The sequence below is a fragment of the Pistacia vera genome, unplaced genomic scaffold (genome assembly GCF_008641045.1).
Source record: "Pistacia vera cultivar Batoury unplaced genomic scaffold, PisVer_v2 Contig149, whole genome shotgun sequence".
Lineage (NCBI taxonomy): Eukaryota > Viridiplantae > Streptophyta > Magnoliopsida > Sapindales > Anacardiaceae > Pistacia > Pistacia vera.
Window position 1 is genome coordinate 156,354 of NW_022195565.1, and position 72,089 is coordinate 228,442.

Here is a 72,089-nt window from a genome sequence, read left to right on the forward strand (position 1 = left end):
TCTTGATTCCACAGTCTCGAGATCAGTCAATGGCACATCAAGATCATCATCCGAATCATCTTTCACCTCATCATCTACAAAACAATGATCAACTACAAATATTAATAAATGTAAATAATAAAATATAAGAAATATTATGTTAACATGTTACCTTCAAACTCATATCCATATAGCCAAGTTCGAGTGCATATCAAAGATTCTGCATTTTTTGGTCGAAGTGAGCTTCGATATTTGTTGAGCACTTTACTACCAATACTAAAAGCGGACTCTGAGGCAACGGATGTTATTGGTATTGCCATGATATCACGAGCCATCATGGTAAGTACCGGATAACGATCACGATTATTCTTCCAATGATCGAGGATATCCAAATTCTGATATTTGACGCGATCAAACCTCATCTCTTCCAAATAAAGATCTAACTCGGATTTCTTAGTGGAAATGAAAACACTCTCATAGCTGTCAAAATCCTACATCATTTAAACAGTTAAGTGTCAAAAGTTAAAATTAAACAATAAACAATACTTTATTTATCATAAGAATATAAAAACTAAAAAGTATAGTGACTTACAGAAGAATGATCTACACGCCTACTAGAAGTAGAACTACTCGCAGGAGAAACAACTGAAGGTGAGGCAGGAACTTCTTTACAACATTTAGCCTCGTAAGCTTGAAAAAGCTTTTGCAAGTTATTCTTAACAGTCTCCAACTTCAGTACGACAGTATTTGAATCATAAACTTTGTTGAAAGCATACTCCACAAACTGAAACTTGAGACGTGGGTCAAGAATAGTTGCAATCGTCAACACAAAACTATAAGAATCCCAATATTTTGTAAATTTTGGGATCATTTGTTTTGCCATGCTCTTAACAACTTCATCCTCACTCGTACTCTCTTCAATTAAACGCAATTGAATTTCCCACACACATTTCAAGTACAAGTTTGCTGTAGGATATTTAGAACCTGAGAATAAAGTCGTAATATCATTAAATGGTTCCAAGAACTTGCATATCCTCTCCCCCCTATCCCATTCTTCATTTGATGGACAAAATTTATAACTAGGATCTATTGTTGACAAAGCCACAAACACGGGACGAAATATTAACGCTGTATCAAGCATTAAAAATGTCGAATTCCATCTAGTGGAAACATCCAATCTCAACCCCATTGAGCTTTTCACTCCCATTTGTACAGCAAGTTCTCCAAACTTGATTCTCCTAGCCTCAGTTGCTTTAATATATTTCACACTATCTCGAATCTTATTCAAAGCAACACTAGCAGCTCTTAACCCTTCTTGAACAATAAGATTCAAGATATGTGCAGAACATCGCACATGGAAAAATTCACCTTTACATAACAAAGCATTCTGCACACAAAGCTGGTTCCTCAAGATATCCTCCATCCTATCATTACTACTTGCATTATCCAAAGTAATTGAGAAAATTTTCTTTTCAATACCCCACTCTTGCAAGAAATTCATGATATTTTCTGCCAAAACAACCCCTGAGTGTGGAGGAGGAATATGACAAAAGTTCAATATTTTATTCTGTAACTCCCAATCCTCATCTATATAATGAGCTGTCAAAGAAATATATCCCTCAGTTGTACCAGAAGTCCAAACATCAGAAGTTAAGCATATTCTACTTGTAAGCCTCCCTAATTCAAGCTCAGTTTTTTCTTCATCCTTTCATATATTTTTAAGCAATCCGCGTTAGCGGTGTTCCTAGAATAATGCACAAGCTCCTTACACACATACGAAAGGACTCTCCTAGTGCTTTCATTCTCCACATATGAATATGAATAGTTATGTTGAATAATTGACAACGCCATAAATTCACGATAAGTCTCTTGACTAATCTTCCTACTTTGCAATCTATGGTTATGATCAATCAATAATTGCCCCACATCATGGTTGACACGTTTTGGACAATTTCCTATATGACGCTTCATATTTTTAGTCCCATGTGTGGCACTACCATATGCATAAGATTTACTGCACGCCTTACACCTAGTCCTCTCACTGTTATTCTCAACATATATCTCAAAATGATTCCAAACTTCTGATGTTTTACGTTTATTTCTAGAACTAGTTGTAAGAATACTAGAATTAGAAGGAGGTGGCAGTATCCTAGAAGCATCGTCACTTGCTCTCACGTTAACCATTTTCGTATCTATAGTTTATGAATCCGCTATGTCAATGCTTGAGACTACAAAAATAAAAATAAAAATAAAGAAACAAACATCAAGGACACTATAACCAGAATAAAATTAATCTAAACTAACATTTATATCAGCATGCCTAAATAATATATATTTCTAATCACATTCATTATTTAAGATTTAAGTACATACCTCATTAGTAAAATTCAAATTATAATTGCATTAGTAAGATTTAACATTTAACATTTTCATGCCTTTGCTTTAACCAAACGATCAAGGGGATTGATTATGACAAATAAATTAAAAATAAAAAAATAAAAAATAAAAGAACAAATACAATTATAATTGCATTTATGTGCACAATGGTTGACCCACCTTCATTATGTTATGGTCACTACAACTAAATTTTTTCAATTCTTTTGTAATTTAATTTAATGATAAACCTAATGGGCTAATGGCAGGCGAGCTTACACATTTGATCCCAACATACATGTTACATGTTGGCTTTCTATTCATTAAAATTAGGTCCACTTACCACATGCCCCCTCCCCCTTTCTTCTTCTTAATCATTGCTTATTAATTCTCCACATTAACAATTCCCATTATTCATTTTTGACAAATTACCTCTTTTTTAATATAAGGGTTTTGCTTCAAACTTAAATGAGTAACTTTATTCATCCATCTCCATCTCATTTATTTATAAAGTTTTCTTTTTTAAAAATGACTTTTATAATAATTTAAGAGGATATTTAATATTTTTTTAAATTATGAGAAGCTAAAGAGTTAACAATCTCTCCTGAATGAAATTAACCCTAAACTTTAATGAATAACATCTTGTATTTTTAATTATTAGGATTATATAATTGAAATCTCTTATAAAATTGGTGATATCAAGAAACACCAACTAATTTTAGATGTTGAAGACCCATGGCCATGCACTCACACATTTAACAGCATTGGTTCCAATTTTCAGTCATATATTGTTTTAATCTTTGATGCCTTTTGGTAAATGAATTAAGACCAAGTATGTTGATTATGCTCTTCTTCAATTGACTAAAAGAAAGGATTAAATTTTATATATATATATAAAAGAAAGGATTAAATTTCATTTAACACTGGAAATTATGTATAAACAATCCATGGAATGTAGATTTAGAACAACACTCACCCTTTCGAAATCAAACAGACAAGAACCTGCTCTTGTGTGAACAAACTTTATGTGATGAATTAATCCATGGAATGTAGATTAAATTGCACATATGTTGTGGCTCATAATAAAAAATATAAATTAAACCACAAAGATGAAGGATATCTCTGCCAATTAGTTATTTCATTCTTTTGCAATTTCCTGTTGCAAAATAATGAAAGATCTATCACATTAGGCTGATGAAAATTATTCTCAAGAAAACAGATTAGGTTATTCAGCCTTTAAACTAAAATTAGAAACAAAGTTCTTATTACCCGATGAATTATTCCAGTCAGTATCAAGAGTAATTTAAAGTTCAAAGTAAAAGATTATAACAGTATATGCATGTATGTTTAGCATAATCCTAAAATATCCATCGGGAAAACGGCTATCATTAATTACAAAGGGTGCAGTAGCAAGTCACAAAAACTGTCCAAATTCTTGACCTCTTCATAGAATTTAATTATCTTCACAAGCAAATTCAATCCCATAATAACAACAAAACACAAATTTGTGTAGGATCTAAAATAGCACAATTACACCATAATATCATCTCATAGCACGTATATGGGATTTCCACAAAACCCAAAACATCAATGCATCAATGTTCTAAACACAAGTGGATCACTCGTTATTTCCTTTCAAAATTTTCAAACATTAAATCTTGAGAAAATTCCTCTCAGAATGAGAATGGCTTCATTCAGAAAATTTCCCCAAACTGACCTAGTAAAATTGTAGCATTACAGTGAGCATAAATTATCAGTAGTTGACGCATACAATATATCTTGATTGCAAAAGCAGAAATTCTGTGAACCTAATTGCCTGAATCTAATGTGTTTAAGATGCTTTTGTCTAGTTTATGTGATGAGCTTAGTAGTATTGGTGAACAGACTTTGAGCACAATTAAATAACATATTATACATACTGCATACATGATACATCAATACATCATACATCCCTCGCTCAGGATTTAGATTACACATGTTGATACCTATTTCTATTCAAAGCAAAGATCTACATAAAGGTAAATAACACTCTGTATGAATGCTGCACAGGGAAATTTGGACCAAGCCTCACTCACGACGTCTAGCCTAAAAGAGTTGTACATGTTTTGCAACAAATTAACTCAGTTTCGAACTCTTATTAACTCAGCAAAACTGAAATTTTAGTACCTCTGTATCAAGATTAGGGATCTATGAAGAAGGTAATTCCGATTCTGCCTTGCCAAAAGAGATTATCCTTCCACACTTCACAGTTTCTTTTACTTGAAAGCCTGTCTTTATATCAGTGTAATAATCTGCAAAGAGGAAAACCCATCAACCAGGGGAACCAAACACAAACACACTCAACGAAAACAACTCTATGCAGATCTACGTACAGGGAAAGCTCAACCAGACAACAATATAAGTGTAAACAATGTTAATCTCACAAACAAAAATTAAAATACAAAATATTAACGATTCAAACAAAAAAGAAAACACAAAATCTGTCAAAAAAACAAAAACAAACACACAAAATTAGGGGTTCGGGATTCATTACCAGCTGACGAGTGACGAACTGACTATTAATCGAAGATGGAGACACCGAGATAGGGAGTTGATTTAGTTGAACTTCAGACGAAGAAGAATGACGAGAGATTGAGATGCGATCGCGATAAAGTTGCTGAGAATTTGAGAGTGAGAGATCAGAGATGAGATGACAGTGAGAAATCAGATCAGAGATGAGATGAGAGTGAGAGGCGTGAGACTACTGTGCTGCATCAATGGCGAATGCGTGAAAAAAATTAGGGATTAGAAAAAATTAAAAAATTCATTTTTGCAAATACAGGTGCCCGCGGGTTCACCCGTATAAACCGGTTGTTTTTCGGTAGGGTATGGGTACGGGTCTAAAAAAACAGGTTTAATAAATTGGACCTGTACCCTATATTATTTACCCGGGTACAGTCCAACCCTCAGGTCCAGACCCGTTTTGCCAGGTCTACCCATAACCGCATAGGGTAGGGTACGGGCCCAATATTTTAGACCCTTATAACTCGACCCATATTGGCCCATACCTGTATTGACTCGACCCCAATCCAACTTGACCTGCCCACCCGTTTTGCCAGGTCTAGCCACAAAGCTTTCCACCTAAGCAAACACATGGTCATCAAATAATTCTCAAAGAAGACAATAGCCTATGTCAACAAGACTATACTGGTATCTACATTATCAAAAGTTTAAAATTGAGAAAATTGTAGCAGACTTATTAAAGTCAGGAGTTATTCAACTTAGTACTATCCCCTATTCTTCACCGGTATTGTTAGTCAAAAAATGAATGTGCAATGATTATTGAGCCTTAAATAAGCAAACAGTGAAGGACAAGTTTCCAATTCCTATGATCGATGAGCTTCTTGATGAATTACATGGTGCAAAATTTTTCACTAAGCTAGACTTGCGATCAAGGTCCCACTAGATTTGCATGCAACTTGAAGATGTATCAAATACGACATTTTGTACTCATCAAGGACATTATGAATTTTTGGTGATGCCATTCGGATTAACAAATGCGCCTTCCACTTTCCAATCATTGATGAATTCAGTCTTCAAAGATTACCTCTGTAAGTTCATTTTGGTTTTTCTCTTTTTATGACATTTTAATCTATAGTAGAAGTTTGGAAGAGCATTTACAACATCTTAAGATTACTTTCTCCATATTGAGAACTTATTAGTTGTATGTCAAGAAGGAAAAATGTAATTTTGGACAACGACAAGTGAGATATTTACGATAGTTTATCCGCCAAATAAGAGTATCTATGGATCAAGAAAAAAGTTGATGCAATGATCAAATGGCCAAAACCCACAACTGTGAAGGCCTTTTCCGAGTTTTTGGGATTGACGGGATATTATTGTAAATTCATTCAAAATTATGGTAAAATTGTAACCCCGTTAACAAACATGTTGAAGAAGAATGGATTCCAATGGTAAACTCGATCAGAAGCTTCATTTGAGCAACTCAAGAATGCCATGACAAAGGCATCAGTGTTGGCTTTGCCCGAGTTTTCAAAGCCTTTCGTCATTGAGTGCGATGCATTAGGGATAGGAATTGGTGGAGTTTTAATGCAAGAATAGCGCCTAATTGCTTTTTTAAGAAAATCCTTGTGAGGTAAAAATTTATTGTTATCTACTTATGAAAAAGAGATGATAGCATTAGTTCATGCAGTACAAACATAGAGGCATTATCTACTTAGACAATGGTTTATAGTTCAGATTGACCAGAGAAGTTTAAAGTACTTATGGCAGCAAAAAATTGCAACTCTAGCCCAACAAAGATGGCTAGTGAAATTGATGGGCTATGATTGTGACATTGAATGTAAATTGGGAAAAAAAGAATTTGGTGGCAGATGCACTGTCACGAAGAGAAGAAATGGGGGTAGAAATAATTGCCATCTCTAACTCGAGTAGATTCTATTCATGAAGAAGTAGAAAATAATTCAATTCTACAGGGCATTATGAGAAATGTGCAGCAAGGAGAAACAGTGGGACCATGGAGCTACAAAGATGGAGTTTTGTTTTTCAAAAAAAGGAATTTTTTTTGCTGGCGATCTTTTTTAATTCCCATCATTTTGAAGGAGATGCATGCAAGTACTCATGAAGATTATCACAAGACTTATCAAAGAATTAAATATGTTTTCTTTTGAATGGGAATGAAACAAGACATTCGCACGCATGTGAAGCAATGTGATACTTGCCAACGACAAAAGAGAAAATGGGAGAACACCAAACCATATGGCCTCTTTCAACCATTCCTTATTCCTACACAGGTATGGACTGATTTGTCTATGGATTTTATTGATGGCTTACCAATCTCTAAGGGGAAGTCCACAATTTTTGTGGTGATGGATCGTTTGTCAAAATTTGCTTACTTTATTCCCAGATCTCATCCTTACACTGCATCGTTATTGGCATAAATATTTTTGATAACATTTTCAAATTATATGGTATGCCCAAGTTAATTGTTTGTGACAGAGATCTAGTTTTCACAAGCACATTTTGGGAGGAACTATTCCGTCTACAAGGGACAAATTTTAATTTTTTCTCATCTTATCATTCGCAAACTGACAGCCAAATCGAAGTAGTGAACCGGACAGTGGAAATGTACTTGTGTTGTTTTATTGGAGACAAGCAAAAGAAATACGTTCATTGGATTACTTGGGCGGAGTATTGTTATAACACCAGTGTCCATAGCTCAACAAAAAAGACTCCATTCAAGATTATTTATGGACGTCCTCCACCAACTCTCTTATCTTATGTGCCTGGTACAACTCAAGTGGAGGTAGTTGACAAGGAGTTATGTGTTCCTGATCAAGTACTTAAGGAACTGAAGGATCAGTTGTTAGTTACGCAAAATCGCATGAAGAGATTTTATGATGTGGGACGTACTGACAAGAGTTTTGAAGTAGGGGAGTTTGTGTACTTATGTCTCCAACCATACAAGCAAGTTTCAATTTCACTTGGAAGAAACCTTAAACTATCTCCAAGGTATTATGGGCCCTTTGAGATCATTCAAAAGGTGGGACCAGTTGCTTACAAACTCAAGATGCCTTCTGAATCAAAGATTCATCCTATTTTCCATATATCTTGCTTGAAGAAAAAAGTTGAAACTACTGTACAAAGGCAAGAAACGACCAAGAGTTCGAGAGGATGAAGATGTTATTACTGCTTGGCCACAAGTAATCCTTGAAGAATGAATTCGAAAGCGATGAAGAGAGATACTTATTCATTAGGAAGGGCACTCACCATCAGATGGAACTTGGGAAGATGTTGAGCAATTGAATATTTGTTTTTCAGAATCTCTTCTCGAGGACAATGATAGAATATAGGGGGGAAGAATGTTACTGTCAATGTTTTGAAAATCGGATTGGAATTTGACCTAGTCAAAGGTCTGATTCCCAGATTGATCGATTCGATCGGTTAAACTGGTCAGTCGGACCAGTAACATCTTAACATGATGTCATTAAAAATAAAAAGAATTTAATTTATTAAATATATTAAGAAAAAACCACAACTCTTTTCCTCTTCTTCATAAAAAAAATTTAATTTATTAAATATATTAAGAAAAAACCACAACTCTTTTCCTCTTCTTCTTCTCTCTCCTTTTCCCCACCACTCTTTTTTCTTCTCTCTCATTAATTAATTTCTCTTCACTTTTCATTACATACCTTGACACTTTTCAGTTTTCAATTTCAAATCTCTTGCACCTTACCGGATCTTTTCTCAAAAAATAAATGTCTCTTCTTCATTTTCCCTCTCCTTTTCTCCACCACTCTTTCTTCTCTCTCATTAATTATTTCAATAATGCTACGAACACCGAAAAAACTGCACCGAAATCGTGTATCGATCTACGTGTAACACGCCTCTTATTTTTTTTACAATTTTTTTCTAGTGAACGGCCATCCATCAAATTTGGACGGCCATTCACTCACATAGACGCCCGTCCATATTATATGGACGGACGTCCATATACAAGGGACGGGCGTCCCCATTTAAAGGACGCCCGTCCATAAATAAATTATGAAAATAAAAAAAAAAAACTTTGGGGACGGCCGTCCATAAATTATGGACGGCCGTCCCTTACGTTTGGACGGGCGTCCATTCCTAATGGACGCCCATCCATACTTTAAAAAAACAAAAAATGTTTGGATGGGCGTCCATTTCTAATGGACGACCGTCCATTATTTTAGTTTCTACAAATTAAAGAAAAACTTTGGTTGGGACGGGCGTCCGTAAGGAATGAACGCCCGTCCATTACTTACGTTTTTGTGAAATCTTTCCAGTGATAGCAATCTCATGCAGTATCTCCTGCACATCATCAGCCAACTTTTTGATGTCCTCCGGTCAGTATAGTACGTTTGCATCCTGGTTGAAGTTCTGTAGCTTATCCTTATTCTTTTCATCGCTGCTGACTTCCCCGAAAATCTTAAACTCTTGCCTCCCCGAAAAAAACACAGTGAAAGAAGACGAAGAAGTAGACGGGCGAAGTTCTGCACCTTCTTCACTTGCCTCCATGGAAACTTTATTGCATCCATTTTGATTTAACAGGTTAGAATTTCAAACACATTGACTTAGACTTTTAAAACACTACACAAACATCATCATCTTTATCTTTATCCTTAATATATTTGTTGAATTGTATTCATGGAAAAAGAAGAAAATGAAGACTGGAACCATTACCCGAAAAGATGATGATGATGATGAAGATAATTTGTAGAAACTAAAATAATGGATGGGCAAACATTTTTTTTTTTTTTTAAAGTATGGACGGGCGTCCATTAGGAATGGACGCCCGTCCAAACGTAAGGGACGATCGTCCATAATTTATGGACGGTCGTCCCCAAAGTTTTTTTTTTTTATTTTCATAATTTATTTATGGACGGGCGTCCTTTAAATGGGGACGCCCATCCCTTGTATATGGACGCCCGTCCATATAATATGGACGGGCGTTCATGTGAGTGAATGGCCGTCCAAATTTGATGGACGGCCGTTCACTAGAAAAAAATTGTAAAAAAAATGAGAGGTGTGTTACACGTAGGCCGGTACACGATTTCGATGCAGTTTTTTCGGTGTCCGTAGCATTATTGTAATTATTTTATCTTCATTAGATAATCCTTTCATTCTCCAGACGTCTTCATTCCTCTCTCTCTCTTTTTCTTCATTGAGTCTTTGTTTCCACACGTCCTTCTTCTTCTTCCCAACAATGATCCTATGCCTTTTAGTTTTCCATGCCATCACCAAATGCACCCTAAAAACTGTCGACTCATTGACAATGATCATGGTGAAGATGATGTGAGGTAAGAGGAGACGAAGATGAATTTTGTGGACAGACTGGTTGGACCGCTGGTTCGTTATTGTTCATCCGGTCTAAATTCGGTCCACACCGGGTTATAACCTAATAACGAGTTTTATTATGCTTCAGATTGGACTAGTGGCCGGTCGACGATTGAACCGGTTTGATCGTCCGGTTCGGTCCGATTCGGGTTTCTAATCATTGGTTATAGTCTTAACTCTTAAGGTCTTATTTATGAGTGGGTCTTATTTGTGGGTAGGAGTTGCTAAAGACTAGTTCCTATTTGCCATGTAGTTTTAATCCTAAGGGTCTGATAGGGGTGGGCGGTTCTAGTACCTACCATTTTTTTTAAGTAACCAAAACCAAAACTGACCAGATCCTTTGATTTGGTTCCGGTTCAGGTATCCTAAAAAATATCAATTACCTTTGATTTGGTTCCGGTTCAGGTATCCTAAAAAATATCAATTATCCCCTTATTTTTTAAAAATGAGAGTAAACTCTTATAAAATTACATTACACCCTCAATAGGTTTCTGAAATAACAAATACACCCTACAAACTTTACAAAAATTACAACTATTCCAATATCCATTTCAACCTCCCAAAATTAAAATAACATAACACTTTAAAACTTTAAATAACATATCAACTATCAAGTTTCATCCTCCCAAAATTAAAATTATATAACACAATAACATCACATAATAAGTTAACAACATAAAGGCCCAGAAGAAATAAATTCCTTTTGAAAAGGTGTGCATATAAAATAATTCAGATGCAAACAACCTCGTAGTGTGTATATAAAATAATTCTGCATTATAACAAAAATCTTCCTCCACACTTTCTTAAACATTCCAGCAATGCAATAAACAAAAAGAATCATGAAGCTTGGTACTTTCAATTCGGCATTCATCACAAAAATTTAACTTCTCTCTTTTCAATGTATTTTAGCTTATAAATTAACAACACAAACAAACATACTTCCAGCACATATGCAAGACTCCATTAAAACAAANCAAGATGTTGGGATGGTGCCTTAAATCCTATATTGATTAGGAATGGGAGTTGCAAGGGAATTCTCCCCTTTAAATAGACCAATAGATTGAGCTTTTAAAATATCTCAAAAAATGTAAAATAGACACCAAAAGAATATTCATTGTGGCTGTTATTAAGGGTGTAATTGAGCCTTTTGGGATAATGTAAGGAGTTTGCAGTTTTGCTCTTCTAAAAATTGCATAGTGAACATAGACTAAATTGATTAGGCCAAACCACTTTATGTAGGCTAAATTGATTGTGTCAAACCACTTTATGGAGGCTAAATTGATTGGCCGAACCACTTTAAAATTCTTGTATTTGGTTTTCTTTATTTTAAGTCGTTTGTTTTAATTTTACGTTTGAGTTGTGAGAATTTTTCCAACACGAGTTTTTTCTTCCAATCATGGTAGTGTGGAGCTAAAACTAAGATTCCCAAAAGATGTTTAGTTCATCAAATCAACAGCTGGTGGCTTGATTGATTCTTTTGTGCCAGAATCTCTTGTGAAATGGGAACCTTCAAACAAATGATAAATGAATAACTGAATCGATCACCAGGAAGAGCCTTGTTGAAGGTATTAGAGACTTACTCAACAATTGGTACATATCTGACTTCCATTTCACCAAATAATAGGTGTACTTGAGACATTTACATGGACTTCATTAAGTAAAGATTTGATCGAGGTGACTTTAGCAGCTGTTTGTGCAAGTGATCTATACTTACTTTTGATGCTTGATCTTACTACTGCCTTTTGTTTCTTATAGCTCTTAACAGATTTAAGTTTTCACCCAAAAACACACAATATCTCCTACAGATTTCCTATCTTGAGTGTCACAAGCTCAACCTATATCAGAGTAACTCATAATTTCTATGTCTCCTTCTACTTTTAACATAATTCCTTGATCAACGGTTCCTGTCAAGTATCTCAAAACTCTCTTACAACCCTACCAATGAATGAGAGTTGGGGATTGCATGAATTGGTTTAACTTGTTTACTGCAAATGCAAGTTTTGGTCTTCTGATGGTTGCATATTGAAGCGAGTCAATGACACTTCTATAAAGCGTATGACCTTCAAATGGTTTACCTTCATTTTTGAAATAAGTTGAGATTAATTGAAACATCCAGTGACAAGAATGGCATCAACATAGACAGATGATTTGGTTTGCTGGGAATTTCAAAGCCTTCAGGTTGATCCGACGGCTGATCCGAAGAAGGATAAGATTGTTTTTGTTTTGACAGATGATTGAATGGATTAGATTTCCAACCTGGAATCTATGTGTATTATAAAAGTTCCTGTAAAACAATTTTAGGGTTAACGAAATTTTTCGCAAGTCTTGTTGAATTGATTCTATGTTTTTCGGCTCTGTTCTTTAGAAATCCTCTGCATTAGGAAGTTTTACAAATCAATTCTGAAGCGTCAAACAACAGAGCTAGAATTTGAGCAGGTGCGGGCTATCTCAAGTAAGGATCAAATGGTAGCTTATGTTTCTTCTAACAATAATTTCAAAAGAATTGAGCACTTCAAGATCAAATGCTTTGAGAATTGAATATTTTGGCAGAATAATCAGAGTGACTGTAACAGATGCTAGAACAATAGTAAGGACAGGAACCGGATTTAATCTTTTAAGTGTTAGTCAAGAAAAAGACTGAGGTAAATGCTATCAGCATTGTAATTATTGACACGTAGAATGCTGAGAGTCCGGTCATCAATTTAAGCGGCAAAGACTTGAGAAAATCATCTTCTGCACAATGCAGTGTAAGGATGGACAAAAAATTCAGCATTGAGATAGAAGAGCAAAATAATGCGATTGCATCTGCGATCACAAAAACGTGGTATAAATTCTTCCTCCTATTAATTGATCTTCCTATTTCACCATTGTTACCTACAGTACTGAAGGCTGCTGCAAACATGACAACAGTTACAAGTGATGCAATAGTCATACATGAGCTGGCTGCCTTCTTCGTTGAAACTTTTGCCCCTTTTAATAGTTCTGAATGTTCAACGGTGAATAACTCTCGAGGTGTTTTGCCCTCTGAATTTCTCATTTCTTTAAACGAAGGCTTTGCAATCTTTTCAACCTCCTAAAACATGAACAAATTTTCAAATCAAAATGAAAATGCTATAAATTGATGTTAAATAGAAAATTATAATAATAAGTATTATATAGAAGTAACTTACAAAATATTTTACCTTCAACTTTAACAATTCTCGCTGCATTTCCAGAGCTGCATCTGGAACAGTACTGGCTGAACTTGGATGTTGATATTTTGCTGCTAAATGTAATATGTTATTTCCATCTTTATCTCGGTAAGTCGCTAACAATTCCTTAGCAAAGCCGATTTCATGAACTAGATCCAGTATATTGGTATGACCATGTAAAACTGCAATGTGAAATATGGTTTGATCATTTTCATCTAATTCATGGACCAAGTCAGGATAAGAGCGAATAATCTCAGCCAAGAATGCAAAGTTCCCCGATTTTATAGCATCGAACAATAAATTTGAAGGATTTCTTATGAATTCCAAAGCATCGACATCATCTCGTCGTATTGTTTCTCTCCAAAGACTTTGGACTAATTTAAGTGCTGGAGTTGAAGTGAAGTCATCAGTATCCTGAGTAAACTTCATTCCTGAGACTAAGAGTGAGAATTAATTAATTATAGCAGCAAGTTATTATTAAAATTGAAATATAAAATTAGTTTTCCATGGTTTTCTTTCTTTTGATTAATACATTTATGGAAATTTAGAACAGTGGCATTGTCAATATTGAGTCCGAGAATTAGTGGAAACTAACATGAGCTGATAAGTCTCTTCAATGGTCCTGTGCTTCTGCAAACGAATGCTGAGGGGTTTTGAGCCAACATATGCAAGGCAGTCCCAAATTGAACATGACGAGCTGCGGCTAGCTCTTTATCATCCTCTAGCAATGTCAAGGCGAAATCTGAGGAATTCATCAAATCCCAATGATTATACATATGTGCAATAAAAAAAAATATAAACATATATAACTTCAAATAAAATAATTAAGCTTTCATATTAGTATCCGGGTTTTAAGAATTAGAAGGAAAACAAAAGTCAAAATGAGGTTGAAGTTAGATATAAAATCTAAAGGAATAATAACCTACAATAAGGGACCATTTGAACTACCGTTAGGTGGTGAGTGGTTTGACATAGACTCTTAAGTGTATTATTCAAGAGGTCCTGAGTTCGAGTCTCTCATCAGTTACTAATAGGGTAGCCATTGGAACTCTTATCCGACTAATAATTATAAGGTCCTGAGAGATTAGTTGAAGTACGCCTAAGCTAGTTCGGACACCGAAGTCATTAAAAAAAAGGACTATTTGATAAAAAAAAAAAAAAAAAAAAAAACCATTTGGACCTATATATTTAATGTAATGTAGTACTACAGTATTAGCTTGTCTCAAGCACTTATTTAAATACCATATGATACATCTAATGTAGCACTATGATAGAATGAAACAAACTAGGACAAATCAGATATATTGTTTATTAATTATTTTTTTGTCTTTCTTTAACCACCATCATAATTAGTGGTTTAATGCGAATATATTATATTTTTATTGAACAAATGTAAACGTAGTATCATGCAAATATGTCAAATAATACTGTTCACAATTGATCTGAAAATAGGTGAGACTTACCATAAAGACCCATAAGAACACTAACAATAAATGTTGACTTGCGGTCCTCTTTGGTGAGATATTGTTTAGCTTTACGGTATAAAAACTTTGCCATTTCTTCATGTCCAAATAAAGCAGCCAAGTATAGTGGAAGCATATTTTTACCGCCTCGGATTGTCAGTAGATTTTGATTCATTTCCAGCATAATCTGTACAATTTGTAAGCTTCCAATCATGACAGCAAAACAAAAGGCTGTATTCCCATTAATGTCTTGCAACATTAACTCCTCTGGTTTCATCAATTTCACTATCTCCCGGACAAACCTTGTTTGTCCTGCATCTGCTGCTACATGAAGAATAGTTTCATAACCCTTTGTAATCGCTGTACATAGCACTGAGGGATGATGATGTTTCGTTCGCATTGAAAAGCGCTTAACTTCTTCAATGTCGCCGTTGATGGCAGCGTTGTTAAGAGGAACACATATGTCGAAATACAATGCTTTATTTTTTCCTGTTTAATATGAATAACATAATGAGATAATTAAAGATCATCTTGAAAACATTGATGTGGGTTTAAGTTAGAGAGCTCACCAGAAAGAAGACGAAGGGAAGGCCACCTGATTACTTGAGTTGGAGTTGCTTTATCGATATCATTTAGCTCTTTATGAACATCTATATCTTCCATTCAATTGTATATTGATCAGTTGGAGTAGCTTTTCTCATCAATATGATGTGTTTTTCAGATGTCATAATTTCCTTTGTGAGAATAGTAATGTCTCCTTCAACTTTGACTATACGACGTACATCATAGCTCCATATATAAAGATCTATACATACATACATACATACATATGAAATAACAGAAGGTTTCTGCTATTTTTTTAGTGTATTTTAAGAAGTAATTAATATTTGTTTCCCTACCCTGCTTCATGCGTTTCATATGAATGCAACATATTTGGACTATTTGCAGGACTTTAAGCAAATTATACAAGTTCTGGTTTTGATCCCCTTTTCTTTATACTTATTGTCTTCTGTGATGTGCATACGCTGACGAATGATATTCTCTTTATAGACAACGATTGACATGTCGTGTTGTTTGATTTCTTTTCAAAATGCTCGAATCAAAGCTCTATTACGTGCCCTCTTGTCATTTAAAATAAGTGTTTCAAGAATAAACTAATATTTTTTAAAATAAAATTTACTGTTCAGGGCGGCAATTTATAGTTTTTTGCAAGGCCAGGAACAATTACGGGTTGCTGTTTATTACATTATTCTTTTTGTTGCTCGTGAATTTTCTTCCTACTTCTTCTTCTTCTCTTATTAATTATGATCATCGGATCCTCATTAGTAAGATTAATTATTGTTGTTAAAAGTAGTTATTAATAATATTTTTGAATTAGAGACCACAATTAGGATTTGGACTTACTTAACTCCATTCATTATATTATATAGTAAAAGTAGTTACAAATTCAATTATTATTATTTGTATCTATAACTTTACTTGAAAGGAATTTATTAATTGACATCTCCATTGGTATAGACAATACAAATATATTAGCATTTGCATTTTATTTAATTTAGTTATAAAGAAAGAAATAAAAAAAATTCATTTCAATGGTGCCCCTGGACCGAAAATTCCTGGGTCCACCATGATCAGGAGTGACAAAAACCTTTCTCCTGATAAGATTAGCTGTGATACCATTATGGTTGTGATTAGCTAATAACACTGTTGGGAAATCCTACAAATACAGTTTCATCACATATGCAAAGAATTAATAAAAATAAATAAATAACAATTGATTGAGAAACAAATGCACAAGGAGTTTTACCATGGTTTAGGCAATAATAATCTTATGTCCACATTGAACTTAACACACGAACTCACTTGCACTATTAGGAAGATTATACAAATACTCCCAAGAACAACTAAGGCTGTGCTGTTTCCTATTCAAACCCTATTTTATCCAATTTTATCCAATCCTATCAAAATACATATTTGTTTCAATATTCTCAAAATTCAATCCTGTTTAAGTTCAACTCAAATATTTAGATTTTTTTAACCTTTGAGTTTGTTAATTAATTAAACACTCCCAACAATTAAAAGTTATAAATTCACAAAAATTACGCTCATCCACCCACATATTGCCAACAACTGACCATCATTGTCGAAAGGTGGTCAGAAATTATCGGAATGACGTACAATTGGCTAGATATGGTCGGTCATGCACTGACCTAGCCTTTTCCGATCAGATCCACCAGAGTCATAGTTGGAAAAGGGCAAATCAGTACACAACCGACTAATCTAGTCGGAAAAGGCCAATATCTATGCCAAAGATCTAGTCGTAATGGGTAGATCTTGCCACATCTAGTCGATAAAGACTATCTATCTTGGTCGTTGTTGACGGCCAAACAATGGCCCAGATGTGGTCATCCTCAATCGCCAATTTGGCCAGATTTGGCTGAAAACAGCCAGATTTATGCACTACCGGCTAGATCCAGGCGCGTGCATCATTTGGCAACTTTCGACACCGTCCGAATATGGTGGCCGGTGCTAGATTTAATGGGTGGAGTGGGGGTGTTTTATTAATTTAAAACTTTTATATAGTTGATGTTAGCTAAATTAACAAATGTAGAGGGTTAAAAAATAATCTAAATATTTCAGAAAATGTTTTTAAAAAATTTACCAAAACATTTCAAATTTAAATCCTATTCTCGTAATAATAACTCAAATCAACTTTTTTAAAAATATTATTCTAAATACTCTATCAAACACAACCTAAGATACCTCTCACAAATACACATCACAGAGAAGATAAAATGATTATCTGTTTCGGATTTCCGCAAAACATTTAAATAAAATGATAATATTCCTTCTATAAAACATTTTTTAACAACTGGAGTATGAAGATAAGAATTTTACTTTCTGAAAGATAAGTACTTTACTTTCTGAAACAGAGTTTCTGTAAAATGTTCTAATAAAACTTTATCTGAACTATTATACTTTATAGTAAATTATCTTATAGACTAAAATATTAGTTGTTCTATTCATCAAAGCACCTATGATTTTATATGTGCATATATACATTCTGCAGCAAGACTTTTTAACGTAACTTCGATGCAATGGAAATAAATCTATATATATATATATTAATATATATATATATATATATATATATCTAATTATTGTAATTACCACATGAAAAGGATGTAGATATATGGTCAAACACAGTGACATATTCAATATTGAAAACTTAGAGAGAATAATAAAGAAGAAAGAGAAAGACGCACAAGATTTACGTGGTCTGATAATATTTTTGCATTTATGAGACACAAAATAAATATTCACGTCACTAGAATAAGAACAGATACAGTATCAAACTATTTTGTAAGAGGGACCTACGATACCATTTGCCTTAGAAAAAATGAATTTATTTGCTATCGCCAAAAGAATCAAAATATTTTGGACAGCCCAACGCCAAACTAATTGGGCTTTGTTGAGTTATTAAACATAGTCCAAGTATAAAAAGGCTTTCTTAAAATCGTAATTGCGGCTCCAACCTTGATTGGGCTCCTAGTGTAAATTTCTCTCTTCTGAAAAAAATGACTATACCATAAGCAGAGGATAAACTAGGTATAGGTTATGAGGGTATTTTGGGTATAAATAGGAGATGTTTTTAAAATATTAAGTAGGTGAATTAGTAATGGGTGCTACTAATAAATTAAATGGGGTTTAAAAATTACTTCCTTTTTAAATGCATGTAAATGTTTCTATTATCTCAATGCCTTTATAGAATTTTTCAGCTTTTTTTTTCTTTTCTATATAATGCTTTCTTTTTAATACATATATTGCTTATTGTATTTGTTAATATTATATATACAAAAATATTATAAATTAATGTGATAAACTTGCTATAATTCAATCTTTTTTTTACGAGTGAAGTGAAAATCCCCATCATTCATAAAATTTTTCTTCTAGTAAATTTTTGTTCTTCATTAATAAAAGTTTTTATGAATGAAAGGGAAATTTCCTCGTAAGTTTTCCTTTTACTCGAAAATTTTCCTTTTCATTGGAAAATTTTATTTTCACTGTGAATTTTTCCTCTTCATTCGTAGATTTTTCTTTTTCACTAGTGAATTTTTCCTTTATACAGAGGGAAGTTTATTCATTAATGTATAACGGCTTTTTTGTCTTCATAATTATTGATATGTAAAAGTTAAAATAGTTTTGTATAACTGCAGATTGCCTAAATAAATAATTCTTTAATCACAAGTGTCGTGACATTAACTTATTAAGATTATATTTAAATAATCAATTTGAGGGTTAATAGTGTATAAATTATTTTCAGCATTCTGAAATAATCTTATATATTAATGCAATAAAATCACAGTAACATATTTAATTAAAACAAATTTTGTTATGCTTATATCCTTTATAATGATTAAACAACAATCACTATTGCAAAGTTTGTCGCAATAAAATTGTAAATATTTTGTAGTGCATGTCTCTTTTAACCTTTCATTGATTATTGAGTCACAATAAATTTTTAGAAGCAAAATATTTGATAAATAAAATAATTTCCTTTGAAAATTTTGTGGATAGTTTAAACCATCTTTAAATTTTAGTCTAATACTACTTATCCCAAGATATATAAAAAGTTTACATCTGAATGATGTGTCATCTTATATGGTATTGTTGTCAATGCATGGGTGTAACCCAAAAATTAATTGGGAATTGGGGTGGTCAAAATGAATCTTCAATGAATTTAAGGAACTAAATAGAAATCCACATAAAACTTGAAGACTCTACCAGGATAGACTTTATCTGCATAATACCGTAGGAGAAAGTGATGGCATAATGCAAACAATGCCCCAGAAGACAAAAATCAAGAGATTGACCTGTTGCCAATTTTACAAGAATTTTGCGGGGCTCGAAGTGGCATGGCCAAGGGAGTGTTGTATGTAACTTCATCAGTGCATGTGATGTGACCCTGAGCATGACCAACCAACAAAAAATAACAAATAATTAGTGGCAACAGATTCTGTCACCATGACCGTGAGCATCTTAATGGTTCAAAGACTGCAGTCTAGAATAACACGTGATGTGAGCAGTAAATTGAAAGCAACTCTTTATTATGGTGATAAGATAAAAATTTGTCATAACAAACAAAACCATGGGCATTACATGAAACATAAGTAAAAAAAAATGTGGAAGTGTTGTCTTATATATTGACATATCATTTAACATCTCAATTCATTATTACACTTTAAAATCACGTAAAAAAATACATCATAGGAAAAAAACCGGACTATATTTAAAGGATGTGACTTAAAGATGTTTAATTAAAGTATATGACCTATTGAATAGGTACGATGAGGGAATAGGTACAATGAAGCGTTGTAATTTATAAAAAAAATTGTAAAAAAGGGTATAATATAATACTAGAGTTCTAATTTTACACAACTTTAAATCTCTTTTCATTCGGCTTATACAGTTGTTTCAAATTCTCTTACACAAATTTTTTTTTTTTTTTCTTCTACATTCAAACAGTTTTCTATAGAGTATTTTAGGGAATGCTTCAAACTACTAATTGCAGTATTCCAAATTTGTTATAACTTGGAGGTAATGTCAGAAAGCCTGTTAGCAAACTATTAATGTAGGGGGAAATAAAACCTTAAGGAAAGTGTTCATACAGGCCTTAAATCCATTTTATTCATGATCTCTAAAAATCAAGGGGGTGTTAGTTTTCTCCACTTAATCTTAAATCTAATTAAAGTAAAAGTTTCGATGTTTATTTTATTGTTCAAATTGTTAATGTAGAAAAGGTAATTTTTTTTTTTTTTTAAAATTTGAATGCGTTTTATACAAACATAAGTTTAGTCCCCTAAAATGCCGATATGATAATATATAAATTTAAATAATAATGTTAAAATCAGACTTTAAATTATTCATTTAAAATATTTTAGTTAAACTACATATCTTATTTATAATAAATGTAGTTTCCGATGCTAGAACTCGATGGTGGTTGCTGATTTTCGTTAGCTGAAAAAAATTTTGGCGAGCTTTGATGACAAAATTAATATCAAAATGATCGTATTTTCTTTCTCTATCCATCCCTACAACTTTTTTTTTTTTTTTTTTAAATCAATAAATGTGTCATTTGACCGTGATCTGACAAAGAAAGTTTGGACTATTGCACTTTCTATGTCACATACCAGCCAAATGTCACATTTATTTCAGTTGAAATTTGCATAGTTAGATAAATCGGTTACAAAGGATCATTTTGATATCAATTTTATTTCTTTTATGCTTACAAAAAAATTTTCCGTTCACTAACTGGTGGCGGATTTTGACAATTAGATTCTTGCAATTGATAGACTAAAATTCAGTTCTACAATATTTTCTATAATCAACTTTATGATAAGGGTATATTAGTAAATGCAAATATAAAAGAAAATATTACTTTTTACTTAATTCTAGTAAGTGTTTAAAAAAAAAAAAAAAAACTAATAAATAACGAACAACCCCTAACTATCCCTAAACAGATAATTTGTTCGTTGACCATGACCATTACTGATGGTGGCAGATCCAATTAATGACTTGTGGGGACTACAATCCCCACTCAACTTTTAAAAAAGTCCACATCTTATATTAATTTAAATTTTACATTTATAGAATTATGAGATTTTGGGAACAGCCCCTATGGTTAGTTTGGATTTTATTTCTGTAAAACCCTATTTTTAATCCTAATATATATATATTTCATATGTTTTATGATGTTTATTTTTATGTAAGGGGATTTGTTAGTTTTTAAAAGTTTTATTAGAAGTGAAAATGAAAGGAATAAGAATTATTGAGTTTGCATTTAATTGAGGGAGAAATCTGGGCATTTTTATATCAAAAAGCTAATGTGGCAAGGTCATGGTGAGAATAAAAGAATCTTGGGGCAGTTTCATAATTCAAAGAAGTTGTTTTATATATAAATTGAGTTGTTCGCCAAAAATGAAGAAGAAGAGAGAAAAATCCATAAAGAAGAAAGGAAGAAGAAGCAAAGGAAAAAGAAAAAGAAAAGAGAGGGAAGAATGAGTTTGGTTAGTTTTATCCATTTGATTTTTCTGCACTTGAGTTGATGGTATTTGAGAACCAGGCTGAGATTTATGTTACTGACATACGTTCTTATGATAAATATGCTGAGTTACAAGGAATTGGTGATTTGATTAAGAATTTAGTTCGGTTTAAAAAAGAATTTTTGCATACGTTGGTGTATAAGCTTGTGAAAGTAGCATTGGTTTTACCAGTTGCGACTGCGACGGTTGAAAAAGTTTTTTCCATAATAAATCTTGTGAAAAATCGGTTATGCAATCGAATGGAAGATCAATAGATGAATGATTGCTTGATCATCTATATTGAGAAAATTGTATTTGATACAATTGACCATGAGGTGATTATCTAACGTTTTCAGAATAGGAAAACTCGTCTAGGACAATTGTAGAAAAATTGTTTTATTTTTACAAAAATTGTGTTTTTTGAATATATATATTTGTATTTTATAACTTTTTATTGAAACTTATCGTAATGAAAAAAAAGCGTAGTAAGTTTTAATTTTTTTTTTTTTTTTTTTTGGTTTATATTTTGCCCCATGGAGGGAAATTTTTGGATCCGTCACTGATTACTAAAATCCGTCGTGTGTATCGCCTAAGTTTTAGCAAACAGCATCCTGACTTGGTGATTGATTGGACAAACCAATTTCAGTATAGTTTACTACTTACTAAAATATAATTTAATTAATACAAAAACACCAAGTGTAAGATGTACTAGTAAATTATTCATGTGCCCAAGAGTTTGTCAAGATCTCGTTCACATGCATTTGTCATCATAATATTTCGTTTTATATGTAAGAGTTATTACGGGTTGTTAATACTTTTCGATTATGGTAGAGTAATATCACATATACAATATTTCTTATATAAATATGATATGGTAAAAAATAATTAGATAAAAATTTATTTTTAATTTAAAATCAATCAATCATTTTTTATCACATCATATTGTATTAAAAATATTCTATAAAAATATTGTATATGTAGTATTATAGATTATAATATGTGTTTATCTTAAGGACTCTCACAAGGTATATAAAATTAACTCTTACTTAAAATTTTTTCTTATTTACCTCAATTCACTTACATTTTATGAATCATATATAGTTAAATAGTAATATTTCCTATTTACAAGCCATTGAACCTAAAGGAAAGAGAACTAACACCACATAATATAATTAGATATCGGTTTTTTGTTGTTTGCTTTTTGATATAACACCACATATTTCCAGATAAATGTATTGAATAGAAAAAAGTTAAATTTCATCAGTTAAAAATCTGAAAATTTCTAACTAACACGTAAATTATAGTTTCATAATAAGTATAAGCTTACAATATAATACTCCCTCCGTTTCCAAATAAATGACGCTTTGGCTAATTACACACTTTTTTATACACTGATTTTTTTAATGTAAACAAAAAGAGAGAGGAGGCGTGGGCATACAAAAAAGTGGAGAGAGATGATTGAGGCAAACACATAGAGCAGAGAAAGAGAGAGAGAGGAGATGTGGGCCATCGCAAAAAAGTGGAGAGTTGAGGCAGATACACAGAGCAGAGAAAAAGAGAGAGAAGAGATGTGGGCCATCGCAAAAAAGTGGAGAGTAGAGATCAGACAAGACAAGCGACACTTATTTTGAAAAAAAATGACACACTCAAGACGACACTTAAAAAAAAAATAGAGGGAGTAATAAATAAGACATTTAATTTATTTATTTAAAAAAACTTTTAAATTTATTCTGTAATTTTAATACCAAGAATTCTTGAAAGAAAGAAAAGAAATATTTTTTAGCGGTTAATTTTAATTTCAAATGGAACACAAAATGTTCTGTAATTTTACAATAATTCTAATAATTGAAAGAAAAAGATATGATAAATATCCAAACCACAAACATAGATTTAATTAATTTCTTCAAATCCCAACTACATATATAAGAGCAGCTTAATTCAAATACAGGTATCTCCATATAAATAAGTAAATTAAACTACTACCTGTAATCAATGACCACATAAAAGATGGTACAAATAAAACCATAAATAGGAGCAAGGCATAATTCTTAGAACACGTACCAGTATGCAGGGTAGATATATCCAGATGCTTCAGAAATTTAAACGAACGACTCGTTATGATGGATCCTTGTCCTTCAATTTTTTTTTTTTTTTTTTTTTGACCGAACTTGTTTTCAACAGACATTTTGTCTTCTTTTAACTGGGTACCCTGTCCGTGGACAGGGAGGACGCACAGTAATAGACACCAAACCATTAATTGTTTGGAATGTTCCAGAATCCAGCACAACCTGTTGACCGTCTAAAAGTCTTCCGTCGAAGGAATCTGATTGTGGACAACTATGGCACTGAACGATAACAGGGATCGTTGCCATTCTTTCACTTCCGCCTTGGCCCTGACAAGCTGTAAGAATGATCTGAGCATGAAGGCCTCTAGATGTCCATATATATAAACACACATGATGTCTGATGCTGGCAATGATGTGGCAATAATGCGACAATCAGGCACTTTGTACAATGAATGGTTAACATGGTCAAACACTAATGTCAAGGAGAATCATATCATGTGCCAAGATATTGAGAATCACAGAAAATTTAATAGTAAATTGCACATAAATCAATTCTTTAACAAAAAAAAAATTCAGTCGAAGGATTAAAAAATTTTACCTGAAAAATACAAGATCGATTCAAAATCAGCATCTTTTGACCTTATTTTTCGTACTTATATGTAACAATTATAATTTGACAAAAAAAAAAAAAAAAAAAAAGGGATAATTTTAAACAAATAATTATATTAATTTTTCTAGAGCAGGAAACAGGGGCATAATTTCATAACATTAAATAATTATTTATCTTAGGCATAATTTTATGAATCTGTATCACAATTTTGTGTTTCGTTTCAAAACCGTTATAACTGTAGCAAATCAAATTATAATTGAGTAACCAAAGGCTAAATTTGCAAAGCCAAAAAAGAGAACGTGTGAAGGTAAATCAAAATCACCATCGAAAAATCCATTTTCAACAAAATGATTTGCCATTTGGGAGTACCCAACGAGGAAATTTAAAAGTAACAACAATAATTAGCAAGCATAAAGAAACACATGACAATCGAGAGAAAATGGTAGATATTGTAACCTATATATTGATGGGAAAGATCTTAATAGAAAATAATATCAAAAGGAAAGCAAAGGAACTAGAGACAAACCCCTTCAATTCTTAACAAAGCTTCACAAACAAAATTATGTTTTTTTAACACAATATATTCAAAGATTCTAAGGAAAAATCCTAGAAACCATAATTGAATGAAACTTACAGGGCAGCCTTGATGCTGGCTTAGGAAACAAAGAAATCACAGGATGTAACAGAGTCAACTTTCACGATTTTAGACTTGTTTTGCTGAGCTTGCCAGATGAATATATAAACAAAAGAAACAAATTACTTTTAGGAGATCGTGCAACGAAAAACATAGATTTAAGATTAATATCATATGAATAAAATCAAATCACACAAAGAAGCACAATATTTATGTGGTTCAACATAACTCGCCTACATCCAAGGATGAGAGAAATCTACTATAATTTGATGAACACAATATATAAGAGCACACAACACCATAAACCTGATACAATTAATTGAGCGGAAACAATCCTACCTTCTAACCACTCTTAACCCAATACCTAGAGTGGAAACAATCCCAATTTCTAAGACACTCCCCCCGTGGTGTTTAATAACCTTTACATCAAATACCCTGTGTTATCATATTCTCTCATAACCTTGAATTGGTTCTCACAATTACATTTATAGGTAGGATATGAGATATTTTTATTATAATAGGATTCATATTTAAATTCCTAATAGGACTCTTAATTTATATTCCTATTTACAATTGCCATTCTTGATTAAATAATTTTCCTCAAGACATAAAATTTCACATGGGAACAAATAGGAAAGCAAGCCACAATATCTCAACAATATCCACCTTGGCGAGTTTTCCATCATAGTGACGAATGTGAGAGTTTTCCATCACAGTGATGAACATGATGAAGATAATGCTTCACCATCATGGCACCTAGGTCATAGAATAACCATGTCGAATTTTGCTAGCATCCAGGTTACATAGTAACCATGACAAATTTTACTACCAAGATTTGAGAAACTCCACCGACAACTCAAACCTGTTGTAGTTAGTCTCTTCTGTGCATTCACCATCTTGAAAGAACTTATCTCTCAGGTCGCAACTTGGAGCTTTGAAACCACTTGTTAGGAAATCACAGTGGAAAACATAGATTCGAGATTAATAATGTACAAATAAAATCATACCACACAAAGAGACAATATTTACGTGGTTCGACATAACGTGCCTACATCCACGGATGAGAGAAATCCACTATAGTTCTATGAACACAATATACACGAGTACATAACACCATAAACTTGGTACAATTAATAGAGCGAAAACACTCATAGTTTCTAACCACGTTCAACCCAATACCTAGAGTGGAGATAATCCCAGTTTCTAAGACATTCTCCCCATGATGTTTAGTAACCCTTACATCAAATACTTTGTATTCTCACATTCTCTCATAACCTTGAATTGGTTTTCACCCTTATATTTATAGGTAAAATATGAGATATTCTAATTCTAATAGGATTCATATTTCAGTTCCTAATAGGACTCCTAATTTCTATTCCTATTTACAATTGTATCTTTTATTACATAGTTTTCCTAAAGACAAACAATTTCACATGGGAACAAATAGGAAAGCGAGCCACAATATCCCAACAGTTACTTCCTAGTTTACCTTGTAGAATAAGAACTATAGATTAGAAGAAATTGGTGCATTAAGATGGAAAACCAACATAACTCAAATGCACATAACTCTTTCAAGAGAGCTCTATTCATCTTTTCTAACATTTTTTTTAAGGTATGGTAATGCCTCTCTTGCAGTTCGAGCACAAGACCACTGGATATAGCTAAACCTAGTGTCTAAAGGGCTTGCCATTCAGTCACAAGGGGTAAGATTTTTTTCTAGCATTTTTGCAATGCCTAAGTTTCATTGTATTATGTTGTTATATGATGACAATAATTCCACAAAATTCACAAAATAAAATTTGAGAAATAATATAAAAGGATAACAGTTTGTGTACATTCTTCTTCTTCTTCTTCTTCTTTGCTTCACAATTCTATGTAGCTAGGTTTTCATTCAATTGGTTCTTGTATTTTCTAACTTTGGTTAAGTTCAGTAGTCCAAGGATCTAAACGAGATGATTTTACTTTGTGTGTTTTAACAAGGCATTAATAGAGATATAGTGTATTATACAACAAAAGTAATAAAATCCATTTATTTTCAGACAATGTTCTTATTTAGTATGCTTTTCTCTCCTTTTATTCCTTATTTTGAGCTTTCCTTTATTCTAGATGTAAGTAATTTTGTCAACTTATGAAGTTTGTGTGTGCACATTCATTTCTGATGTCTACACATCCTTTTGATTAAAGCACAATTGTTTCTTCAGTTTACACATGTCATGACATTCTGAATTGATGTGTGCACATTCCATTAGTCTGTTTTCATTGCATAATGTGTGGCCACATTAGAGTTAGATGTGTCAATAATCGTCTAGTTAGACTTTAATACATATATTGTGTTTTCATTAGCTATTAGGATTTTATCTAGAACTGAAATATGCATGAGTGGTCCATTTACAAGTGTCAAATATTTCAGATGTGGTCCTAAAAATTTGTTTTATTTTTCAAAAGTGGTCCTAACAAGTTGTTGAAAACTTTCCCAAAATAGCCAAACATATGTAAGGCTTTGTCGACTGATTGTCTAAGGGTTTCTTGAGCAAGGATTCTTTATAATCTTCTTCATCCTTGCATTTGCACTTGAACCTGAATATTCCTCTTATTATTCTCTGAAAATCTGTTAAGGTTTTATTCTGTTTGGTCAGGTTCCTTTGTTGCTTTGTTAAGCTCAAAACACATTACCAACCTTTGTTGTATGAGTGTTGTTGGAACATGGTTCCCTTGATGAAAGCTTGAAAGGAGTTCAAGCTGTGGAGCTGGACGATGTCTTTGGTGTTGACGCATGAGTGGAGCTTGAGCTATCCAAGAGGTGTCTTGGATTCAAGCAAGCTGTGGCAAGATAGTGGATCATCCAAAGGGTGATTATGAAAGCAGGGAGTGTTTTATAGTTGATTGCTTAACTTCAACTTTGTAAACGAACCTTGAATGTTTGCTATTGAATGACTTTGGAATCAAGAACCAAAGAAAATAGAACGACTAAAGAAGCGAATTCTGGAAAAAGTTAGTTGTAATATTCTAACTGAATTCAATGAATGTACACGAAGATGACTAGCTTGTTTTATATCAAGCCATAATATCAAAACGGTAGTGTTTTGATGTTTAAGAGTCTACTTTTCAAGGTACACCCTACTTTTGCTTTCTTACAAAATACACCCCATAACCATTTTACAAAGTAACCTGAGCTATTCTTAACTTCCACAATCTCATCTTATTATACTAAGATTTCCCCTTAAACTAGACATAGTAATGTACTAGCATACACCAATATTTCCCCTTAAACTTGACCTCATAATGTACCATCATATGCTAATATTTCCCTTTAAGATGAACCTCATTTTATAGTCTTCAAGGTGCAATCACTACAAGTCTAATCAGCAAATGTTTCAAGTGCAGTAGTTAACACTAAGACACATAAGGAGAAAATATGCCACAGTAGGAAACTTAGGCACAAGAGCACCAGAATCACCAGTTCTTCATGAATTCAAGAATTAGAATTAGTAATTCAATAGTTGCTTTGTTGCTTTTAAGCTTGACTCTGAGAAAAAGTCTTTAGGGGACCCATCAAGAGAAGCTACTACTTCCAGAATCAAAATGGAACTTGATAGAATCTTGGGGACTTCTCAAGAGCAGCTACTGCTTCCAGAATCAGAATGAAACTTGATAGAATCTTCATCTTCAGTGAGCAAACTACTATCTTTATGAAGGCCTTTATCTAACTCATTATCAACCTTAGCAATTACCTTTAACTTGGCTTAGAGAGTTTGAAACTTGGAACTTGGAAGTGCCTTGGTCAGAATATCTGCAACTTGATATTATGTACAACATATTGAACACATATCTTTTTTTCTACGACTAATTCTCGAACATACCACACATCTATTTCAATGTGCTTAGTGCATGCATGGAAAATATGGTTTAAAGAGAGAGCACCAGCACTCATATTGTCACACCACAAAAACAAGAGTGTTATTAATAGTTATACCAAGTTCTTGAAACAAGTGTTGAATCCAAACCAATTCAGTGGCTGCTTGACTAAAAGCTCTATATTCAGCCTCTGTTGAAGATAAAGAAACAACCTTCTACTTCCTAGAAACCCATTGTACTAGATTTCTTCCAAGGAAGATGCTATACCCATTAGTTGATCTCCTATCACTTACATCACTAGCCCAATCTGCATCAGCATATCCTTCAAGGATGAATTCTGAGTTTTTCTGAAAAATAAGTCTATGTGAAAGAGTTCCCTTGATGTAGCGGAGAACTCTTTTACAAGCAGTCCAATGTGCAATGGTGGGAGGCTGAAGAAATTGACTTAGGCGATTGACAGAGAAAGCCAAATCAGGCCTGGAAAGGGTAAGGTACTGCAGACCACCTACAATGCTACGGTAAAGTGAAGGTTGGTCATAAAAAGCCTTATCTTCTTCCCCTAATTTCACACTTGTTGCCATTGGTGTATTCCAAGGTTTGCAATCAATCATTCCAACTCTAATCAATAAGTCTTAAGCATACTTAGACTGAGTAAGGTGTAATCCTGAATCATTGCGATTAACCTCAAAGCCAAGGAAATATTCCAGCACACCAAGATGTTTAAGAGAAAATTGTTTGTTCAAGTCTTGAATAATCTGAGAAATGAGAGTGGGGTCAGTACCTATGATGAGAATATCATCAACATATACCAATAGGTATATCACTTGATGGTCTCTCTTGTAGAAGAAAAGACTAGTGTTAGATACAGAATTTGTGAATCCCTAACAAGCTAACACATGTTTTAGTTTGTCAAACCAAGCTCTAGGAGCTTGTTTTGGCCCATACAAGGCTTTATGCAGCTTGCACACATGCTTAGGACAGGTTAAATTAACAAAACCTTCTGGTTGTTGTGTTGTTGGGATTCATGCATTTTGGACATGGAAAAGGTGTAGAAATGATCGACAAGTTGATGGATGCAAGGTAGAACACAAACATAACACATAAGCCCAAAAAAAATTCAAGGTAAGGATGAAATATTACCTACTCCTTTGCTATTCAACATTTGAATTTTCTTTCTTGGAGTCTTAGTTCTTCAAGTGGACTTGAATAACCTCAAAATTTGATCCACACAAGTCAAGGAAAAGAGAGCCGAGAGAGTGACAGAGAAAATGAGAGAGGTATTTTTGTTTCAATGGATTCAACTGAATTAAAATGGTATAAAACTTAATTTATATACCATGGGCACAAAGTGTAATTTTAATTTTTTTTGGGAAGGCCTCAAACAATTTAAAATTAACTTGAGAATAAACATTTATGTCAAGTCCTTGGTTTTATGGTTAATTCAAAATTGTACCAAATTTTAATTCCATTAAATATTCTAACCTTTTAGAATAAAACCAATGCATTTTTGCCCCATCATTGAATCCAATCCAATAATAATATTTAATAAATCCTTATTACCCTCGGTTAGTGCTAGCTATCCATGGATAATCATTTCTCACCAATACATTAATTCAGATGCAACCATTTACGTCTGAACATCATTAATCTGATTAATGATATGTATTAGTCTCTCTCTTTGAGCTTGGTTTTATGTGTGACCATTTTGGTTCACTGTGATCTAGCTGTGGGCCCAATATCTGATTTTGATATGTTTCGTTATAATTCTTTATAATCGAAACTCCCACTGATTATGGTAGACGTCTAGCAATGTTCCATAACCCCTAAACCACAATGAAGCGTAAACTCCAATAAACATATTCTGATCCTACGTACCATGTTGTCAAATCCCTCTGTTATCTAATCTTGATTAAAAATGGTTCATGGTATGTCAAAGCCATTAACTTAATCTTTAATTGAATTGTCAATGGATACAATGGAACTCGTCAACATGAAGCTACTTTTCATCTGACATTCATTATACTCTAGCCAGAGATTTCCCTTTTCTAATATTTATTGACATTCGTTTGGGAACTCGAGATTGGACTATTTTGAGTTAACGGATCCCATCTTAATCGTCACTTGTCCTTGCACATGAATAACATATGACCAAGCCGACTTATTACACAAGACATGACTAGTCTTGCACTTATACACCATATGAACCATATGCATCCTATGTTGAATCCAACCATGATGTCTCAGGTCAAAGGATCAGTGGTACACTAGCACGATCCTATGATAAATCATTGACCATATCCATGTGATTCATCGTAATCGTTCGTATTCAACAAACAGTTCACTAATCGTTTATCCATGCTAATGCCTTAGTGACATACCTCTTATAATCACCCACACTAATACCAACACATGATATTCAATGGAGACATTTAGCATGCCTACTATACAATGTTATTGCCCAATTAACATTACTTTCATAGGGAATTCTTTGATGATTTGATTTTCTGAAGATCCATGTCATCCAGACATTTCACATGCAGATATTAAATATAATGTAATATAAATGAAGTAGAAAATCAACATGTGAAATAAGAACACTTTCTTTTATTCATAATACATTTACAAGACCGACAACACGATTGATTCCTAGGGCATACACTAACAAAACTCCCACTTGCACTAGAGTCAATCGCTATGGTATCCAATACCCATATTCTCAAGATGATAGTCCAACTGCTTCTGTGTCATCGCTTTAGTGAGTGGGTCAGCTACATTCTCTACTGAAGGTGTTTTTTGTACCAAAATTTCTCCCGCTCCAACGAATTCTCTCAAAATGTGATATGTACGTTGATTATGTTTTGACTTCTGGTGTGCTCTTGGCTTATTTGCCTGTGCAATAGCACTAGTATTGTCATAGTACAAGGTTATTGGATAAACCATGTTTGGAGCCACACCAAGTTCAATTAGCTTCCTTTGCTGCTTCTGAAGTAGCAATGTATTCAACTTCAGTTGTGGAATCGACAGTAGTTGATTGTTTAGAACTCTTCCAACTGACTGCTCCTCCATTGCATATGAAAATGAACTCGGATGTAGACTTTCTATCATCCATATCTGATTGAAAATCAGAATCAGAGTATCCTTCAATTTTTAACTTTGAACCTCCATAACTTAGTATTAGATCCTTAGTTTTTCTTAAGTACTTAATGATCGTCTTAACAGCTAACCAGTGTTTTTCCCTTGGGTCAGACTGATATCTACTTGTAACACTAACAGCATATGCAATATCAGGCCTAGTACATAGCATAGCGTACATGAGACTACCTATGACTGAAGCATAGGGTATTCCACGCATTCGCTTATGCTCTTGATTAGTCTTTGGACTCATATCTTTTGAAAGATGAATTTCGTGACTGCAAGGCAAAATTCCCCTTTTGCAGTCTTGCATGCCGAACCATTTCAGCATCTTTTCTATGTACATCTTCTGGGATAAGCGTATTAATCCTTTCATTCTATCTCTATAGATATGAATTCCTAGGATGTAGGTCACTTCTCCTAAGTCTTTCATGGAGAAAGTTTCGGATAACCACAACTTAACTTCAGTCATCATCCCAACGTTATTTCCCGTCAATAGTATGTCATCTACATACAGTATGAGAAATATCATTGCATGATCCTTTGTCCATTTATAAACACAGGGTTCATCCGGATTCTTTATAAAACAAAACGTTTTGATTATTTCATCAAACCGGATGTTCCAGCTTCTTGAAGCTTGTTTTAACCCGTAAATGGATTTATGCAGCTTGTACACTTTATTTCTTTCAGAACTAGATACAAAACCTACAAGTTGTTGCATGTAGATATTTTCCTCAATAAATCCATTGAGGAATGTTGTTTTGACATCCATTTGCCATATCTCATAATCATAGTGTGCAGCTATGGCCAGCATAGATTTAAGCATAATGACTGGTGAGAAAGTTTCCTCATAATCTAACCCTTGTTTCTAAGTATAACCTTTCGCAACCAGTCTTGCTTTGTAGGTCTCTACGTTTCCATCTTTGCTAATCTTTCTCTTGAAGATCCATTTACATCCAATAGGAACTATTCCTTCTGGAGGATCAACGAGAGTCCATACTTGATTAGCATGCATAGATTCTATCTCAGAATTCATAGCTTCTAGCCATTTTCTAGAATTGATATCTAATATTGCTTCTTCATAACATCTAGGATCATCCCCATGACTGACTTCTCCAATCATGATAAATTCAAAAATCTCTTCATGAAGTAACCGATATCTTTTCGGAGGTCGAGATACTCTAGATGATTTACGAAGCTAAATTGTTTTAGTTATCAAGGTTTCCTGAGAAGGACCACCCATCTGAGTATTTTCAGTCTGAGGCTCCCTAGACTCTTCCTAGATTACAATTTTTCTTTTTGCTCCAACTTATTCTAAGAACTCTTTCTCAAGAAAGTGTGCATTCGTGCTTATCAAATTTCGTTGATCAGTGTGGAAGTAAAAACAATATCCCAAACTATTTTGGGATACCCTATAAACTGACCTTTCTCAGATCTAACGTCCAACTTATCTATCTCGACAATCTTGACATAAGCTGGACAACCCCAAATTCTCATATATTTGAGACTAGGAGGTTTACCATACCACATCTCATATGGTGTCATCTTAATAGATTTAGATGGTAACCTATTCAGAATATGCAGAACGAATTCAAGGGCAAATCCCCATAGTGACGTTGCCAAGTTCGTAAAACTTACCATCAACCGTACCATATCCAATAAAGTACGGTTCTTCCTTTCAGACACACTGTTATGTTGCAACGTATTTAGAGGAGTCAACTGAGATATTATACCATTCTCCTTTAGAAAATCTCAAAATTTTGTACTTAAGTATTCACCACCACGATTTGATCACAGAGACTTAATACTTTTTCCGGTCTGTTTCTCTACTTCATTCTTAAGCTCTTTGAACTTTTCAAAGGATTCAGATTTGTATTTCATTAAATACAAATACCTGTACCTAGAATAATCATCGGTAAAGGTAATGAAGTATTGAAAACCTCCTTGAGCCATTTCATTAAATGGTCCGCATACATTTGAATGTACAACCTCTAATAATTCTTTGGATCTTTACCCTTTACCCTTAAAGGATGATTTGGTTATTTTTCCTTGAAGACAGGATTCACAAGTTGGATTGTTTTCTGAGCCTAATGGGCTTAAAAGCTTATTTGCTTCTAACTTGATGATCCATTTATCTCCTATATGACCTAATCGATGATGCCAAAGTAATTTTGGATTAATTTCATTTTGAGATCTCTTATTTGTAATGGTATTCATTATGTCATGCTCATTCATTAACAAAACATGCGAACCATTTGCATTAATTACTTTGCCCACTAATTCATTTCCAAAATAAATTAGACATTCATTTCCATTACACTGTATTTCGTAACCATATTTACATAAAATAGAAATAAAAATGAGATTTCTAATTGCTTTGGCAAAATACAAAGTTTTGTACAAATACAAAATGTGACTTGATAGCAATGTCAAATGGCAAGTCCTCACTGCCTCGGCCACAACTTTTGCTCCACTTGCCATCTTCAAAATTACCTCACCTTTTAACAGTGCAAAACTATTCCGCAGTGCTTGCAATGAAACACAAATTTGAGATGTAGCAGCTGAATCTAATATCCAAGAATGATCATGTGAACTAACATTTAATTCATATTCTATAACATAAGAATGGAACATACCTAGTGGAGCTTTCTTCAAGTTCTTCAGATAAAGAGGACAATTCCTTTTCCAATGTCCATCTTTCTTGCAGTGGAAACACTGGCCTTTATCATTGACCTTTTCTTGCCCTTCTTAATCTTAGAAGCACCCTTCTTAAAAGGCCTTTTCCGTGGTCCAACTTTTGGACCTTTCTTTTGCTTCCACTGCTTCTGCTTAGTCTTACTAGAAGAAGCTGTAAAAACATCCTCTTGCCCCTTTTCCTTTCTTCCCTACTTATAGAACTGTTGAATCTCATTCGATAGTTCTGCAAGAGTGCACTCAATCCTATTGAGATTATAATTTGTGATGAAGGGCTTGAAACTTGGTGGAAGGGATTGCAGAATCAAATTCACCTCAAGACTGTGAGGCCTTACAATCTCAAGTGTACGTAATTGCCCTATAATATTACTGATTTTCATAACATGATCATCTGGCGCAACTCCCTCCCTAAGCCTCATTCTGAATAGTGTTGAACATAATCTGTATTGCTTCACCACTGAGTTCTCACCATACAACTCTTGTAAATGGATCATTATCTCATTCGCACTTTCCATCTTTTCATGCTCAACCTGCAGCTGAACATTCATTGATGCTAGCATGTAGGTTCGAGCTCATAAGTCATCCTCCGGCCACTTATCGAAAACTTCCTTTTCTTGTGGTGTGGCATTAGGACATAAAGAAAGTGGAAGGGGTGCTTCCAAGACATACTCGACCTTTTCGGAATTGAGAATAATTCTCAAAATCCTTAACCAATTATTAAAATTAGGTTCGATTAGCATGTTGTTATCGAGAATCACAGAATACCGAAAGAGACTGCAAGGAAAAATATAAGTTTTATTAGTGTCTTGTAAATTCAAACCCTTTAATGCTAATCTTATTAGCTCCCACTATTTTATTCAAATCCCATACTCCCCTAAATGATGATTTGGAAATTTCATTGGAATAAATTTCTAGTAGGGAATCAAATTCTTATTAAATTTAATTAAACCTCACATAATAGAAATCTTGGTACCCTAGACTAGTTAAATCCAACCCATTATGCTTTCTTGAAATAGAATTCCCATTATACCCTCACATAATAGAAATCTTGGGTATTATGAAAATTTCTATCCAAGAACTCAGACAATTAATTCCATGTCATAAAATTAGCATCCCTCACATAATAGAAATCTTGGGATCTCTAATTTTATGCTAAAGAATTAATTGGCCCATAATGGAAGGCTTGGATCTAATATTGTTTGTTAGGGAGATTATTAGGTTTAACCTTTGATTAAAAATGTTTTACATTTATCACATACATTAATTCAAATGCATCCATATAAATATAAAACATGGTGGGTGACAGGCTATTCGCAAGTGTACAAAATCGTGCAAGTAGTAAAACTCGAGTAAACGAGTGTCGAATCCCAAGGGAACTACCTACCAAGTACCATACTATTATATTCTATTGCTATTTGATTAAACTGAAGTTAAGAATGAATTTATGAAAAAATAAATAAAAACACTAAAAATTAAGTACTGAATAAAAGTAGAACTTGTAAACACTTTGAAGTAAAAATCATATGACTAAACCTAGGGCATAGATTTCGCACCAATTTAATCCTATGTATTGATATTTGTTATTAACCTAATTAAGCCATTCTAAAAGCCAATCCCTAATATTCACTAACTCTCTCTCGAGCAATTAGTAAATTAACCCTTAGCAACAACCCAAGTATCTCTAAATGATTTAGGAGCTAAGAGATCATTAAGATCTATGGAATTTTCCGGAGCCTCACAGATCGCGGTAACTATCTCTAGCGTTCGCTCAATCTATGGTTTTATTACCTTAGACAAATTAGGTTTCATCTCTCGATCTCAACCCAACCCATGATATCATTCAACCTCAGATCCTTAAGAATTGAAAGCATTACACACAATAATAAAACTTAGAATAATGTTCAATAAGAATTAACACAATAAAGTCACACACTATTCAAATTGGGCTACATCTTTAGCCTAGAAAGAGAATTAGTTCATAAATACAGTAATGAAAACAACCATTATATTCAATAAAATGAGTTCAAGAATGGAAAATAGAAACACTCTCTAATTTGTGAACAAGAATCGCAAGAATTCCGATCTCCAAAGTAGTGGCCGTCCTTTTTCCTTCTTAAATCCCCTTTTAACTTCTTAAAGACTCCTTTTCCCTAGGTTCTGGTTCTGGTCAGCTTAGGAAAAATATTAGAAAACTTGCCCATTCAATTCAGATAGGGTAATGAATTAACACAAACCGTGACCCATCGCCGGCGGTAAGAATGATCACCGCAGCGATCGTTCCTCATCCAAAGCATCTGTAAAATTCAGAATTAGATGAAGTAATCAACACAAACATTGTAGCTCTTTGAATAGCTTTCCAACGCCACCAAATGTCAAATTCTGACTTCTACAGCTCAAGTTATGATAGAAAAATCGGGCATACTCATGATGAAGAATTTCCAGATTTTCCGTAACATCTTCGACGTACACAACCTCATTTCGACCCTGATTTTGTGCCGTTGTTCCTACGCGTCGTGAATCTATCGATACATTCTTTTCCCTTCAACAACCTGTTTGAGCCTGAAAACAATAAAGTGCACCCGTGATCCATAAATGGTATTTATGAAAGAATAATCTAAATTCCACATTTTAAGCACATTTTTCCATAAATAAACCAATTAATCACTAACAAAATATCAACATTCAAGCTCATCACAAACCCCCAACCAGCTTTTGGTAGTCCCTAGCAAAATAAGCGTAAAATAAGTCTTAAGCTTGACAAGAAAACACAATAATAAAACCTAAATCTAAACATCCTAATCACTCCGTAGATGACACGATTGCATTTAGCGTATGCAAAAGCCTTAAACCCCTAGGTGGCCCTAGTTGGACGAGTTGTAGTCCGTGAGGGTTTCCAGCGATGATACCCACAAACATCCACACTAAACGTATCCTAAACTCCAAAAGTAATAAAACATAAACAAAAAGAACACACTAACAAAAAGTCTGGATCAATTCATAAAGATGTCTCAAAAATTGCATATACACAAAATAAATAGATTAATTAAAAGTCACCTAAAACTCACACGACAATGCAAACATCAATCATTTTTGTTATCGACCCTAGAACATCCATATAACCACAACATTAGTCTACAAACTCGGATGGTGTTATGCATAACATTCATGAATAGAATTTTGATCTCAGTATTCGGGTTATGACTTATATGTGAATCATGGAATCAACTCCATAGGCTCACCTTTCACATCACTCTCCACTAATGTAGAATTTCACATACCTTGGATCAATAGGTCTTATAAAGGTTATAACTTTAGGCCAGGGTATAGGTTCCAGAAAAATGGTAGGAATAACAAAGTAAGAGAACTTGATTTTCCTCATGCAAACTCTAAAATCAAATCGAACTCCACTTCTTTCAACCACCAACCAATATGTCCACTAATTACAAACTTCAAACTTGTATCATTTTTTTTTTTTTATACTATGAATGCGGCGGGGAGATGCTCTAAGGTGTACGTGGCGTTGTTATACCAGAGGTCGCCAAGTATTGTAGGCAGTTTTTAAGGCAGGTTCTGGTTTCCAGCCGAAATGCTGGCGGCTGGTGCTGATTACAAGCCCCTGAATCGGATCACCTTGATCTGACTGGCTGAGGTACGGCCCTTCTCGCTCTTGTCTTGGAGGCGGTACTCTAATGGGAGTCTCGGTTCTCTCCTAACTACTCCCTGACTCTCTGCTAAAAACCTGCTGTACAATGGCTCGAATCCTCATCTCATCAAGGGTAGGGGAGTCAATTCTGGTGGGTTGGAGGATTCCCTTCATGCATCACACTCTTACCCTTCCTCCTGTTACTACGCTTCATCTACACAAAAACCATACTGATTAATTCAAAAGAACACTTAAATAAGGAAAGAATTAACTCACACAGTCGGTTATCGGACGTGTAGGAGAAGAATGGCACACTGTCAAATCCCAAAATCTCGGCTCTGATACCAAAAATGGAATAGCCACTACTACTCAAAAACTTATAATGAAATACACATAAAATATCATAAGAAATTGGGCCCAAATTTTTTTTTATTAAATATAATATATATTCTTTACAAACATATAAATTTACACAAAATGTATAACGTATACAAAAGTATAAAAAAAAACATAAGGGACAGTGGAACCGCTTCTTCTCGAACGCCGACATCCATCCGACAGTGTCCTCACCTAGGTCCTGCAAAACATGGAAAACAACGGGGTGAGCACTAAAATAATGCTCAGTAAGTAAATCCTCTACTCATCTATCCCGTAACTCTCTCTCTCTCTCTAATCTTTCCTTAAAACTCTCATTCAATTTCTCTTTGGGTACTTTTCTTTCTCTTTCTCTTTCCTTAGAACTCTTTTCTCATAACTCTTTCATAAATCAAGACCCCATCTTATCGGGGGCACGACCGGGACTCACTCCCACTCTACGTGACCTCTACTCATCTAGTGATGGATGGTTATGCATGGATTCGGAACCCTTGGCCATGTGGAGTATAATCTCTCTCTCTCTGGGTACTCTGGTATAGCCCTCATCCCCATGCACTCTCACGGGCTACACACTTCTCTATCTGATACTCATGCCGCTCTCTCAATGCAGCGTACATGTGGAATACTCTATCCATACTCACGGGTTCCCCATCGCACAACCTACCTATTCTCTTCTCTTAACTCTTAAGTAGCTTATATCACATTCTCTACTATATCTCAAGCTACTCTTACTGCTTAAGTGCATAAAAAATTGTGTAGAACTAGTCATGCTCACTAATGCACTAATGAAATGCCAAATACATGATTTCCCAAAACTGTCATTCTGCACAGGTCACACAAAAAGACCATAACTTTCGTTATACACTCTGATACTACGGTTCTGGTCTCATTTCAATCTTAGAAACGGGCTACAACTTCTATGTTTTGGTCTCAGCCCAGTTCAAACCGTAAGATACCCAAAAATCACTTAGAAAGTTACGGCAGTGACAGGGCAGATCTCTATTAGGCATTTCCTCAAAAAACTCATGTGCATATAAACACTCTACTAAAATTACTACTATACTCATTCTCTAGCCATCCAAAATGGGGAAAAACTCCCTCAAAATTTATAATCCCTGTCAAGAAAAGCACTTCCAAAAGTTCACCACATCTCTCAAACTTCATCTCAAATCCATTCTCAATACACATCAACACACTTCTCATACATGGAATCTATCCAACAACTACAAACTAGCTACTCATCTCAAATCAATTTTCATCAAGCATACTACATACTGATCAGCATACATCTCTACTCAAAAAGCTTGTTTAAAACTCAAGTTGGTAGGATTTACTTACCTTGTGCAAAGATGACTTCTTTAGCACTTTTCCTCCCTTGTGGTCTTGTCTCTTCTCTACACTCAAAACAACCACAAGGACAGCAACAACCAAATAAGACTTCACTACAATTATAAGAAAACTCACATCTAAAGCATGAATCCTTACCTTAGGATGCTTTAGAGAAATCTCTACTCAAAACCCTCTTAAATCCCTTAGAAATCTTGGAAAATTGGATGGAGAAATTGAGAGAAAATGGGCAAATGGAAGAGGCGGTGGAATGAAGAAATAAAGGGTTTTTCTCACTTAACCCTTTTAGTTCTATTATGAGCATCATTTCCCATTTTGCCCTTGCCCTCCTTGAAAATTTCATTATATCCTTTGATTCTTTACAACTACACCCCCATCCAAACACAATCTCTACAAAATTCCTTTCATTTTACTCCCCACTTTTCCTACTAATTAGGGGTAGAATGGTCATTGTGTCCAAAAGAAGAATTCTCTAGAAAACTCAAGAATCTTTGTCTTAGGCTCGTCGCTGCGGCGAAGCTTTTTCGTCGGTCGGCGAACACGGCAGAACCTACCCGTGGGTGCAATCTCTCCTCGCCGGGCGAGCTTTTTTCGCCCCGGCGAAGATTGGATTTCCAATTTCACCAAAACTCAAACAATTTCAAGGCAACATTCAACCAACTCAACATACAAAATCAATTAAAGTTGAAACAATAAACTTTAACTGATACAGCAAATCTTAAACATGTACCTCAAGTGGGAATTACACTCAAACCTAAACTAAAAGAATAAAAAAAAAACTGCTCTCTAAATCCATACAAAAATTCTGCTCAATTTAGTTTTTGAATTCCTCCCCTCAACCAATAAAATCAACATTGTCCCCAATGTTAAGGTAAGAATAAGAGAAAGAGAAAGGTCACCCCCTTTTGCAATCGTGAAGTGCGAATACGCATGACAATTCGATTACCAACTCGTTTCATTCCATTGTGTCTTTTAATTCTGTCAAAACAAAGAAACTTGCGGTGCACCCATTGGAAACACACATCACGTGTTAAATTTATGAATTTAGAGAAACAAACACAACATAAAATTATTTACACTAAACAGAAATAAAATAAAATAAAATAACATACTTGAAAATCAACACCCGCAAAAATAACACACTAATCAAAAAAAGAAAAAAATAAAAATAAAAAAAACTTGGGTTGCCTCCCAGAAGCGCTTGGTTAAAGTCGTAAGCTTGACTTTTCGTTTTCTTCAATCCGGATCACTAGGAGAATCCAAGCCCTCGTATCCTAATTCCACCATTCACATAAGGCTTTGATCGTTGTTCATTACCATCTCCAAGTCAACTCCATAGTCCTAGAGTTGACAAACAATGCTCTAGGGTGTGAACTAGGGTAGTTTTCTTCTAATTTTTTATTTACTATGTTACAAGGACACTACTCAAAGCATGTCTCTAAGTCGGATGGCGCTTCTTAACATCAAAAACATTAAACTTACTTGCTCATCTTTACCCTTAGATTAGTTTCCCTTGAGCACATCTATCAATGCTCTACGTTGCTAGAAAAGGTCATTCTAGGATTAAAGGCATTTCCGATCTCCTCCATGTCTAGCACTATGAAATCTACTGGGAAAATCAGTTTGTCTACCTTAATCAGGACGTCTTCGACTACCCCCCTAGGATATGTGATCGATCGATTAGCTAATTGGAGAGACACGGTGGTCGGCTTCACTTCTCCCAATCCAAGCTCCTGTAGATGGAAAAAGGCATTAAGTTATACTAGCCCCTAAATCACATAACACTTTATCAAAATAAACAATACCAATAATGCAAGGGAAGTAAAACTCCCTGGATCTTGTAGTTTAGGTGGTAGTTTCTTTTGAATCAGTGCGTGCATTCCTCTGTCGAATGACTTTCTCGTGTTCCTGAATTCCTTGTGCGTGAGGATCTCCTTCAAAAAATTTGCATACTTCGGCATCTATTCAAGCATACAACAAAAGGATATAATATGTAAACTTCGAAACATGTCAATAAACTTACCGAATTGCTTGTCGGCTTTGATCTTAAACGTTGTGGGTACGGCAAGGTTGACTGGTTGAAGGATATTCTGCTCATTTGTACGGTCGCCGCGGCGATCGTTGGATGATCTGACAAAATATGAATGCATCACTATCGCCGTAGCGACCAGTTTCATTGCCGCGACGATCGTTTTTTCTGACAGATAGTTTTCCTGCTCACGCTCGCCGCGGCCACCCTCTTCATCGCCGCGGTGATCGTTCTTCTACTCATCCTTCAGGTTTTATTCTTTCCTCGGTTTTTCACCCTCTAAATTTTTAAACTTCTTCATCCTCAAGGTGATTGCATGTACTTGTTCTTCGGATTCTTCTCTGTATCACTCGACAAAACCCTGACCTCTTCCCCAATATGTTGTGAATTGCCCAATGTGAGTCTCTAGGTTCTTATAGATGCAGATGGTTTTGAACCAGGACGTCGGTCTTCTCAAACCTCCTGTTTGTCTCTCAATGAACTTGGTGAGCACATTCTCTAAGTTAGATGTTGGCTCTTGATTCTGAAAAATAGGAGGTGTTTATGCTCGTTGTTGTTACTCACAAGAAGTTCGGGTGTTTCCTCCCTGTTGGATTGTATGTGTTGGATAATGGATTCCCTTGCCCTCTTTGGAATTGTTGAAGTAGTTGACTTGTTCATGTTGAGCAAACTGGTTTCCTCTTGGCAATCGCTTGAAGCATGATTTCCTGCACAAAGGTCACATGTTAGAGATGACGATTCAATTGCATTAATTTCAGTACATTACCAATTGCTTCTGGATGTTCGTAAGTTGAGCAGCCAATGCAGTGTAACTGTCGACTTCGTGCACTCCGCCTGATCTCCTTGAATTCTTTCGAGTCCTTATATAGTTGTTGTTCGCATCACCTCGATCAGAGTAACTTCTTCGGTGTTTTGGTGTTCAATGCTCCCCACTTACAGCATCAATCATGGCTTGAATGTTTGGTAGCAAACTTGGTAGAACGTTTGCACTTGTGACCAGATTGGTATACCATGATGTGGGCACCTCCGTAGAAGATCCTTAAACCTTTCCACTTCATATAATGACTCTGAATCTTGTGGTAAAAGTTGGTAATCTCACTCCTCAGTTTGGCCGACTTGGCAGGTGGAAAATACTTAGTGAGGAATGCTTGAGCCAACTCATTCCATGTCGTGATGCCCAGTGGCAATGAAATCAACCAAGCCTTAGCTTTATCCTGTAGAGAGAATGGGAAAAGCCTTAGTCTGATTGCATCCTCGGATACCCATTATGCTTGAATGTGTTGACAACTCGAGGAAATTTACGATATGCAGTTGGGATCATCATTTGGTAACCCAGCGAATTGGATGACTACTGAATCATTCCAATAATTGCTGGCTTAATCTCGAAATTGTTTGCTGAATGGGTGGTCTCCTGTACTTGAATAACAACCATCAATAGTAGGACTAGAGTAGTCCTTCAATGCTCTCTGAAACACTGCTACTCCACCCATTGCATTTCCTCCAAATTATCCTCATTCTCATTCTCTTGATTTTGCATATTAGGATTGACAACTCCTGTGTTAGCCATTGCTTGTTCAGATTCAGTTGCCTCTTTTCTCTTCTCAACTGTTTTGCGGTCTCTCGATCTCAAAATCAAGTGGATTAAGATGACCACGACCTCTGGAACGTAAACTCTCAGATTTAGCTGAAAACCACAAATAAGACAACAAAAAAATAACAATTAAAGTAAATAGAAATAAACAAATCAAATTAGCAACTAAATATTTCATATTGATATTGGTAAAATAAAATGTTCCCCGGCAACGGTGTCAAAAACTTGACAGGCTATTCGCAGTGTACGAAATGTGCAAGTAGTAAAACCGAGTAAACGAGTGTCGAATCCCAAGGGAACTACCTACCAAGTACCAAACTATTATATTCTATGCTATTTGATTAAACTGAAGTTTAAGAATGAATTAATGAAAAAGTAAATAAACTACAACTAAAAATTAAAGTCTGAATAAAAGTAGAACTTGTAAACACTTTGAAGTAAAATCAATATATGAAAACCTAGGGCATAGATTTCGCACCAATTTAATCCTTGTATTGATAGTTGTTAACCTAATTAAGCCTATTCTAAAAGCCAAATCCCCTAATTATTCACTAACTCTCTCTCGAGCAATTAGTAAATTAACCCTTAAGCAACAACCCAAGTTATCTTAAATGGATTTAGGGCTAAGAGATCATAAGATCTATGGAATTTCCCGGAGCCTCATAGATCGCGGTAACCTATCTCTAGCGTTCGCTCAATCTATGGTTTTATACACTTAGACAAATTAGGTTCATCTCTCGATCTCAACCCAACCCATGACATCATTCAACTCTGGATCCTTAAGAATTGAAAGCATACACACAATAATAAAACTTAGAATTAATCCAAAAGAATTAACAACAATAAAGTCAACACATATTCATAAATTGGGCTACATCTTTAGCCCTAGAAAGAGAATTAGTTCATAAATACAGTAATGAAAACAACCATTATATTCAATAACATGAGTTCAAGACGGAAAATAGAAACACTTCTCTAATTTGTGAACAAGAATCACAAGAATTCCGATCTCCAAAGTAGTGGCCGTCCTTTTCCTTCTTCAATCCCCTTTTAACTTCTTAAAGACTCTCTTTATATCCCTAGGGTTTTGGTCATGCTTAGGAAAAATATTAGAAAACTTAGCCCATTCAGATTCAGAAGGGTAATGAATTAACACAAACCCGTGAACCATCGCCGCGGCGGTAAGAATGACGCCACAGCGATCGTTCCTTTTATCCAAAGTATCTGTAAACTTCAGAATTAGATGAAGTAATCACACAAAACTTGTAGCTCTTTGAATAAGCTTTCCAACCACTAGAATTGTCAAATTCTGACTTCTACAGCTCAAGTTATGATAGAAACATGAGGCATACTCATGATGAAGAATTTCCAGATTTTCCGTAACATCTTCGACGTACCACAACTCCCTCATTTCGACCCTGATTCTTGTGCCGTTTGTTCCTACACGTCGTGAATCCTATCGATATCATTCTTTTCCCTTCAACAACCTGTTTGAGCCTGAAAACACTTAAAGTGCACCCGTGATCCCATAAATGGTATTTATGAAAGAAATAATCTAAATTCCACATTTTAAGCACATTTTTCCATAAATAAACCAATCAAATCACTAACAAAATATCAACATTCAAGCTCTTATCAGTGGGTTAATCATGGGGTTTTGGAAAATACATCCTAATTAGGTAAACTATTCACCTAATTCTATTACTCCTTGCAGATCTTCATCTAGTGATTGATCGGATCTCCATCCTACGTCCAGTCGTACGATTACATAAACCAATTTAGGACACATAGGCCCAGATAACAAACTAATAATAAAATTAATTATTATTACAAGCTATTGAAAGAATATTACATGCCCAAATATCAAATATTTTTGGGAAAAATAAATATACACACATGATCATCCCCTAATTAATATTCATCCATCACATTAGTAAATATTAATTCAATCAAGGGTATATAAATAAATATTTATGCAAGTTGTAATATTTATAAATAAAGGACTTCATGTAATAAATACATAAAAACATGCCATGATTGAACAAAGGGTACATGCATAATTTTACTATCCTTAAACTTATAATATTATTATATTATCCATCACATGAATATAAAGAATTTATATATATATATCCTAAGGATTTCATGCAATAAATGTATAAAATATGCCATGATTAAACTAAGGGTACATGCATAATTTCATCACCATAATATTTATAAAAAATATCATATTACCCATCACATTCAAAAATCTCTCACATCACATTCAATCAAATAAAATTAAAAAAATGCAAATCTATGCACTATGCACCGATTTTTACTCTCAAAGATAAATCAACCTACTTGCATTCACAATACAATCTAAGTCAAATGCATTTATAGACTATTGTATCACATATAACACTTTCAAATATGCATTTAAAATATATTATTCATTTGAATCAGTTTTGACCGAATTCATCCCTTCTCAAAATCATCAAATTTGCATCAAATATGCTTATATTACAATGCATGTATCATATGAGGGACACATATTCATATTTAACAAAAATACGTCAAGATGCAATAAATCAAACATGCATGTTACATATGACTTCAAGAACAAGAAATTTTGTATTCTAAATATGAAAATTTCATAGAAACATGTTAATAAGCATGAATATCACATATCCATCATCATTTGTATTCAAAATACACAATAACTTCAACATGCATCTAAAGCAAAAACATATTCATGTCCAAATCAAGCCATTTTTCACCAAAAATGCTACATGCCTGCATGAATTTAAACGTGCTCTGATACGATTGTTCGGATTCATGCATTTTGGACATGGAAAAGGTGTAGAAATGATGGACAAGTTGATGGATGCAAGGTAGAACACTAACATAACATATAAGCCCCAAAAAAAATTTAAGGTAAGGATGGAATATTACCTACTCCTTTGCTATTCAACACTTGAATCTTCTTTCTTGGAGTCTTAGTTCTTCAAGTGGACTTGAATAACCTCAAAATTTGATCCACCCAAGCCAAAGATGAGAGAGAGCCGAGACAGTGAGAGAGAAAATGAGAAAGTGATTTTTGTTTCAATGGATTCAATTGAATTAAAATGGTATAAAACTTAATTTATATACCATGGGCATAAGGTGTAATTTTAAATTGTTTTGGGAATGCCTCAAACAATTTAAAATTAACTTGAGAATAAACATTTATGTCAAGTCCTTAGTTTTATGGTTAATTCATAATTAAATTTTAATTCCATTAAATATTCTAACCCTTTAGACTAAAACCAATGCACTTTTGCCCCCATCATTGAATCCAATTCAATAATAATATTCAATAAATCCTTATTACCCTTGGTTAGTGCTAGCTATCCATGTATAATCATTTCTCACAAATACATTAATTCAGATGCAACCATTTACGTCTGAACATCATTAATCTAATTAATGATATGTATTACTCTCTCTCTCTCTCCTTGAGCTTGGTTTTATGTGTGACCATTTTGGTTCATTGTGATCTAGCCGTTGGCCTAATATCTGATTTTGATATGTTTCGTTATAATTCTTTATAATCGAAACTCCCACTGATTATGGTAGACATCTAGCAATGTTCCATAACCCCTAAACCACAATGAAGTGTAAACTCCAATGAACCTATTCTGATCATACATATCGTGTAGTCAAATCCCTCTGTTATCTAATCCCGATTAAGAATGGTTCATGGTATGTCAAAACCTTTAACTTAATCTTTAATTGAATTGTCAATCGATACAATGGAACTCATCAACATGAAACTACTTTTCATCTGACATTCATTATACTCTAGCTAGAGATTTCCATTTTCCAATGTTTATTGACATTCATCTGGGAACTCGAGATTAGACTATTCTGAGTTAACGAATCCCATCTTGACCATTACTTGTCCTCGCACATGAATAACATATGACCAAACCGGCTTATTACACAAGACATGACTAGTCTCGCGCTTATACGCCATATGAACCATATTGATAAGAGTGTAATTTATATATTTTTTATTCCTTCCATATTATGTTTTTTGTTATGTTTTATGCCTAGTTGAGTTGATTAGAGTTTATTTTGTAAGTTTGGCATATTTGGATAGACTTTATGAAATAATTGAGAAAAGATTAGGAAATTCCAGATTTTTTGTTATTCTGACCAATGCTGCGTTTTTCAGGTTTTTCATGGAGTCAAATTTCTCGATTGCAAAAGTGTTCTTGAGAAAAATAAAGTAGACAAATCAAGCCTTCGAGGAAGGTATTATGGGTGATAATCCGAGTTCGTTTGGGCCCTCATTAGTTGTTGCAAAGCCAAACCTAGAATCCTATTCGTGGAAGGATTTCCTAGCTGAGTATTGAGTCTTAGAATAGGCCTAATTGGAGCTTCAGATATCGAAAACAGGTGATTCAAAAGCCCAAATTCATCTACACATACAGGAATACAACTTTTATGAAGTGACCAAGCCCAGAAAAGTTCTTTTACATTGTGAGAATCCTCGTGCAAGCTGGATTATGAATTTCGTTTTCCATATCTGATAAGGAATTGACAGGTTTGGAAGTCTATTGTTTAAGAAAGGTCTAGGAAAGTAATTTCCGCTTTTCCTGGGGAAGAATTGAGGAAAAACACGTTATTTATTTATGAGTTGTTAGGTTAAACAGAGGAGAGAGAATGGCAGTGGATTTTTTTTTAGTTTTTTACTTTTTATGTCAATATGTGCGGCTGTCTTTCTTCTTCAGCTCAAGGGGATTTTGAAGCTTGAATTCATGTCATTGGTGTAACTTAACTTCAATAACATTATTCTTAATCTCGTTCTTACTGGAATTGTTTATGTTATTCTGTTTTAATTGTTTATGATTTTTGTTTGGGTGATTTAGTAATGGCCTGCTAAATTGTTTAATCAGAATTTTATTTATTAGAATTAAGAATTGTGATACGTAATTGTCCTCTTTCTATTCAATGAGTAATACATGATGATAGATGATTATGGGCAAGTTCTCAATCTATCACCTTGAATAACATAACCTAAGTTAAATAATCCGATCTTGTGTGATTGTTGCTTGGATTGATCTATTTTCCTAATTCTTAAGGCTGCCATTTAATTAAATTTAGAGAGCTTATTCTAGGTTGTTCAAGGGTTAGGATCTAATTGAAGAGCTTATTTCAGTAGTGACTATTAAGGGAAAATTCGGATAACAGAGCTTGCTGTTTCCTAGGGTTAATAATTCCACAATAACGAGATATAATAATGTTACGGTTAGTTCATGTCCAATGCATGTTTAGGTGGATCTTGAACCGAGAACTGGTTGTTTTTAATCTGATATTTTCTACCATTGGAGATTTATTCATTTCACTTTAGATTGCATTGTCTACAACCCTTTCATTATTTTGTTGTCATGTTTACTGTTTAGGATTTTATTTTATTTTATTTTATTTAATTTTTCTGTTGTTTTTGTTGTGGTTATTGGTCAGAATATAGGATTTAATCGATTCATTCCCTGTGGGATCGACCTTTGCTCACCCTATATGCAATTTAGTAGCTAGGTTAGTAAGGTTATTAAATTGGAGCATTTGGCATGCTACCACATATGTATCCTATGTTGAATCTAACCGTGATGTCTCAGGTCTAAGGATCAGTGGTACACTAGCATGATCGTACGATGCATCATTGGCCATATCCATGTGATTCATCGTAATCGGTCGCATTCGATAAACAGTTCACTAACTATTTATCCACGCTAATGCCTTAGTGACGTACCTTTTATAATCACCCACACTAATACCATCACATGATATTCAGTGGAGACATTTAGCATGCCTAGTATGCAATGTTATTGCCCAATTAACATTACTTGCGTAGGGAATTCTTTGATGATTTGATCTTCTTAAGATCCGTTCCATCCGGACATTTCACATGCAATATTAAATATAATATAATATAATATAAATGAAGCAGAAAATCAACATGTGAAATAAGAACACTTTCTTTGATTCATAATACATTTACAAGATATAATGTCTTGAAACCAACAACATGATTGGTTCCTAGGGCATACACTAATAGTTGTATCATGAATACAGTCTTTATTAGTTCTCCATTTAGAAATGCATTATTAATGTCAACTTGTTGGATATCCCACTGATTATGGACAACTAAGGATGGTATAATTCTGATAGTGATATGTTTCACAACTGGAAAGAATGTGTGAAAGTAATCCAAACCTGGTGTTTGTAGAAAACCTTTAGCCACTAGCCTTGCTTTATACTTTAATAATGTCCTATCAACTTTAAGTTTAGTCTTAAAGACCCATTTGCACCCAACTACATTCATGTCTGATGTATGAGGAACCAATTCCCAGGTATTGTTTCTCAAAAGTGCTTGGAATTCATCATTCATTGTTGCTTTCCACTCGGGTACTTGTAAAGCTTCAGAAGCTATTTTTGGCTCAGGTAAAATATGAAGCAGAGAGAAAAGCTTGCCTTGTATACGCTTGAGAGTGGCTCTTTGAACGAGTAATCATTGGATGGAAATTATTGGTAGATGCTGATGGTTTAGGTATGAGACTCTAAATGGATGCCAGTAGGGTGAGTAGAAAAGGACATATCTCGGGACACATCTGTATTAGGTTGAGAGACTGAGTTTGGGCCTATTGAGTGAGAGGTAGTATTAGGAGAATTAACAAGTACTTTTCCAGTATCCATCTCTAAGCCTTCTGTGTGAGGCATCATTTGATTTGCTGCAAATTGATGCGCTAAATTGTTAGATTACAGGATTGAGTCAGGGGCCAAACAAACTAAAGTAGGCATGCCTACAATTGGTTGGGCTAATTTTGTGGACTGTGAAGTTAAGGCAGGAGCTAAATTTGTTGGGGAGTTAATTGGAGCATTATGAGCAGAAGCACCAACTGGAGCAAAGTGAACACCAGTTGAAGAATCAAGACAATGAGAGAAATCTCGAGTAGAAGAAACTCCTTCTGAATTTAGTGTTGGTGTCAGTCCTGCAAGATCAGTATCTTTAAAAAAATTACACTTAAAACCATATTTGAAAGGAAAATCATCCTCATTGAATTTCGCTTGTTTGACAATATAAAGTTTTTCGAAAGAGGATAAGCATTTGCAGCCTTTGTGGGATGAACTATACCCTAGAAATACACACTTTTCAGTGTCATAGGAAAACCTATTTCTCTAATAAGGCCTAATATATGGGTAACAGTAGCTCCCAAACACCTTAAAATCACTGTAATTTGGCTCTTGATTAAATAGTTTCTGAAATAGAGAAATGTTGGTAGTAGAAGAGGAAGGAAGTCTGTTGACAATGAAGGTTGCTGCAGAAAATGCTTGCCACCAAAAAGCAAAGAGGCATGGCAGCGTGGGCTAGTAGGGTTAACCAAAATTCAGTAATGGTTTGGTGTTTCCTTTCCACTCTTCCATTTTGTTGGTGCCAGTAAGGCCATTGATGTCTAAAAACAATCCCATGTGCTTGAAGAGACCTTGCAAATGGTCTGAATTCTCCTCTCGAATCTGTTTGCAAGCTTTTCAATATAACTTCAAATTGCCTTTCAACAAGTCTGTGAAAATGTGTAAATATATTGAAAGCTTCAGACTTTAGTTTTAAGGGATAGATCCACATATATCTTTTAAAGTCATCCATAAATAACATGTAATACTTGAAACCTTCAAAGAAACAAACTAGTGTAGGACCCTACAGGTTAGAGTAAACCAATTCTAAAGGACCTTTAGTATGAGACTGTGATAAAGGAAAAGTAGCTTGTTGCATTTTACCAAATTGACAAGCTTCACAAAAAGGCATTTTATTCTCAAAAGAGCCATATATATTCACTGTATCCATTACATGTTTCAAGTTCTTCTCATGTGGATGGCCTAATCTAGCATGCCAAAACTTAGTAAATCTAACTTTTACCTTAGATTCATCTGTTGGCATACAATGAGCTTGATTAACTAACGCTCCAAGACTAATATTAGAAGAACAAGTAGCAGTACTAGTAAAAGGCTTATTCTCTATACCACGAACTGATGAAACAACAGCACCAGCAGATGCTTTATTCTCTATACTACAAATTGATGAAACAACAACACTAGCAGATGCCTTATTTTTTTGTACTATGAACTAATGAAGTAGCAACACAAACAAATACTTTATTGTAGTCAAAGGAAGATGAAGATACACCTTTCTAAGTAGAGGAGGAAACAAATGCAGAACCAACAGTAGGGAATGAAATTTGTAATTGGTATAGCCTATCATTTAGAGAATATTGTACTAAAACAGCCTGGTGACCTTATCCTATATGAGACAACGATCACAATGAAATTCCATAATAACCCCATTATCTCTAGTGATATGAGATATATTTAATAAATTTTTTGCAATATGAGGTACACACAACATTTTCTTAAGATATAATAACCCAGGACAAGTGGTAGAAGGTAAAAGAGACTCACCTGTGTGAGTGACAGGAACATTCTGACCATTTCTAACCTAAACATTAGATCCACCATGATACTGTCCTTGAGGAGTAGGTTGTTAGCATTAGAGGTCATGTGATTGGTGGCATTTGAATCTACATACCAGGTCTAGTTAGTGACATTTGAGGAGAAGCAATAGGCACATTCTATGAGGAAATTATCAAGGATCCTTCTCCCTAAAATGAAGTTGAGGTTGGACTAGGAAAGATGTTAGTAGAAACTCCAGTAGTTGGACTTGAGTGTGGTGGCTGAGATGTCCCATCAAAACCAAAATTGTTAGTTGGACTTTAGTAGACAGAGTTTAGTGTTGGTTGGCTTGCCATAATTCTGGCCATTAGAGCTTGAGCTTCATGAGTAGATGAATTCTGAAAATGGCCCTATGACCCCACTTGATTAGTTACTGTAGTATTGACAAAACTAGTAGTTGTTCTAGTGTTTCTAGTGTTGACAAAGCGTTGAAAACCATGGTCAAATCTGTGATAGCATTGGAGTGCATAGTGCCCTTCTTTGCCATAGACCTGACTTATGAGGCATGGTCAAAAGTAACCTTGTCCTCTGCCTCAATCTCTCATCCCTTGAGGATTGTACATGAACATAGCAGAGGTAAGAAACTGACTAGAGTTATTTGTAGTTGCCAAAAATTGATTTTGATAAGGCAGATTGTAATCAGGTCTGAAACTTGTTTGATTTATGTTACTTGCTACAAAAGAGGGAGTATTGAAAGTCTAGTGTTATGGAGTGGTAGGAAACTATTGAGACTGTAAAGCAAAGTTGTTCATAGCCAGAGTAAACATTTTCAACTAATCAGTGGTGAGGTTAGTTTCAGGCATAACCAAAGTTTTATTTTGCGAGATACCAGAAGTTTTATTGGAGCCTTGTTTTGTAGCTATCAATGCTGAAACTAACTGTTCATGAAAGTTCCAAGATGAATTATGTTGTCTCTCCAAACAAATTTCATGCTTATGGAGTAAAAATTGGGCTTCTTGTAGTGTTGTTTCACTGCTATTTACCACAAGGTTTGCCACCACTGCATCGTATTCAGCTCCCAAACCATCCAGTATAGAGAGTAATAATTCTTCACCACTTATATGCACACCACTTGAAATTAATTCGTCTCCTAGTTTCTTCATCTTTAAGACATACTCGCTTATACTACAGGAGTTTTTCTTAGTACTTTGCAATATATTTCTAACGTGCAACGTTCTAGCTTTTGATACCGACTGAAAATGTAACCCTAACAAGTTCCATTTTTCGTAGGAGGTGCTACACTTAGCTACATGGTGAAACATGGATTCAGACATAGAGGATATAATCCAGCTTACCAAGAATTGGTCAATTTCTTCCAAGTGAAATATTCTGGATTTGACTTCTTTAAAGTTTTCCCTAAATCATCTACCTTCTCAATCAGGAATATTGAGGGACAACTTCTTTCTCTAGTTGTGAAGTTGTCAAGTCCATGAGTGTTAGGGCTGGCAAGATCTGAGAACGCCAGAAAGTGTAGTTCTTCTCTAGCAATTTTATCGAAATAGTCGACAAGGTAGGAGGAACGCTCAAATTCGTGAAATTGGTGAAACCAGTATCCATTTTTCAGTAGTTCGAAGCTGAATCAAATAGTTTGAAGCTAAAATTAAGTAGAATTTGGAACAGGGATTACCTTCGACGTTGGTCTAGGGTTTTGATACCATGAGTGACCTTGGAATCAAGAAGCAAAGAAAACAAAACGAGTAAAGAAGCAAATTCTGGAACAAGTTAGTTGTAATATTCTAACTAAATTAAATGAATGTACACGAAGCTGATTGGCTTGTTTTATATCAAGCCATAACATCAAAACGGCGGTGTTTTGATGTTTAAGGGTATACTTTTAAAAAGTACACCCTACTTTTGTTTTCTTGCAAAATACACCCTGTAACCATTTTACAAAATAATCTGAGCTATTCTTAACTTCTACAATCTCATCCTATTATACTAATGGCTATAGTGGTTTGCTTCTTCTGGACTTGGTCCCATGAATGTAGGCAATTGGGCAAACTGTATAAAAACCATTTGTGTGCTTTACTTTATGTCTTATATGTTTAGCATTGTGTTGATGATGAATGAACATATCAACAAGTACAAATGAACATGATTAATTTATTATGTATAAGTTTAATGAATTTGATTAAGTCATAAACTTTTACTAGAGTTAAAGTTTTACCAAGTGGCACTAACCATGCATCTAGTTGACATGGCATCCATGCAGAAGCTTAGCCAATAGAAAATTCAGGTGTTTTATGGGCGAATAACAACATTTAGTTATTCTGCGTCTTATTAATGCATCGTCAACTAATGTTCCCCCTTTTTGCTTCATTATCGTCATAATGGACCTAAATGATCGATGGGAAAGAATGTTTGTTTGCTCAAATAGATGACTAACTATTCCACTTCAAGTTTGACCTCGTTGGATTGCCAAACTCAATCGAGGATGAGTTTTGTTTTTTAAGAGGAGGAGTTTAATGTAAAATTTATAGATTAGGATTTTATGTTACTTCCTTTTTTCTTATTTGATTTTAAAATTTTAATTAGGATCTTACATTTGAAAGTTTAGTTATTTTGGGGTTTTAGTTAAATTAGGAAGGGTTTTTTGTTATTTTTATTATAATCTCATGTTCAAATAGTATTGTGATTAGTTAAGTCTATAGACGTGTTATCTTATCCTACAAATGAAAAACGATGGCTTACTAATCAATTTTTTTAACTGTACATGTGAACTGTCTTGTGATGGATTTGAAATTTTCTTATGGATTCAAAAAGCCCTTTTGCGGATTCAAAACATTAGCTACAGAGTATCTAGTGCCTATCATATTTTGTTATATCAAGGCTCTTACAATGCTTTTTGCATTGGAAAAATAAATTAACATGATAATTTTGATTTTTTGGCAATGGATGTCAAATTTTTATGGTAAAAGGATATTCTATGGTAAAATGATATTTGTAACGGTATATTACTGTTATATTTTTTAGCGATGGCAATATTTATAGTGGCAACAATTAATTGCAACAGAAGGGACAAATTCTTTCGATACAAAACATACATTTTCTTGTAAAACTTCTCTTGTTTATAATGAGGAGGTTAAAGTCATTAGAGTAAATGTATAACCTTATAGTAATTCTTGTTTTCTTAAATCTAGATCTAAGTGCCTAAGTTTCCTATAAGAAGTTTCTTCAGCTTTTTCAGCTAAACTCATGTTTGTTTGATTTAGTGTTATGGCTTGCAGAATATACTTGTAGGCTTAGTGAGATCGTGATAATTGTGTTTTTATGTTGCTTTCGTAGAGCTTGTGGTTGTTATTTTTAGATGCAAAAAATCTAATTTTACAAAAATAGGGCCTGATCCCGTGAGGTTGAGGCCACCAGCAATCCGCTACACCTGCACACGCGAGGAAACAAGCTTGAAGTGAACGGAAAACATCGGGATGGTGTTTGCCGTAGGCATTCTGACGCTCAAGTCAGCAAGGCTGAGTGAGGCTAATTTAGTAAGGGTTAGGGAAAGAGAAGGTTACCAGAAGTCTAGTTGGAGACTATAACTACTACGGTTGTGATGCGAAGTTCCCAAGAGTAAGAACTGCGGGGTCAGAAGGTGTAATCTATGTGTGTTGCGAGAGGGTTGGCCTCTGTTAAAATAGCGACTGTAGGATCTTCGATTCCTAGTAGGACTGTGAGTCCTTGGAGGTTGAGAGGTTCAATGAATATGAGGGCTTTTAATTCCCTTGCCTTAGTAGGAGAGAGAGTTCTAGTTGACCTAAGATATGGATCTTTGATGAGTTAGGATAGTAATGAATTCTTTCGGAGAATCCTAATGGTACCGAAATAAGAAATAGATGACCTTGGGATCTAAATAAACCCTAAGCCCAATAGGTGATCTTGGATCAAAAGGCTTGGGCCAGACAAGCTAATGATGAGGCCCAAATGACTTGAGGCCTTTACTTATTGGCTTCAAGCAGTGAGTAACAAGGTAGATGTGGTGAGCAAACCTAATATCCAAACTTTGTTGCCAACTCAATCGAAATTGGGCCATGACTCCGGACTTTGTTGAAGGTGTCTTTGTCTTGAGCATATTTAGGCTGAGGACATTTTTTGACCCTAACATTATTTATATGTTCATTCACATTATTATTTTATCTTACTAGCTTTTAGCATCTTATTTAGTACAAATTAAAAATATCTTATTTAGTGCAGAAAAATTATTTTTTTGGGAGGATTGAATTTTCTTATGAAACAATGCTCAGCTCAATGGCAGAGTCATGTTTAGGCCAAGCTCCAGAAAATTTTTAAGTATCGTATAAATTTTTTATTTTACTGCCTATAAATTTAGCTTTCTCATCCTGACCACCCAATTTTTTAACAAAACACTGTAGCCCTTGTAGTGTAAGTGTAACTTCCTAGTTACCTTCCGGCCCTCCAAAAAAAATTCTGGCTCCATCCTTCGTTCAACTTTTTCTTTTCCAAACATTGAAGATACATGTGTAAAACTTAGGGTTCGAACAAAGGAATTTGAAAGAAAAATGAGAGCGAAGAGGGTTATTGGATTTCAGTAGATTCAACGACAGCTAAGCTCAATGTTCAGTAACTGTTTTATAATAACTAAACATAAGCTAAAACGGAATGACTTTGCCTTTGACTAAAACGGCAGCACTTTGCCTTAATTACTCTTAATACAAAAACGACTACGTTTTAAGCTGCAGAGTGAAGTAGCTACCGCAGGCCTTCTCAACAGCTCCTCTCAAGCTAAATTGTGTTAACAGTTTCAGCTTGACTTTGAACAAGAAAGGCCTCCTCAACAGCTTCCCTCAAGCTAGAATGTGTTTAACAGTTTTAGCTTGATTTGAATCAACAAAATTGTTGCAGTAGGCAGTAGCATATTTGCTCAACTTCTTGTCAGAGAAGAGAATTAACATTTGCAGCTTTGTTTGTATCATTAGCAGTAAGTCAGTCTGTAATACCAAAGGAATTGACAATAAACATCTCAAAACAAATGATCAGAGAATCTCCATCAATCCATAAGCCTGACTTGGTTCAATCACTCTTTTATCAAAAAAAAAAAAAAAATTACTGCTGTTGTAATCATTTGTAAGTTTCAATATCAATAATATATTAACTCCAGACATCGTCAAAAAATGACAAATTCACTCCAGATTTCATTACTACATAACTTCACCACTGTCATGCAAAAAATCTACAAATGTTGCTGCTACAACAAATCCTGCTGCTGCAAACCTCTACAAACTTCAATATCAGTGATAAATTCACTTCAGATTTCTCCACTGTGTTCACCACTGTCATGTAAAAAGCATCTACAAGCCTCAACATTAGCGACAGAATTCACTCCATGACTTCACCGTTGTTTTCACTACTTGTTATGCAAGGAATTATGAAGTTATCACAACAAGGAATTTCAACTGAATGAGTAATGCTGAATAATGCTAAACTGATAAAAGATAGGTTAAAAAAAAAAAAAAAAAAAAAAAAAAAAAAAAAAAAAAAAAAAGAGATTCAACTGATAGCTTTATCATTAGTAGCTACAACATTCAGCTTTTTAAAGTGTCATATTGAACTTCTGATAATGCTATAGTGAGGATATCAGCTATCTGAAGTTTAGTAGGCACATATTAAACACAATCTTCTTGGCAAATACCTACTCTCATATATAGCGAACATCTATTTCTATGTCTTTGGTCCCTGTATGAAAAACTGGATTGGTTGCCAATACCCAAGCACTAACATTATCACACCAAATTACAGGGGGTTTGGCAAATGTCAGTTTTAGTTCAGTAAAATACTTTGTAGCTAGCCATGCAACTTCAGTGGTTGTATGAGCTAATGCTCTATACTTTACTTCAATGGAGGATAATGCAGCCACTTTTTGTTTCTTATAGCTCCATTGAATCAAGTTAGGACCTAAATACACAATAGCCAATGGTAAAACTTCTATCACCAAGGATGTTGCTCCAATCAACATCAGCATAACACTCTATGTGTAGGGCAACTGTTGGTCTAAAAACCAAACTATGGTTGATAGTATCCTTAAGATATCTAAGGATTCTTTTGCAAGCCTGCCATTGCAAGGTTGTTGGAATTTGTAAAAATTGGCTCAACTTGTTGACGAAAAACTGATATTAGGTATGGTAAGAACTAAGTATTGCATAGCACCAAGAATGCTTCTGTACAAGATGGGATTTTCAAACAAATCACTGTTAGTGGGAAACAATTTTGTACCAAGAGCCATAGGAGTAGGGCAAGGATGTGCCTCAAGCATTTGTGTCTTAAGGAGTAAATCTGTAACATATTTGGTTTGTCTTAAATGGACACCAAAATCTATTTTGACCACCTCTAAACCAAGGAAGTAATGAAGGGATCCAAGGGTTTTTAGAGATAGCTGCACATTGAGATCCTTGACTAATTGATGAATAAATTCCATATTAGAACCAGTGAGGAGAATATCATCAACATATATCAAAATGTAAGTTACATGACTGTATTGATGATGAACCAAGAGGCCTGAATATTTGATACAGAATAATGAAAACCTTTACTCAAATGTGCTTCCTTTAACTTGTCAAACTAGGCCATGGGAGCATTTTTAAGGCCATACAAAGCCTTATTAAGCCTGCAGACATGAGATGAGTTGATGAGATCAACAAATCCAAAGGGTTGCTACATGTAGACTATCTCATTTGACTCACCCTTCAAGAAAGTATTGCTCACATCTATTTGCTGAATGTCCCAGTTATGAGTAACAGCAAGAGTGATATGATTCAAATTGTGAAGTGTTTAATGATAGGGTTGGAGGTTTCAAAGTAGTCCAATCCAGGGGTTTATTGAAACCTGTGGCTACTAGTCTAGCTTCGTATTTTTAGAGAGTACCATCAACATTAAATTTTGTCCGAAAACCCACTTGTTGCCTACCACATTCCTTTCAGAAGAAAATGGGACAAGAATCCAAGTATTATTGTGAATCATTGCATCATATTCAGTTTGCATGGCATGTTCCATTCAGGTATGGCAAAGGCTTCAACTACTGAGTTTGGTTCAGGAATTACAGTTCTTGTAGCCGTAAGAGCAATGGCACTAGTGCTGGCTACTATTTTACTTCTTATGGTCGTAGGATGAGTATCTGAGGTGGAACTGGATTTCTCAGAGGTGGCTAAAGGGTAAGAAGAAACTAAATCTATTTCAAGTGGACAAGTAGATACAAATGCTATGGTAGAGATGGTTTGTGGAGAAAGTAAAGAATCAAAATGTGATAGTGTAGGTGGGGATGATAATGGTGAAGGTAATTTGGTAGACAAATTAGAATGTGATACTGTAGATGGAGATGATAATTGTGAAGGTAATTTGGTAGGCAAGGATGATGTTGGTCAAAGAACAACTTCAAGTGGACAAGTGGAGTTAGAATTGTTAGATGGTAGTGTAACAAGAGATTGAGTATGGTTTTGGGGAATGGGAATATGTGTAAGTGGACACTGGTTAGAAGTATCTGACAAGGTATTTGGTGAAATGAGAATATGTGATGGAGGTGATTTAGAAGGTATCGCTTTAAAGAGGTCAGAAGACTGCATAGGAAATGTATTATGGTTTGTAGAATGAGGATAATTAGATCCTGTGGGAGAAAGTTGCTTACCATTGATTGAAGAAGACTTAATCTAGGGACAACTTACTGATGAGTGGTGCAAATATATATATATATATAAACTCATACACATACCTGTGATTCTTGAAAATAGAAATATATAAAGAAACTCGTATAAAAATAATCCATTAAAGTCATGAATTCCCTACAATTTACCCATAATATCATTATATATATATATATATAATATATATATAGTAATATAGACATAAATGATATTATGGGTAAATTGTAGGGAATTCATGACTTTAATGGATTATTTTTATACGAGTTTCTTTATATATTTCTATTTTCAAGAATCACAGGTATGTGTATGAGTTTTAGTTTTTTAGCCAGAAATATTGTGATTTTATATTCACACGATGGTTGGAAGCATTGGACGTGTTGAAGTGAGAGCTAGATCGTTAAGCAGAAGAAAGAATGTGAAATTGTTGGATGGCGTCACGATAGGGTTTTCCTGTGTGATGACACAACAAGATGATTTGGGCAGAGAGTTAATACCGCGGTTGAAGCATTATGTGTAGTAGCGTGACAAGGTTTTTAGCAAGTGGTGGATTATGGGAGAATTTGGCGTCGTGACGTGGATTGCAAAGAAAGGAAAAATCTTACCTTTTCCAACTCTGACTTAGACTTATATTTTCCCAAAAACACCCTTAGTAATCAAAAACTATAAACAAGGCATTGTAAATTATTTTAAAAGGTTTTTTTTTTTTTTGGCAAGAATGAAAAGGAGATTCTTCGTAGGGTTTTGGATCATTCATGCTTTTGGGGGAATTAAGGTTTGCTTTCTTCATGTTGATTTGTAACTAAATTCTTCTCTAGGGATCCAATGTAGCCTAATTGGAAGGCTCTGTGATTAGACATCGATTTATTGTTATTAATTCAATGGAACTCTTGATTCATTCATTGTGTTTATTCAATCATTAATTTTCTTTATTGTGTGATAACCCTTAATGTGAATTATTAGGTTGTATGTGTTATGATTAGACATATATCATGTGTTAGTCTTGAAGAGCTCATGTGAATGAATGATTAGTATTTTGTGCATAAGTCCTGATAGAATATTAGTTGGTTCATGATTTCATGAATGATTAAGTATTTGTGTATATGCTCTAACAAATTCGCCTTTATTCATGACTTTAAGTACTCTTGCGTTTAAAAGGTCTATAACATAGGCTAGACTATATGCCCCAGCTAGTCTTGTGTTAAAGATACTAGATTAATCCCGAAAGCCTTATAGTAATACCTTAGTTTAGTGAGTGCGAACCCTAGAGAGTGAATTAAGATACAATAGTTAGATGGTTTTCATAAAGCTGGATAGTTTTGGTGAGATTGGAACCCTAGGTTTTGGTTAATTGGATTTTCGATAATTTACCTAGTGGCTTAACTTTAGTTGTAATTAGTTGTTTTTCATTTGAATTATGATAATTCTTTTAAATCAATTTAGGGTGTTAGTTTTATTTAAGGCAAGGTTATTAGGATTAGTAAATTGCTTACAAATCTCTGTGGGATCGACTCTTGCTTTTGCACACTACACTGCGATAATGATTCGCGCACTTGTGAGGAAGTAGAATTTGTTCATCAAGTTTTTGGAGTCGTTGCCGGGGATTTGACTTAAGTTATCTAGTTTTCTTGATAACATGTGCTTTGATTTTGTTAATTTTTTTTTTTTTTTGTTCTTAATTTTAATTGTATTATTTTTTATTTGGGTTATTTTTTTTTTCTTTGGTGTATTAGTTTTTGAATGCAAGGTCCTTGATCATTGGATAAAGAATTTTTTTCCTTACGTTGATAGAGTAGATTTGATTGATAGAAAGAGGACGGAACCAGAGATTCCTGAAAATTCATCAAATTCAAGCTTAGAACCAAAGATATTGACTGAATTACCTCATCCTATGAAGGAATATGCATGTCTTACTATAGGGTACACCATCATCTTGCATAGTTTTGAATGATGCAAAAAGGAACTACGAGCTGAAGAACATTCACTTTTAGATGTTACCTTCATTTCATGGCATAGCCACAGAGGACCCATTAACTTTTATTTGTGATTTTACTCAATTGTTCAAACTTTCCCTTTGTAGAGTTTGACAGAAGATCAGTTGTGGATGCATTGTTTTCCTTACACATTGAAAGATGCAACTAAGAGATGGTTCATGCCTTTGACCCCAGCTTCACTTACCATGTGGGATGCAGTTTACAACAGATTTGGAGGTAAATTCTATTCTGATGCTAAGACTCCTAAACTACGAGGTAAGATTGCTACCTATACTTAGATAGAAGGTGAGTTGCTCCATGAGGCTTGGGAACATTTTTAAATTGTTGTTAGTTCAATGTCCACATCATATATCCTTTAGAATTGCTTAATCAATTTTTTTTTTTTTTTTTTTTTTTTTTTTTTTTTTTTTTAATGATGGATTGACACAGGCTTGCCAAGGCATACTTGATAATGTTGCAAATGGTGCTATAGGAGAAAAGATTGTACAAGAGACATATGAGCTATATGAGATCTCGGAGCAAATTTGTAGCAAAAAAGTGTTAGAGGAAGATCTAAAGGAATTTATGAAGTGAACAAGAACTCTGAGCTGACAATGCAGGTTTCAGAATTGACCAAGCAAATGAAGACTATGTGTAATATGATGATAGGACAAGGACAAGGCCAAAGTTACTCTACAAAGGTATGTGCTATTTGTGGTAATAATGGTCATACAATTAACATTTGTCCTTCTAGTGAGAGTTTTCCAGAATGTGTAGAGCAAGCAAATGTGATGAATTCCTACAACCAAAGGCCTAACAACCCTTTTTCCAATACTTACAATCTAGGCTGGAGGAATCATCCCAACTTCTCTTGGAGCAATAATCAACAACATGCGAGCTCTAATAATCAATAGAGGAAACCTTCATTGGTGGAGACACTAAATAGCTTTATTCAAGTCTCTAGAAGAACAATCAGAACTTTGAATAGAGACTTCAACAACAAGAGGCATCCATAAGGAAGTTGGAAGTTCAAATAGGAAAAATAGCTGAGGCAATGTAGGGACATGTTCATGGGAAATTATCAAGCCAATCTGAGCAAGCAAAAGCAATCACGACTCTAAGGAGTGGTGAGGTAATTCATAAAGAAATTAATTCTGAGACTAATGAGAAATTGATTGATCATGCAGGGAAAGATAAAGCTAAGGAGAAGCAATCGAGTTCACCCATTCAAACTCAAGACATTAGTTCTATTGTTGCTCCACCTAAGCCTTATGTTCCACTTGTGCTATTTCCAAGTCAATTAAATAAAAGCAAATGGGATAAGTCCTTTTCTAACATTTTTGATATATTGTCCAAATTTAATGTTAACTTACCTTTGCTTGATGTGATTAGGAACATGCATGCCTATGCAAAGTTTTTCAAAGACTTGAATGCACGGAAATTCAGGTATGAGCCTAATGAGAAAGTGATGATTTCTGAGACAGTAAGCCCAGTGCTTCAATGCAAATTGCCACCTAAGTTGAAGGCGAAGGTGTTAGAGTAGGTGCCCAAGAACCAATCCTATTTTGTAAATTGACTCTTTGTAATCATGTTTTATTATCAATAAAGGCATTTATCTATATCATGTTATTTAACACTTCGATATTTTTCTGAACAAGTGCTCTAGCCTTTGAGTCAGTGATGAACTCTTTTTCAAGTATAAGCCAGATTTCATAAGAGAATTGACACTTCGATATTTGTCTACATGCTCTCAGAAATTGAGGCAAGTAATCAGCTAACTAAGAAATTATCAATTCGTTTCCACAGAGTATAAGCTGAATTAATTTTTTCCTTAATAAGATCATCATCATCTTTATCACTAGGATTATCTCATTTGTAAGCTATCAATGGAGTTGGACAAGGAACCAACCTATTAGACGATCATCAAATTCATCATGGGCTCCAACTACTGAAAGAACTTCAGAGCGTTAGAAACGATAATTGTCTCTAGTAAGCTTTGGATTAATAGTCTAAAGACTAGAGGAAACAACAAATGTTAGAAAATTAAGTGAGTTTTGTATCATCGTATCAAAATTCATTGATGATTTAGAGTTTTCAGACTTTTCTGACATTGACGTGAGTCAAATTAGCTCTAATACCATGTAAAACTTAGGGTTTGAACAGAGGAATTTGAGAGGAAAATTATAGGGAAGATGGCTATTGGATTTTAGTAGATTCAACAACAACTAAGCTAACTGTACGGTAACTGTTTTACAACAATTAAACATAAGCTAAAACTACATCACTTTGCCTTAGACTAAAACGACATCACTTTGACTTGATTACTCTTAATACAAAAACGACTACATTTTCAGTTACAGAGTGAAGTAGCTACTGAAGGTTTTCTTAACAACATGAAGTTTATATTAATCGAAAAAAAGAACCATACACCTAATTTAGAAGACATAATGACTTTTATCCTTCAAGTTTTATAATTCAATGAAAACAATATTACAATTATATGATAGTAAAGAAAAAAAAAATGCAAATGAAATACTATACTTTCAAGTCATGCTCTATGTGAGATGAAATTATTTTCTAAGAGAGATAAAGTAAGATTGAGAAATCTATACATATAAATCATAATTTTCTTGGATATATTTTAATTACTTAAGCGTATGCCTTCTCTAAACTCCTGATCACTATCAATAGAAAGTGATATTAATTTGTTACAAATTTTGACCCAAAGAAAATAATAACAATAAATATAAAATTAATGTAAGCTTTTATTTGCCAAATTATGAAATATGTGTGAACATGTGATATATGCACTTTCGACAGTTGAGCACAATTATGATTCCCGTTTTATCATTTACTCATGTGGAGACATTTCTAGTATATGGGTAAACATTTGATTAACCTTTTCTCTTTGTACACGTGTCATTATCTAAGATATTTTATATCTTAATTTGCCTTATGAAACTTGTACAAAAAGTGTCTTTAACTGTGTCACTCTATCTCTAGAGTGGTCCAAGAAAGGTTTTTACATGTGTACGATTGAGATTTGTTTTTGCAAGGATATAAAATGGGTCATCTTCTTCCTTGCAAACTAACCTGGTTTTTGCCTTCTTTTTGCTCTGAATTTTTTCTGAGTATTCTTGCCCAGGTCATATTAATTGTTGACTCTATTGACAATCATATTATCTTTGATTGAGTTATGGGACGATGTTCCATTGATTGAAAGCTTGAAGAGAATCAAGTTCTGGAGCGAAACGAAGAGTTCCGCCATTGAAGCTCATGTGGAGCTTGAACTGACCAAGCCGTGTCTTGGGTGGAAGCTTGCTGTAGCAGAGCACTGAAGGGATCAGAGAGTGGCATTACAGTCGTTTAGAACAGGGAGTGTTCTTTCACTGTAGTACTTAACACCCAACTCTGGATTTGCTTGTAATTGTATTTGTTATAGTGGATTGGCTTTTTCTGGACGAGGCCCATGGATGTAGGCTAAAATGATTTTTGGCCAAACCATGTGAATCATGGTTGGTTGTTTATTTTGTTGAGTTGATGAACATCAAGCAAAAACGTTAAATATCCATTGAAACCCATTCCGCTGTGCATTAAAAGAGTTCATATACTCTTTCAGTCAATATAACAGATAATGCAATCTGTAATAAACAACAAACAAATATTTTTATCACTGACTGGAGAACTCCATTTTGGGTAATAAAATTTCATTAATACATCAGATGAAATTACAGGTCGACAGTTGGAAATGACATATACAGCTTTATTTCTGTTTTCTAACATTATAATGGCTTGGAAAAAACCGAAAATGGAATGATGAGGATAATATCTCTCTCAAAAGACCATATTGGGACATACCAAACACTAATAACGGTAGAAATACAAATATAGTACCTAAAATAGGGATTGACATTGACTTATAGTGATTATAAGCCAGGTAAAAGCTTGAAATGAAGGCTAACATCATGGTTGCTATAGATACGAATAGCGTTAATAGTCCTATCACCAACTTAACCGGTAATGATCTGAAAAAATTATCTTGTGCATAACGGGATGTAAGAATAGACAAAAACATTAGGATTGAAATCGAAGAGGAGGATAACGCAATTATATCTGTCATAACAAAAATACGGAACACGACATTACCTCGATGGGTAGGTGTTCCTTCCAAATTATTGTTACCTCCTGCATCATTGACACCTCCTGGTACAGTGAAAGCCGCTTGAAAAACCACAGTAGCAATGATTGTTGCAACAAGCATGCATTGACTAGCTGTGTTCCTCATCCACTTTTCTCCATCTTTCTGTAAGCCTGCATGTGTCGTAGTGAAGAGCTCTCGAGGTGTTTTGCCTTCTGAATTCTTCAACCCTCTAAATGAAGGCATTACAAGCTTTTCAACATCCTACATCATTAATATGAATCATTAATTTTACACAAAGAAGTTGGTAGTTTAATTTTTTAATTATAAATTCATTACTGTTGGAATTCAACGCTGTCTTTAGCATTAATTTTATTTGTAAAGTCAAATTATAATCATAAGATACATATTTTAATTGAAAGTGTAATCAAGAGTCATCAATAATTTGTATTTTCTCGAAGTAAAGGTATAAAAATAATTTGTATTTTTTCAAAGTAAAGGTATTTAATAATGATATTTAAATAATAAGACACTAAAGAAACTCTAAAAATATTTACCTTAAAAATTCGTAACTCTCGCTGCATTTCTAGAGCTGCACCTGGCACAGTGCTCAGTGGTCTTGGATCTGGATATTTTGCAGCTAGATGTAATAAACTATTTTCGTTGCTGTCTGAATAGGATGCTACCAACTGTTTGTTGAAACCTATCTGATCTATTAACTTAAACAAATCATCATGACGATACATAATCGCAATGTGAAATATGGTCTGTTCATCATCATCTTTAAGATGAACCAAATCAGGATAAAGTTCAATGAGTTTGCCCAAGAATTTGAAATTCCCCAATTGAGCTGCTTTGAACAATAAATCGCGATGTTCTTTTAAGTAATCCCAAACTTGGTCATGCTTTGCCATGAATATTTTCTCCCAAAGGCATTTGACTAACGCTAGAGCTTGATTTAATAAACTTGTTTGGTCACTTTCGCTCGTTTGGCCTGTTATCTTTAATATTTTCTCCCAAAGACATTTGACAGACCCTTTACTTCTGTTATTTTGGTCCAACAGATGAAAGGGCGTTAAAGCCAACCGATGCAAGGGTGTCAAACGATCCATGCCATGCTCGTATTCAGTCATAGCCAATTCATTTTGATTAGCATCTTCACCTTCTAGCAATTTCCTTGCAAGATCTGAAGAGGGAAAAAAAAAAAAAAAAAAAAAGGAGAGAGAGAGAAATTGCTTTGATTCATTTACCGAAAAATTCAGAAGTTAACCAAATTACGTCCATCATTATAAGTAATTTGTGCATTTACTTATTTTAGTCAAACAGATATTAATTCTATGATGAACTTATCATGTTATGCATTCTATATAATAGATATAGAATAACAAATTTAAGATTAAAATCAAGCAAGAAAAGAAATACTTGAATACTCACCGTACAAAGAAGTATCGATGCTATCAAAAAATAATTGTTTTTTGTCAGCTAATGTCAGTGTTCCTCTATCATACTGCCGGTATAAATATAATGCCATTTGCCTTTCACCAAACATAGCAGCTAGATTTAGTGGAGTCAAATTACCGCCACCTCGGATTGTCAACAGGTCTGGGTCGTTATTCAACATTTTCTCAGCAATTGATTTGTTCCCAGCCATAACAGCAAGACAGAAGGCAGTGTTCCCTTTTACGTTTTGCAACTTGAGGTCATCTGGTGCTATCTTATCAATCATCTTCTCTATAAAGTCAGTTTGATTTGCTCCTGCTGCTACATGGAAAATAGTTTCGTGTTTCTCTGTTATTGCAACATTGAATGGACTTGGTGTTGAAGCGGAGCTTGAAGAAGAAGACGCACTTAATGAGCTCGATGAAGAATCACTGAGCAGAGGATTAAATAGCTGACTATTAACTGCATCAATATTTCCCTCCAGTGCAGCGTTAAGAAGATCCAAACGTAATTTCTCCTTTTCTAGGTTCCGATCTTCAAAATAAAAAAATAAATTGGATGAATATTACATATAAAATTAAAATATGTGTCCTTGTTTCTTGTTTTGAGAGAGAGCTAACCAGTCAACAAATGAAGGGAAGGTAACCACTGAATAATTGGAACTTCCGTTGATTCATAATTTGAATTCCCACTTCCAGGGTCCATTTCTCCTGAATAAACGGGATCGATTTATTTTTGTCATAAGATATGCTACGAATACACATATGATGATATAATATTCATTGGTTAGTTGAAGTGCCTCTCCCTTGAATTGTAATTATTTGTACCATGCATTTTTATATTCTAAACAGTGCGAATCCTTATAAACATAAACTAAAGCAAACCTTATAAGTTCTACGCGAATACATAAATTTCAATACATACTTACATATAAACTAATTTAAAAGAGTATTGTCATGTAAAAAGCTTTGCAATTTTTATCACTTGAGGAAATAAGAATGCTTAGAATAGTAATAAATTAATTAATAATTAATACTAAAATTTATTACCCATTAAAATAAACTAAATAATAATGTTAATAAAAATATGATTAAAATTATTCATTTTTACGAAAATACCTTTTAAGAGTGGAACACCTTTTCATTTTCTCATTTTCATAATACTGTTTTTAGATAAACATATGGAATGTATTTTTCATTTTCTGAATATATAATTTAAATTAAATTTTTTAATATATTCAATATTTCACAAAATACAAAATGAATTTACAAACAAATAAACTCTTAAAAGACAAAATTTCAAGTATTCTTATCAAGTTAATTTTATAAAGTCAATTCATTCATTGATGAGTTGATGACCAAATATAAAAAGATATGTAAATGAAAAAATTTTAAACTGGAGACACCTTAAAATTTATATATATATATATATATATATATATTAAAATATTAGGGTGAATTTGAAAATTTTGATGGTGGTGAAAACAATATTTTTATAAATTAAGGAAAATTTTATAAATTTTATTTCATATATGTAAATTTAAATATTTCAGGCCAGATTATTATATTTTGGTTAAAGGGTAATAAGGTCATTATCTCAGGCCAGATTATTATATTTTGATTAAAGGGTAATAAGGTCATTTCAATAAAACGGTTATTAACAGAGTGAGGGTTTCTTAATCAGGACAATAATTTGAGGTGTTAGATTTTTTGGATGGCTGAGATTCGTTCATATTAAAATTAGTTACCATACAAAATTCATGGGAGAGAGAAGGTGAAAGAGACGAGGAGAGAGAAAGTGAAGAGATAAGGTGAGAGAAATTTTGTACAACTGTATATCAAATTTAAAATCTTGGTGATAAAAATTCAATATATAACATGAGAGAGAGAGAGAGAGAGAGAGAGAGAGAGAAAGAGCTGACCAGGTGGCACATCAACAACTATTTCAGGAATTGAACTTTCATTTGTCTGCTCCATGTCTCCTGAACAATATATATGTTCATTCATTAGTATGTTGAAGAGTCTCCATCGAATTCTAATTTTTCCCATGCGTTTTCACATCTAATAGTGCATGAATCCTTATAACACACCATCTTATTTTGTCATCTAACTTTAAATTGGAGACATGACATTCTGTTGATAGTTGTTTAAGAAGAAAGAATTAAAGAAATATCATTAAATACATCTACCTTTTAAACCAAGTTTTGTCTACTATTAAATCTACACCATTTGTTCTTACATCATCTTAGACTAATATTAGATATAAAAATTGGACTCAACACTATAAGTTGGTATTATCCATGAAGACAGTTGATACAAACTAGCTAAAGATTGATTACGAATAGAATAACAGTTCTGCATACAAACTCATGACTTGACTCAAAGTGAATAGATGCATATAAAAACTACACTCAATAAATAAATTACAACAATAAATGAATTACACCATATTTGTTTCTATGCAACAACTAAAATTATATATTTAATTCGCACATTGAGTATAAATATATGCATACATTATTTGTACATACAATGATAATGATTCTGAAAAACTGATGGGAGATACCTCAAGTGAAAGGATGATTGCAGGCAAAAATATCTGAAGGGCGCTGGTTGGCAGATGAATTTTGGAAGACTGACCTTGACTACAATGCAGTACTTTGCACAAAACTTGCATAATATGTCTCATATATACTATTAGTTCAGTCTCAAAGGGATCCATAGAAAATATGTTTAAGAAGGATAAAATGCTCAGTGCAAGACCACGAAGGTTCAGAGATTCTTTGTTTTTCACACCTTTTATCACCTAATGTAATTAAATAAAACCCCTTTTTAGTGGTAATGCGGTGGTTGGAATGGCCATTATGAACTGACAAATCATACCTATATCTCTTTAGTGACTAGGAATAAAGTGAAGAACATTAATTAACTAAGATATATAAATTAAACCCATCTTCAGTGGTAATAACATGATTAAGGATGCAACTTTTGGCAAAGAAAATGCCGTGTATTGCCTTGGAATTCGTTTGGTCTTTAGACGCATTATCATGATATTTTATATCCTTTGTTTTAAGCTTTTTCAGATTTATTTATTCATGCAATTATAGTCCTCATCAGTGTCGATATAAGTTGACAATCACAACCCATTCATGTAATAGGACCATAATTTTGATTCTTCTAGCAAATTAATCAACTACTACGATGAACTAATTAATTACTAGGGTTTCCTTTATAGTATTTTTTATAATTATTTAAAACTTTTTTTTTTAAAACTTAGTTAAGCTCCATTTTTAAATATAAATTATTTAATTGAATTTTAAAAGAAAAAGATTGAAATAAAGGTACCATGAGTAACCATTTAAAAATATTAAGGCCAATAAAAGCATAATGTCAGCTTTTTAGTTCTGTAAATTAAAACTCCTCGTTATTCTCATATGCTTTTCACATCACCTTCTGTGATCTTGCTTAAACGAATTAACAAATGTGAACCAACAATAAAATAATTGTCGATCGAATTAACAAAGAAGGCCACGGTAAAGCAGAAGAATTAATATTCTATAGATCCATGATTTCTGTATTGTATATGAATTACTCAAAAAACTAAGTCCAATTAATCCAATATTTTTACACATAATGAGAACATTGAATTTAACATTTCAGATATTCTAGAAGCCAATTAAACCAATCAAAAGAGGTTAAGGGTCGTGCTGATTAATGGGATTAGAATTACTGTAAGTACTTTTGTTAATGTATGAAGATATATGTGCACATTCATTTCTAATGTTTACAAATTTATTTGGCTAAGCATAATCGTGTCTGTAGTTTACACATGTTGTAATATATTGCAAAAATGTGTGCACGTTTGTTTGGTCTGAACTTATTACAAATATGTGTGCACATTTTACTTAGTTTTGTAAACATATTTTCTAATCAGACCTTTTAGCATATGTGTCGTGTTTTCATTGCTTGTTAGGATATTTTACAGCTCTGAAATATGTATGAGAGGTCCATTTACAGGTGTCCGACATTTCAGAACTGGTCCCAGCAAGTTATTGTGCTTTTTCATATGTGGTCCGACAATGTTTTTGAGAACTTTTCTAAAATAGCTCAACATGTGTAAGCCTTTATCGGCTAAGTGTGCTAAGGGTTTGTTGAGCAAGGTTTATTTAAGATCTTCTTTCTTGCGTTTTTCTTTTAACCTAGATATTCCGTTTTGTTCTCTGAAAGTTCTTAGAGAGTTTATTCCTTTGGCCAGGTTCCTTATGTTGTTTTATACTCAAAATACTTTGATTATCTTTTGTTGTTGAGTGTTTGTTGGAACATGGTTCCTTTGATGAAAGCTTGAAGGGAGTTCAAGCTGTGGAGCTAAAAGTAGATTTTGGCATTTGAAGCTTGAGTGTAGCTCAAGCTATCGAGGTGGTTTCTTGGACTCAAGAAATCTGTAGC

At 34.0% G+C, this 72,089-nt stretch overlaps 4 protein-coding genes and 1 non-coding gene across 5 annotated transcripts; 1 reads left to right on the top strand and 4 right to left on the bottom strand.

The window, feature by feature from the left end:
- Positions 1–12,823: 12,823 nt before the first annotated feature.
- Positions 12,824–15,615, bottom strand: LOC116124110 (ankyrin repeat-containing protein ITN1-like). The gene is made up of 5 exons (XM_031409814.1): positions 15,433–15,615; positions 14,864–15,352; positions 13,996–14,142; positions 13,392–13,837; positions 12,824–13,282 (listed from the first exon to the last, which is right to left on the bottom strand). Exons 1-5 carry the CDS (start codon positions 15,524–15,526, stop codon positions 12,824–12,826), a joined length of 1,635 nt encoding a protein of 544 aa, XP_031265674.1. The 5' UTR covers positions 15,527–15,615.
- A 13,710-nt stretch (positions 15,616–29,325) lies between these two features.
- Positions 29,326–29,691, bottom strand: LOC116124111 (uncharacterized mitochondrial protein AtMg00810-like). The gene has a single exon (XM_031409815.1). It carries the CDS (start codon positions 29,689–29,691, stop codon positions 29,326–29,328), a length of 366 nt encoding a protein of 121 aa, XP_031265675.1.
- A 2,378-nt stretch (positions 29,692–32,069) lies between these two features.
- Positions 32,070–32,588, bottom strand: LOC116124112 (secreted RxLR effector protein 161-like). The gene has a single exon (XM_031409816.1). The coding sequence runs from the start codon at positions 32,586–32,588 to the stop codon at positions 32,070–32,072; it is 519 nt and encodes a 172-aa protein (XP_031265676.1).
- Positions 32,589–43,336: 10,748 nt separating this feature from the next.
- LOC116124117 lies at positions 43,337–43,439 on the top strand. Its single transcript, XR_004127164.1, has one exon. It is a non-coding gene; the product is annotated as a small nucleolar RNA R71 (small nucleolar RNA).
- Positions 43,440–65,805: 22,366 nt separating this feature from the next.
- LOC116124115 (ankyrin repeat-containing protein At5g02620-like) lies at positions 65,806–70,300 on the bottom strand. The gene is made up of 6 exons (XM_031409822.1): positions 70,210–70,300; positions 69,566–69,625; positions 68,265–68,354; positions 67,639–68,178; positions 66,762–67,390; positions 65,806–66,468 (listed from the first exon to the last, which is right to left on the bottom strand). Exons 2-6 carry the CDS (start codon positions 69,618–69,620, stop codon positions 65,830–65,832), a joined length of 1,953 nt encoding a protein of 650 aa, XP_031265682.1. The 5' UTR covers positions 69,621–69,625; positions 70,210–70,300; the 3' UTR covers positions 65,806–65,829.
- Positions 70,301–72,089: the final 1,789 nt, after the last annotated feature.

Bases quoted from the DNA above. Each gene is read 5' to 3' on its own strand.
- LOC116124110 (XM_031409814.1), bottom strand. From the start codon at position 15,526: ATGGAAGATATAGATGTTCATAAAGAGCTAAATGATATCGATAAAGCA. The intron at 15,353-15,432 runs GTGAGCTCTCTA...CATATTAAACAG, and splicing joins TTCCCTTCGTCTTCTTTCTG to GAAAAAATAAAGCATTGTAT. The intron at 14,143-14,863 runs GTAAGTCTCACC...TGAATTCCTCAG, and splicing joins TGTTCTTATGGGTCTTTATG to ATTTCGCCTTGACATTGCTA.
- LOC116124111 (XM_031409815.1), bottom strand. From the start codon at position 29,691: ATGGCAACAAGTGTGAAATTAGGGGAAGAAGATAAGGCTTTTTATGAC.
- LOC116124112 (XM_031409816.1), bottom strand. From the start codon at position 32,588: ATGTACATAGAAAAGATGCTGAAATGGTTCGGCATGCAAGACTGCAAA.
- LOC116124115 (XM_031409822.1), bottom strand. From the start codon at position 69,620: ATGGAGCAGACAAATGAAAGTTCAATTCCTGAAATAGTTGTTGATGTG. The intron at 67,391-67,638 runs GTGAGTATTCAA...TTCCCTCTTCAG, and splicing joins CATCGATACTTCTTTGTACG to ATCTTGCAAGGAAATTGCTA. The intron at 66,469-66,761 runs GTAAATATTTTT...TTAATGATGTAG, and splicing joins GAGAGTTACGAATTTTTAAG to GATGTTGAAAAGCTTGTAAT.